Source organism: Carassius carassius, chromosome 21 (genome assembly GCF_963082965.1).
Source record: "Carassius carassius chromosome 21, fCarCar2.1, whole genome shotgun sequence".
Classification (NCBI taxonomy): domain Eukaryota; kingdom Metazoa; phylum Chordata; class Actinopteri; order Cypriniformes; family Cyprinidae; genus Carassius; species Carassius carassius.
The window spans coordinates 25,401,110-25,473,198 of record NC_081775.1 but is presented as its reverse complement, the minus strand read 5'-3'; the positions used below and the strand labels follow the sequence as shown (position 1 = coordinate 25,473,198).

Genomic DNA, 72,089 nt, shown 5'->3' with positions numbered 1-72,089 from the left:
GTGCGACAAAGACCACAGCACAAGCGATCGGCCGAAGCATGGCAAGCCTCGCTGTTTTAGAGCGACACCTCTGGCTCACGCTCACGGAGATGAAAGACGCCGACAAATCCGCCTTTCTCGACTCTCCTATCTCGCCTTCCGGCCTCTTTGGCCAGTCGGTTAAGGGTTTCGCTGAACGCTTCACTGAGGCTCAGAAAACGTCACAGGCAATGAGACACTTACTGCCGAAACGCTCTAGCTCTGCTGCGGGACGCCGTAGAAATGCGCCGCCCCCTCAGACCTCGAAGCCATCGCAGCCAGACTTACAGTCTCGCCCAGCGACCAAAACCCAGCACCGCTCTCGCTCTACGAGCCGCAAACCGCCAGAGAGACGGGGACCTCGGCCCAGGATTGTGCTGAACCCCGAGCCTCCGAAGCCCTCCTGACCTTCGGGCTGAAAAGACCGTGGTTAAGTCCCGCTGCGGCCGGACCACCACACAAGAAACCTCACATGCTTCCTCCAATCCCCTCACTAAAGGCGGTTGGAGATGTCTATACTGCAGTAAACGAGCCTGTTACAATGCACGCACGCCTGCACACGAACGCCGTTTTCACGGCGACCTCAATAAAGCACAAAAAGAGCTTTTTCTATGTAGGCAGTGTGCCCACTACACAGTACGCACCCCTACATGTATACACACTCCCCCAAGTGTCACAAAGGGTCTCCTTTCATGCCCACCTTCCCGCTCGCGCCGGAGGTGCTCTAAATGTAGCGCGCGTGCCCACTTCTCAGTGCGCATCCCTACAAATAAGCGCTGTCACCACAGTGTCACAAGCACAGCATACTCGAGCTACTGGTCCCCTCATAACAGGCGGCCAGTGCCCGAAGCACATTCAACCCATAGCCGCACGAGCCGCTGCATGGCAGGCCATCCCCGGCATATCAAATTGGGTTTTGAATATAATAAAACGAGGTTACTCGCTCCAGTTCGCTCGCAGACCGCCGCGCTTTCGCGCCGTGGTCGAAACGAAAGTGAAAAGCGAAATGACACACGTCCTTCGCGCCGAACTGATAAACCTTCTTGCAAAAGGGGCGATAGAAACTGTCCCCCCTGCGCAGCGCGAGTCAGGCTTTTACAGCCGCTACTTCCTCGTACCAAAAAAGGATGGCGGTCTCAGACCCATCCTAGATCTCAGACATTTGAACAAAGCGCTTATGACGCGATCGTTCAAAATGTTAACTACCAAACAAATACTCGCGCAAATTCGCCCGAGGGATTGGTTTTTCTCAGTGGATCTGAAAGACGCTTACTTTCACATTCAAATAGCACCCCATCACAGGCCATTCTTGAGATTCGCCTTCGAGGGGCAGACTTATCAGTACATGGTTCTTCCATTCGGCCTCTCCGTAGCGCCCCGTACGTTTACACGGTGCATGGATGCCGCTCTCGCACCCCTGAGAATGCGGGGAGTGCGAGTATTGAACTACCTCGACGACTGGCTAGTTTTAGCCCATTCCGAGGAACTACTGACGACACACAGATCCTGGATCCTCAGCCATTTAGAATGCCTGGGTCTCACGATCAACACTGTCAAGAGCGCTCTGTCTCCCAGCCAGAGGATTTCCTTTTTAGGGATAGACATAGACTCTGTGACATGTACAGCGCGTCTGACGTCACAGCGCGCTCTCACTATTCAGCATTTAGCCGTGTCGTTCAAAGCCGGGTCTCTTTACCCGCTCAAACGATTTCAGGAAATGCTAGGTCTGATGGCATCAGCCTCTGCGGTTCTCAAACTGGGCCTGCTGCGCATGCGCCCACTACAGCGCTGGCTGAGAGACCGTGTTCCAGCGCGCGCCTGGATTTCCGGCCGCGCGCGCATCAGGGTGACCCACGGCTGCATCACAGCTCTGGCCCCTTGGAAAATAGCCAACTGGTATCAGTTAGGCGTAAGCACGGGCGCTGTCTCGAAATGGAAAGTAGTCTCGACAGATGCATCCAACCTCGGTTGGGGCGCCCTGTACGAGGGCAGGTCTGCCTCCGGCCTCTGGTCGAGCCCGGAGCGACTGTTACACATAAACTGTCTGGAGATGATAGCGGTCGAACTATCCCTGAAAGCTTTCCTCCCATTTTTAAAGGGCCACCACGTTCTGGTCAGATCAGACAGCATGTCAGTGGTGGCCTACATAAATCGCCAGGGTGGTGTCAGGTCAGAAACCTTGCACACCCTGACCGAGCGTCTTCTGACATGGGCACATTACAATCTGCGCTCGCTAAAGGCAGCGCATGTACCTGGCATCCTGAACCGGGGCCCGGACATGCTTTCCAGGGCGAATGTTCCCCCTGGGGAGTGGTCTCTTCACCCACAGACGGTTCAGTTGATGTGGAGCATCTTCGGCAGGGCAGAGGTCGACCTCTTCGCCTCAGAAGACAACGCTCATTGCCCAATATATTTTTCAAAGAGCAGGGACGCGCTGGCCCTCGATTGGCCCAGACGCCCGCTTTATGCCTTCCCACCGGTCGCGATGCTACCGCAGGTCATCGATCGGGTCAGGAAGAGCAGATGTGCTATGCTGCTAGTAGCCCCACTCTGGACGACCCAACCTTGGTTCTCCGAGCTGATGCAGCTGTCCAGTACAGCCCCATGGCCAATACCGCTGCGGAAAGATCTCCTCACGCAGCTGAAGGGCGCGCTCTGGCATCCCCACCCCGAACTTTGGGCCCTTCATGTATGGCCCCTCAACGGGTACCCGGGAACCTCCCTGAGGGAGTGTTAAAGACCATTACGGAAGCCAGAGCGCCCTCAACCAGGCGCCTATATGCGCAGAAATGGTCAGTGTTCTCCACCTGGTGCGGGACACGGAACCTAGACCCTCACTTATGTGACGTGACGGAGATACTCTCCTTCCTACAGGAGCGTTTAGATGCGGGCAGATCCCCGTCTACGCTCAAAGTGTATGTGGCAGCCATTGCAGCTTCTCATGCTCCGGTGGCCGGCCTATCACTGGGAAAAAACGAACTGGTCATTCGTTTCCTTAAGGGAGCTCGTCGGATGAACCCTCCCCGACCCCCTTCAATCCCTTCCTGGGACCTGTCTACGGTCCTAGAGGCCTTAAAGGGCCCCCCTTTTGAACCGCTTCAGTCTGTCGATATGAAGCTTCTTTTGTTCAAAACCGCTTTTCTACTGGCTCTGGCCTCAGTCAAGCGAGGGGGGGATTTACATGCGCTATCTGTAAGCGCTGACTGTCTCAAGTTTGGGCCTAATGACTCCAGAGTCATTCTCAGACCAAGACACGGCTATGTCCCCAAAGTGCTCTCAACACCGTTCAGAGCGCAGGTCATCTCGCTGTCAGCCCTTTCCTCGCAAAGCGACGAAAGCAACGCGAGCTTCATCTGCCCCGTCAGGGCTCTTAAAACCTATATTGCGCCTCCGCCTTATTCAGGAGGTCGGACCAGCTCTTCATATGCTTTGGTGGGCGCACCCGAGGTCTCGCCACCACGAAGCAAAGCCTATCGCGATGGATAGTAGACACTATCTCGCTGGCTTACAAATCTAAGGGCCTTCACTGCCCGTTCGGCATCAGAGCCCATTCCACCCGAGGTATGGCCTCGTCATGGGCGTGGTCCTGCGGGATACCACTGGATGATATCTGTGCGGCGGCAGGCTGGGCCTCTCCGTCCACATTTATTAGATTCTATAATCTGCAAGTCCCTGCCCTGCAGGCCAGGGTACTTTCTATATAGACGTGCTAAGCCTTATCACGTCCCCCTTTTTTCGTTCCCTATATAAAGCTCACTAAGGTTGGCTGTTGGGACTGGGATTTCTCCTGCTATAAAGCCCTGAGCTCTCGCCTCGGGCTGTGACAGGTCGAAGTTCCCGAGCACGCACGGCGTTTTACATTGTGTTCCCATAGCGTAAGCTAGCTTACGCAGTACGAGAGTACTCTCGAAAGGGAACGTACTCGGTTACTAACGTAACCTCGGTTCCCTGAGATGAGGGAACGAGTACTGCGTAACCTGCCGTGCTATGTGCTCGGACCGGGTGATCGCTTCAGTCGATTTAAAACCTGATCCCTATGGTGAAGCGGTGGCTTATATAGTTCCAGCCACGCCTATTTTGGCGCGCTCTGACGTCCAATGGGCGCGAAGCGCCCCCATTGGTTCGTTACTCTCCGCCGCCTCACCATAGGTTGCTGCAGTTGCCGCAGCACAGCCAATAAGCGCGCGAGCCGCTTCGCTTGGGTCTGCTGTGCTGCAGCACTGCGTTTTACATTATTTAAAAATTAAGGATAATTTTTGGCTTCATATTCTCGAGAAAAGGGGACCTTTTCCCATAGCGTAAGCTAGCTTACGCAGTACTCGTTCCCTCATCTCAGGGAACCGAGGTTACGTTAGTAACCGAGTACGTTTTTTTTTCTCCATTTTTTTCTCCATTTTTTTCTCCATTCTGTCACCGATGGAGTTTCGGTTCCTTGCCGCTGTCGCCTCTGGCTTGCTTAGTTGGGGACACTTCATCTACAGCGATATCGTTGACTTGATTGCAAATAAATGCACAGACACTATTTAACTGAACAGAGATGACATAACTGAATCCAATGATGAACTGCCTTTAACTATCATTTTGCATTATTGACACTGTTTTCCTAATGAATGTTGTTCAGTTGCTTTGACGCAATGTATTTTGTTTAAAGCGCTATATAAATAAAGGTGACTTTGACTTTGTTGTGACCTAGATTTACATGTGTCTTGATGAGTTAATTTTTCCCACCTGTTGTGTCATTAATTACCCCAGCATTCCATGTGTTCTTGAGTCCTGAGTTCTCCACATCTTATTTTTTTTCAGTTGTTGTCCATGTTACCTGTTTGCTTGGATGATACCTGAGTTTTTCCCATATTTTCGAGTGGATTTATATTAAACACTGTTCTTTTGGATTTCCTTCTCTCTGTGAGGTTGGTCTTCCAGAGACCGTAACAGAAACTATCTGGAGAAATGTAGGCTATCAGACTAACAGTATTTATTTTCTCCACAAAACAAGGAAAGTAAAACATTACAGAAAAAAAGATATTCATTGAAAGCAGACATATCCAAAAACTTATAATTGTCCTACAATTATTTGTATTTAGAATAGAGCACTGTACTCCATAATACACATTTGAGTGTAAAAAAACAACAGTATGAATAGCCTATGGACTCCTGTTTCTCATACGCACTGTTTAAGAAAGTAGTTTTGCAAAACTACACCCTGCTTTAGAATTTCCACCATGTTTAGAAAAGAATTCTTAATCCGCTATTATATTTCCCCACACCCTGTTCAGTTTTTGAACATGGAATTTGTCCTTCCGCATTGCAGATGTGGGTTTTGGATCTCATTCCACATCACATAAATCATGTGCGGCAGAAATCTGTGGACTAAAATGATTTCTCTGAAAAAGCAAGGGTGAAATTTGTCAACATTTTCAGCGGGGATATGCAGACCAGCGGTCCGCACTCCAAAGTGGGATATAGGTTTCAGGCCAGCCTTTTCCAAACACATTCCCATGTAAACATCATCAATGGGCAGCAGATCTATAGAGTGCGACATGTTGTAGATCATTTTGGCCGTGAAGCCGGAGAGAAGAAAGCCTCCTCCACCACAGTATGGAGGATAGCTTTCAGACTCCTGTACTTGCACCGGGACAAAATATTTGCTTGAACGTTGTCTGATAGGTCCCACGTTCTGGATGAGGTGCCCAGCGAAGAGATGTTTACTTCCATCATTGTCCTCCTGACCTTGAACATACTCAACCATGTTAAACGGATTGGCAAAGATGTCATCGTCTCCATTTAAAAGAAATCTGACATGCGGGCACCATCTTTCCATCCACTCTAAGAAAAGAATCTGCTTCAGTGTGAGGTTGAAGAAAGAATCATTGAAGTCCCACTGTAAAATGTCTTGGTTCTCACGGTTCTCCAGCTTCAATAGTTTATTCAGCCGGCGCTTCTCAAAGCCAGTTTTACTCGTTCCGGTTATAAAGACTCTGCGGATCCACACACCTTTGTGCAATCTTTCTTTAGCCCATGTTTTCCGCAAAACTTCTCGTCGATCATAATTCTCTGGAGAACTCTTGATGACCAGCAGAAGGAAGACATCTGCAGAGTTTTGGGGTCCACCACACTTATTAGGCACATCAAGAAGCATGGGAAAACTCCTACAGTGTCGGTAAAGCAGGAAGTCTTGGATATAATTTGGCAGAGTAGAAAATCCAGTCACATTATAAGCAGACATATTCTGATGACAATGTGAAGACACAGGCTGGAGAGTTTCAAAGCTGGGCAAATCATTTTGTTGACTGAGCATCTCATATACGTCTTTGCTCTTATGTGTCAAGTCATTTTCAAAGTCGTTTTTCGTCATGATAATGACCAGGCACACAACACCTGTCAGAAGTAACACTATGGTCTGCAAGTTTTTCCTTCTCATCTCTGCACCTGTTTAAGAACAGAGACACAATTCATATTAATGTTACTCAAATACAAGAATGTTTGAACTTGGTCAAGAACTTTTAGGACATGAATGTGCATCACAGTACAACAGGGTAAATATTAACATTAGGTTAATAAATTCCCAGTTTGGATCTTGGTAAGTGGATCCATAACAAATTCCATGCCATGCATGCTATGTCATTTTTGTTTGGCATTCTCATTTGTATGTGGGTGCAGTTACTGGCAGATCTCATTTTACACACTAATACACACTCTTTTGTTTTTCATGTCTTAAAGTTCTTGGCAACAAAATCAGGAAGGAGTGTTGAATATCTGAACTCAACAATAATAGCATTACAAAATTACAAAAGAAAACAGTACACAAAAATTTAAAGTTGGAGGGTCATGAGAGCACAGGGAACCTCAGTGTTTTCAATAAAGTTCAGAGCCAACGCCATACATGATGGAATTAAATGCTTATAGCCTGCTAAAATAAATGTTCACAATACAATTGTAATCTTCTCTTGAATGTTATATTAAATAGTCTGTTTAAATAAAAACAATGTCAAACGAGATGGATAGTTAGTCAGTAGGATCTGTGCAGACTTTTACTTGGGAAAGCGTAGCACCATTAGTAGCCCATTTAGTTACGGTGTTGTTGATATAGAAATATGTTTCCACTGTACATGTCAACATAAGGCTGATAGGCTGTGTGTCAAGATAAAATAAATGCTTTTAACAGAAAGATATGGTATTAAACATTTAAGATGGTTAGATGGAAATCCGAATAGCATATTACAAATAGCTATTTAGGGTATGTCTATTTAACTGTGTGGAAAAGTCAGCAGTTTACACAGAACACAGAATAATTATTATTTTTTATTGCATTTCATTGTTTGAAATAAAATTAAGTTTAATGTAACAAAAGCTGCCTCACTTCTGTGTCGATATAGGGTTAAGCTAATTACGATAGAAAATCAACATAATTTAAACACATTTAAAGTGTAATGACTGAAATTGAGTAAATGTTTCAGCTACTTGTGGGGAAAAAGTAAACCAAGACTTGTTTGGGTTTCTAAACATCTAAAAGAAACAGATTAAAATATTATTCATCTTACCTGACCGTTAATTAGCTTCTTTGGAAAAGGTCCACACAAGTGTTTGAGCTTTTGTTCATGTTGAAATGAGCGTACACAACAGTCTACACCCTCTATTTACAGCTCCGGCTCTCTCCTCTAATGAGGAAATCCAAACGCGTCTCTGTGGTATAGCTTTCTCTAGAGAGGAAACACTGAACATGATGTCAGAGGCATGTATGGCAGTAAAGTTGTTTATTGTTTGACATTTTAGACATTCTGTTTCATACCAATTATTAAAATCTTTGCGCCTCTCAGATATACGTAAATTTATGCCCTTTATGTTGTTTCATTTCTAAAAAAAATTATTAACCATGTAAATTAATTAAACTATTTAACTACATGACACTATACTACAAAACCAATAATACAATTTTCACCATTAAATAATAAAAGTTTCACCGTTTTATGTGTTTTAGAATAATTGTACAACTTTTCATGTATGCAATAATATAAATCCATTAAACGACAACACCGTTTAAGATAAAGGTATAAAACCAACTGCAAACATCTCAAAATATTATTCCCAGTAATGCACAAGGCTTGTTATTTTTATTTTATTTTTTTCTTCAACTTTTTTCATATATGGTACTAAAACAATATTTTTCATGTTTTATATACTGTACCCACTTAAATTAATTCAACTCTGACATCGTTTGAGATAAGATCAAACCAACTGTAAAATATTCAGAATACTATTTCCTATAATGCGCAAGGCTTGTTCTTCAGATTATGCCTTTATTGTTTTTATATACAGTGCTGAAACCATATTTTTTATTTGTTTTATTTTTGCAACTACTTCAGTTAATTAAACTGTGACACCGTTTGAGATAAAGGTATCAAACCATCTGTACAATATTCAGGATATTATTCCCTATAAAGCACAAGGATTGTTTGTTCAGATTATGCATTAGTGCATTAGTAATGCATTAGTAATTTTCAGTTGGATTGATTCCACTATCTGAAGTAGTGTTCAAGTTTAATTGATTTAATTGGGTTCCAGGACTTAAATTTATACAAATAAAAATTCAAGGTTAAGTACTATAGGCTACATAAAAATATCAGATTAATAATCGGAAAAATTATCCTTGTGCACAGTAATATTAAGAGTAATTAACACTTGGTTTAAAATCTTTATTTCAAATGGTGTTCAAATTTAATGGATTTAATTGGGCTTAGTAGGCCTACTGTATTTAAAAATCAGATTAATATTCTGAAAAACAAGCCTTATCAGGCAATAATAGTCAAAGAATTTTACAGTTGGTTTGATACCTTTATCTCAAATGGTGACAGAGTTTTAAAGTAGCTACACTGTAAAAATTTCTGTGACATTTAAGGTATAATACTGTGGTTGGCAGAACTTCTCATAAAAAATATGGCAGCAGCATTTTAGGTTTTACAGACTTAACTTAAATTCACAATAAAATGCTATATTTCATTAACTGATGTAATGTAAAAAACAACAACAACATACTGAAGTACTAATATCTGTTTTTAACCACTGTAATGCACTGATAATCATCAAAAACTGGTGGTGATGAGAAAGTCATGTGATGAACCAAAGCTCATCACAAACAGTTTTTCTAGGAGCTAAGGATGACATTATTTTAATATAGAAGGTGCACAGTGTCATGCACGCAAACCCTAAACCCCATCATGGAGACACACGTTACTGACATAATGCAATAAACATTAATTTAACAACATCAAATCTAAGAATAAACCCTAATGTACACAACTGGTCAGAAGAAGCTAAGAAACATATTATTTCAACATAATAAAAAAACATCAAATATGAAGTGTCATGCAGGGAATTATGGGAATGTCAATTTACAGTTTCACTTCCAAGAGAAACAACAACACATTTTAACAGTATTTTACTGTAAAATTACATTAAATGTAATTCCATTTAATTAAAGAAAATAGTATATGGAAACTTACTGTTAACCAGTATTTTACAGTCTTTTACTACAAAAATTGCACCAAAAAAAATGCAGTGTACATATATCAAAATAATAAAAAATATTGTTTCAGTAATCACAATAAAGGCATATAAAAAGAACCAAGCCTTGTGCATTATAGGAAATATTATTTGGAGATAACAGTAGTTTGATACCTTTATATCAAATGGTGTCAGACTTTAATTAGTTGAAGTGCAGTTAAGCTCAAATGCTATTTTGGGGATTTCCGTCTGCCATTTTCCAACCTAAATTAAAAAGCTTCCCATTCCTACATGCAGAGGTGTAAATACAGAAGTTTGGTATCATTTTAAAGGAAACCCTTTGAAATTACATAAAACACTGTTGAAATTGATAAAAATGATTATATATGTTGTCTGTGTTATAATAAATAGGGAAAAAACAAGGCGCTTTTTTATTTTATTTTTTATAAACTGAAGTTTTAAATTGTATAGCTCAGGCAATGAAGGGCCTAGCTGCTTCAGACCTATTTTATGTGTTTCCAGCACATGTCAGCTAATAGAGGAAAAGGTTTGGATAACTAGAAATTTGTTTCTATCATAATCTATGCAAAAGTTATTCCATTTCAACTGAAGGAAGGAATAATACCCTTTTTTAGACAATTTCCGCCTACACAAATATGAAATTTTCCTATACATACATGCAGCGGGGAAACATGCAATATCTGTATATTATTTTACAGAAAACACTCAGAAGTTACATAAAAAGCTGTTGTTTGTGACAAATAGTATTATTTATGTTGTTTCACATATGATGAACCACCTCAATACAATGTGCTTTTTTTGTGTGTGTGTTTTCTGAACAGTCTTTGAAAGAGGATAAGTCAAACTGCAAACTAGCAAACTGCTTAAAATTATTAAATATATCTGGTCTATCACAATCTAAAATAGAATCCACAATCTCCAGCTTCATATCATTTCATTTATGTCCATTCTGTATTGGTATACAGATTAGGACTTCTGACCTGTCTCCATCATCTGTTATCTCTCATCTTCCAGTTTGTTTTGACGCATTATCAGCGCAAATCCGCTAGCCGGACGCTGCTACACGACCTTCGGAACGTCAACAAACGAATATATGTTCATCCACACAGTTCTGTAATAATCCATGTGTATTTACTGTACTTTCACTGAGATGCATCATGTACTGTACTTTTCTGTCAATAAACAGTTTACCCTATTGTTAGCAGAGCTTCCACGCTTCAAAATAAAGATTAGAAGAAATAAAAGTAACTAACACGTGTATAGCCTCACCAGATGCGCGTCCTGTCCTCTCCACGGTGACGGTGGTCATCCATAACTTGTAGTATGATTATTATACATTTGATAATCACCGCGACGCGTCTCCTCAGACCTTTCCGCGTGTGATCTGTGTTTACAAACAGCCGTGAACGCAATATCCCATCGGCCACTGCTGCCCCGAACCCATATATGGGCTGATACCATATAAGGAAGGCTTTGCAAATGAAACACGAACATTTTGCATGCTATTTTTGGACCCGGTAGCGGGTCCGCAGAGTTGAAGGGGATAACGTCTTACACACACCCATAGTGTACGCATATACAAGTCTTGTACGTTAGATTAGACTAGTGCGGGTGCGCATTTAGATTTTAGAGTGCTGAGAAAAATAACATCATAGAGGAGGCTAGCCTCCCTTCTGGAATATCAACCAACCATCATAGAGACATAAATTAGATGCTATTAGTTTGAACCTGTTTTTATACAGTCTATGGTCTGAACGTCTCCCGGAGCGACTGGGCTGATAATTTACCAAGTATTTATAATGAGTAGCGATATTGAATATATTTTCTTTACGGTTTCTGACTAAAAAACGCCAAAAAGCAATTTTAAAGTGGTTAAGCAAATAATAATAATAACAATCGGCAGGGATCCCCAGGCCAATTCAATTAGTTTGCCTCCTATATTTTAAAATCCACGAGCCGCCACTGGTCGGTTTATTTCATTTTATATAGTTAATCTAATATAACATCATGCTAAGAGTGCAGTTGTTTTCCAGATATTAGCATAACAAATGTGATTTTGATTTTTATAAAAATTGAATAAACAAGAAGTTAATCCTAAGTGCATTTTAGGCACCATATTGACTGTTTTAGCACTATTTCACCAACGAAAAAAGTTGAAAACTAAGCTACAGCAGCAACAGCACTGTAATTGTGTCTTTGAGAAACACACTGAGGAGGTGTTTCCTAACTGAATGAATCCACTTTTTGAACAAATTATTCATTGACGTTATAAATTATTATTTTTAGTTTTTTCCTCTCACTTTCACGTCTATACCGATCTCACTATACAGTTGTGTGAGGGTGTATGTCTAAGAGTGTGTATGCCTTCATTTTGCTAGGCATGGCAAATGTTTTTATATATACGTTTAAATTATAACTGTGAAGCAACAACATTGCTATTAAATGTGCTATATAAATAAATAAAAGTTGAAGTTAAGTTCAAATTCCATTGTATTTTGGTGGCTTGATTGTGTAAACAACTTCAAAAACATTGCAACAACAACAAAAAAAAATTTTGAACAATGTTTTAGTCAATTTAGTCAGCTTTTTCTTTGAACCAGAAAGAAACTTTGAGAAGAAGGATAATGGAACGGTCTCCATTATAAATTGTCTCTGTCTCCATGCAATAGTAAGGCTTTCCTCTCTGTACACATATCCTTAAGTACAATTTTGCCTGTTTTATTTGGTGTCCCCTTCAAAACTTGCTTGTGAGAAATGTTATGTTTTATTGTCCCCCCCAACATTTAGATGAGATTTTCGCCCCTGCCCTCTCTCCTCCCAGCACTTTCCTGCTGTTTCTCTTCTGTCCTATCCCAATAAAAGCACATACTTATAAAAATTACCCGCTTGGAATTCTAAGAGTTTGTCAAACTTTGAGGCTCTTAATTTGCATTACTTATCTCTATAATGCTTAATTGTTTAAAGGATCTTAAATGCTTAAAAGATTTTGAAATTTAGCAGAAAGGTGTTTAATTTATTATGTGATGAGTTTTTGCCACACAAAAGCAGTTCATTAAGTGTACTGAAAAATCTCTTCCGACTTTCAGTTCTGTTCAGTTTCCATCTTACTTTTGAGGAAAGGGCCAATTTATTGCACATCCTGTTTTACATCCTCATTTCTGTATCTTAAAATGAACTTTACAGATTTAACCGAGTTCCACATGTTGCTGGATCAATATAATATAGGCCTACTGAGCTAGGATCACTTTTACTCTATTAAATCACTTTATTGCAGTTTGTTTTGCTATCCTTGAGCAAATGTATTTCATATCAAACACACGTACATACATTTTATTTATTGATCTTAAGAAAAGTGTGCTTTATTGTGAAACTCAGAATAAATACATTTGGTGACATTTGAAAGTTTCTACTAATGATTAATCAGTGAGCTGGCTACTTTGCTTGCACTGGTCATCACGATGTCTTGATAAGCAGCACGACTTTGAGATCCAGTGTCTGTCACGGAGGTAAAGTTAGTTTGAAGCTTGACATTCAGTAGACATTCGGATTCAAACCAATTAAACTCTTTGTCCCTGTAATGTTTTGAGCCCAAAATAATTCACATATATGCCTTTGCACTTGGCTTAATTTCTGGAGAAAAAAAGCAACCATATAAATTAAACAATTTAACTACATGACATTATACGTACTATAAAACCAATACTAAAATGTCAGAAAAACATCCCTGTTATTGCACAAGGCTCCGATTTTGGAATTTACATTTGATTTGTTTTATAATAATTTTACAACTTTTAAGGTATGCAATAATATAAAACCATTAAATGAAAAACACTGTTTGAGATAAAGGTATCAAACCAACTGTAAACATATTCAGAATATTATTCCCTTCAATGCACAAGGCTTGATTTTTCTGATTATGTTTTTACTGTTTTTATGTACAGTACTGAAACCATATTTGTGATGTTGAATAAACAAGCTAGGTAAACGCCTGTATAAAACAAGGGTAAACGTTATAATCGCTAACAGCGCAGACTACATCGGTAACAAAAGTAAATTGGTACGCAATAATATTTTTGGACACGATTTATTAATGACTCGGCATCATCTATATTAAAGAGAAAATAATCACGTCATTCCGATGTTTAAAGCTGAAGTAGGTAACTTTTGTAAAAATGTATTTGTGAAACCTGTCATTATGTCCTGACAGTACAATATGAGACAGACAATCTGTGAAAAAATCAAGCTCCTCTGGCTCCTCCCAGTGGTCCTATTGCCATTTGCAGAAATTCGACCGCTCCCGGTAAGAAACAACCAATCAGAGCTGCGGGGTCCGTAACTTTTTTTGTGTTCAAGATTTACAAAATGTATATAATAAGAGAATACACCATGAATCCATTTTCCAAACCGTGTTTTTAGCCTGTCCTGAATCACTAGGGTACATCTATAATAAGTGTTTATATTCTGACTATTTTACATTGCTTCGGGGTTACCGCGGCGGAGTAACCCGGGACCTTCGCGATTCTTCATAGACATAAACAGAGAGAAGTAGCTCCGGCTACAATGTTCTTCCGCAAGACGCAAGCAGTTCTGTTTATTAACCGCTAGAGCGTCAAAGTTACCGACTGCAGCTTTAATGTGAATAAAGTAAGCTTGACTTATGGAGTTCCACGACTACTAAAACACATTGTTTTCTCGCACCGGACTGTGTGTGTGTGTGTGTGTGTGTGTGTCGGTGGTGGTGAGGTAAAAGGGGAGCAGGCAGTGGACCAAAGTAATGTAAGGCAAGGCAGGGGGAGCTCGAGATGTTTAAAACTTTTTTTGTTGTTGCTCCGTTTGCATTTGTATTGTTTTACTTCTTACACAATTAGTTTAACTATTTATCATTATATTATTTGGACAAGGGACTATTGTTGCGCTCAGATGAAGGCTGGTTGTAAGTCCAGGTGCGTGAAAACCAGTAAAATGTAGAAGAGACTGTTGATGGTTCGCACTCTGAAAAACTAGACAAAGTCTTTAACAAAAAGAATCAATCATTTTATTAGAGCAAGAGCAGACGTTTCAGCCATCCAGCTATTCTCAATGCTCATAATGAATCAACAACAGACATGCAGTCAATTAATATCCGATAGATAATCAGGAAACAAGTAACAGGTGCAAAGGGAGGGGCTACAGCCCAGACCCAGAGAACAAATAGAAGCACAATTCATTGGATAGAAAAGTTAACAATATTTATCTCTAAAAAATAATAAAGGCATTTACAGAAAACATGAATAGTTTATCTCTTCATTCATCCCTTTCGGGAAAAGGCTGTTGAGTTCAAAAATCCAAAAAGATTCTCTCTGTAGCAGTTTTTTATCTAAATCACCACCTCTCCTTTTAGGCAAGACTCTTTCGATGCCCAGAAATTTCAGGTCAGAAATTGCATGCTTAGCTAGTTGAAAATGTTGGGAAACAGAAGAAGTTGCATCACATCTCCTGATTGCACTCAAATGTTCCAAAATTCTCGTTCGTAAAGCCCTGATAGTTTTGCCTACATACAACAATGGGCAAGGGCAGATCAAAATGTACACCACGTGAGTAGATTTACATGTAATCAATTGCTTGATTTTATATATCTTACGTGTGTGCGGATGTGTGAAAGATTGGAGTTTAAGGTAATGTATACAGGAAGTGCAACTTTTGCATGGAAAATTACCCTGGGCATTAGAAAGAGTACCAGAAGGAGGCGTGGCAATATCAGCATGGACCAGCCTATCTCTAAGGTTTGAGCTTCTAGAAAAGACACAAAGAGGCAAATCTTGAAAAAGTCCATTCAGTTGATAATCACTTTTAATTATATGCCAATGAGAATTAACAATGTTTCTAATTTCTCTGCTCAAAGGACTATGGGTCAGTTTTAGAATGCAGCGGTTCTCATTTTGTTTGGAGACCAAATTAGACAAATGTGTACCAGAGGCACGTACTTTGTTTAGTGCTGTATCAAGCCAACTGTTGGGATATCCCCTAGAGTTAAAATCTCTGTATAGAAGTCTTGCTTTTACCTCAAAGTCATTTTTGTCAGAGCAGATACGATGCAATCTGGTAAACTGACTGAAAGGCAGACCACGTTTCAGGGTTGTTGGGTGAGCACTTGTGGCATGAAGTAAGCTGTTTTTCTCTGTGTCTTTCCTATATAAAGAAGAAACAATATGTCCATCAATAACATAAATACAGGTGTCTAAAAAGTTCACACTAGTTGCACTCGCTGTATAGGTGTACTTAATAGAAGACCTTAAGCAATTCATGTATAAGACAAACAGTTCAAATTCAGATAATGAACCATGAAAAATCACAAAACAATCGTCAATGTATCTCTTGAACAATATTATCTTCTCCAAAAAAGGATTGTTATTGAACACATACTGTTCTTCCAAAAAACCAAGATATAGATTGGCATAGTCAGGGGCCATAGTGGCACCCATAGCTGTGCCACTGATCTGAAGGTAATATTGATGTTCAAACAAGAAATAGTTTTTAGTGAGCACTAATTCAGACATATTTACAATGAATTTAGTAGGTAAACCATCATCATTAGTCCGAAGATCAAGAAAATACTTCAAGGCAGTCAAACCATCAGTATGGGGAATGTTTGTATATAAAGAGGTTACATCCATAGTGGCAAGCAGAACATCCTGACCTAGATGACTAATTTGAGACAGACATTTAAGGAAGTCAGATGTGTCCTTGAGATAGCTTGGGAGCAAAGTAACCAAAGGTCTGAGAATGAAGTCTACAAAATTAGAAAGAGGTTCAGTAAGACTATTATTACCTGCAACAATTGGACGACCTGGTGGATTAGATAGATTTTTATGAACCTTAGGCAAAATATAGAAGGCTGGTCTAGTTGGGGTACGATTGAACAAGTATTGAAATTCTCGTTCAGAGATAAGAGAAGAGGAGTGAGCTTGCTGAAGGAATAGTTCTATTTGCTTTTGAAATCTACTGGTAGGATCAGTGGGCAAAGCTCTATAATAAGACCGGTCTTGTAATTGTCTTAGAACCTCCTGATCGTACAGGGTTTTAGGCATAATTACTAGACCACCTCCCTTATCAGCTGGCTTAACCACAATATTTTTATCTTTGCAAAGTTTGTCAAGGGCCTGTCTTTCAGAAAGTGTCAAATTATTCATGCCATTGTGAGAATGGGGATTGCTAAAAAGCTGCTCAACATCACGTTCAACAAGTCTACAGAAAGTTCGTTTTGAAGATGGTGCCTCATTGACCTCAGCGTCTAGTGTTGAGAGTGATTTTTTAGGAGAACAGTCCAGCGACACCGACAGCCTCCAAAGTGCCACACGTCCACGCCTAAGAAGACGCGCCGAGGTCGACGAGGCAGTAAGACCAGACAGCAAATCCACATCAATGGTGAGGAAGCAGAGCCGGAAAAAGATAACTTAATCTTCAACCTTACAGGCAACACCCTACACCCAGATGAAGTAAGCCTTTTAAATAAGGGTTTGAGTTTTGTCCCTAGTAAACCTGCTGATTCCTTTGTCACCAAAATAGAACTGTTTAAATTTTTTCGCAATCTGAGACTGAAAACCTATTACAAGGACACTAAAACTACCTCTTCTCAGATGTACAACAAACAGGAGCGAGGTAAATTTAAACCTACAAGTACTTTTTGCCCTCCCATCTTTAACCCTTCTTTGGATACTTTCTGTAGACTTGTTGAACGTGATGTTGAGCAGCTTTTTAGCAATCCCCATTCTCACAATGGCATGAATAATTTGACACTTTCTGAAAGACAGGCCCTTGACAAACTTTGCAAAGATAAAAATATTGTGGTAAAGCCAGCTGATAAGGGAGGTGGTCTAGTAATTATGCCTAAAACCCTGTACGATCAGGAGGTTCTAAGACAATTACAAGACCGGTCTTATTATAGAGCTTTGCCCACTGATCCTACAAGTAGATTTCAAAAGGAAATAGAACTATTCCTTCAGCAAGCTCACTCCTCTTCTCTTATCTCTGAACGAGAATTTCAATACTTGTTCAATCGTACCCCAACTAGACCAGCCTTCTATATTTTGCCTAAGGTTCATAAAAATCTATCTAATCCACCAGGTCGTCCAATTGTTGCAGGTAATAATAGTCTTACTGAACCTCTTTCTAATTTTGTAGACTTCATTCTCAGACCTTTGGTTACTTTGCTCCCAAGCTATCTCAAGGACACATCTGACTTCCTTAAATGTCTGTCTCAAATTAGTCATCTAGGTCAGGATGTTCTGCTTGCCACTATGGATGTAACCTCTTTATACAACCCGAATTCCGGAAAAGTTGGGACGTTTTTTAAATTTTAATAAATTGAAAACTAAAAGACTTTCAAATCACATGAGCCAATATTTTATTCACAATAGAACATAGATAACATAGCAAATGTTTAAACTGAGAAAGTTTACAATTTTATGCACAAAATGAGCTCATTTAAATTTTGATTTCTGCTACAGGTCTCAAAATAGTTGGGACGGGGCATGTTTACCATGGTGTAGCATCTCCTTTTCTTTTCAAAACAGTTTGAAGACGTCTGGGCATTGAGGCTATGAGTTGCTGGAGTTTTGCTGTTGGAATTTGGTCCCATTCTTGCCTTTATAGATTTCCAGCTGCTGAAGAGTTCGTGGTCGTCTTTGACGTATTTTTCGTTTAATGATGCGCCAAATGTTCTCTATAGGTGAAAGATCTGGACTGCAGGCAGGCCAGGTTAGCACCCGGACTCTTCTACGACGAAGCCATGCTGTTGTTATAGCTGCAGTATGTGGTTTTGCATTGTCCTGCTGAAATAAACAAGGCCTTCCCTGAAATAGACGTTGTTTGGAGGGAAGCATATGTTGCTCTAAAACCTTTATATACCTTTCAGCATTCACAGAGCCTTCCAAAACATGCAAGCTGCCCATACCGTATGCACTTATGCACCCCCATACCATCAGAGATGCTGGCTTTTGAACTGAACGCTGATAACATGCTGGAAGGTCTCCCTCCTCTTTAGCCCGGAGGACACGGCGTCCGTGATTTCCAACAAGAATGTCAAATTTGGACTCGTCTGACCATAAAACACTATTCCACTTTGAAATAGTCCATTTTAAATGAGCCTTGGCCCAGAGGACACGACAGCGCTTCTGGACCATGTTCACATATGGCTTCCTTTTTGCATGATAGAGCTTTAGTTGGCATCTGCTGATGGCACGGCGGATTGTGTTTACCGACAGTGGTTTCTGAAAGTATTCCTGGGCCCATTTAGTAATGTCATTGACACAATCATGCCGATGAGTGATGCAGTGTCGTCTGAGAGCCCGAAGACCACGGGCATCCAATAAAGGTCTCCGGCCTTGTCCCTTACGCACAGAGATTTCTCCAGTTTCTCTGAATCTTTTGATGATGTTATGCACTGTAGATGATGAGATTTGCAAAGCCTTTGCAATTTGACGTTGAGGAACATTGTTTTTAAAGTTTTCCACAATTTTTTTACGCAGTCTTTCACAGATTGAAGAGCCTCTGCCCATCTTTACTTCTGAGAGACTCTGCTTCTCTTAGACAAAGCTTTTATAGCTAATCATGTTACAGACCTGATATCAATTAACTTAATTAATCACTAGATGTTCTCCCAGCTGAATCTTTTCAAAACTGCTTGCTTTTTTAGCCATTTGTTGCCCCCGTGCCAACTTTTTTGAGACCTGTAGCAGGCATTAAATTTTAAATGAGCTAATTAAGTGGATAAAAGTGTAAAATTTCTCAGTTTAAACATTTGCTACGTTATCTATGTTCTATTGTGAATAAAAAATTTTCGCTGATGTGATTTGAAATTCCTTTAGTTTTCATTTTATTCAAATTTAAAAAACGTCCCAACTTTTCCGGAATTCGGGTTGTATACAAACATTCCCCATACTGATGGTTTGACTGCCTTGAAGTATTTTCTTGATCTTCGGACTAATGATGATGGTTTACCTACTAAATTCATTGTAGATATGTCTGAATTAATGCTCACTAAAAACTATTTCTTGTTTGAACATCAATATTACCTTCAGATCAGTGGCACAGCTATGGGTGCCACTATGGCCCCTGACTATGCCAATCTATATCTTGGTTTTTTGGAAGAACAGTATGTGTTCAATAACAATCCTTTTTTGGAGAAGATAATATTGTTCAAGAGATACATTGACGATTGTTTTGTGATTTTTCATGGTTCATTATCTGAATTTGAACTGTTTGTCTTATACATGAATTGCTTAAGGTCTTCTATTAAGTACACCTATACAGCGAGTGCCACTAGTGTGAACTTTTTAGACACCTGTATTTCTGTTATTGATGGACATATTGTTTCTTCTTTATATAGGAAAGACACAGAGAAAAACAGCTTACTTCATGCCACAAGTGCTCACCCAACATCCCTGAAACGTGGTCTGCCTTTCCGTCAGTTTACCAGATTGCATCGTATCTGCTCTGACAAAAATGACTTTGAGGTAAAAGCAAGACTTCTATACAGAGATTTTAACTCTAGGGGATATCCCAACAGTTGGCTTGATACAGCACTAAACAAAGTACGTGCCTCTGGTACACATTTGTCTAATTTGGTCTCCAAACAAAATGAGAACCGCTGCATTCTAAAACTGACCCATAGTCCTTTGAGCAGAGAAATTAGAAACATTGTTAATTCTCATTGGCATATAATTAAAAGTGATTATCAACTGAATGGACTTTTTCAAGATTTGCCTCTTTGTGTCTTTTCTAGAAGCTCAAACCTTAGAGATAGGCTGGTCCATGCTGATATTGCCACGCCTCCTTCTGGTACTCTTTCTAATGCCCAGGGTAATTTTCCATGCAAAAGTTGCACTTCCTGTATACATTACCTTAAACTCCAATCTTTCACACATCCGCACACACGTAAGATATATAAAATCAAGCAATTGATTACATGTAAATCTACTCACGTGGTGTACATTTTGATCTGCCCTTGCCCATTGTTGTATGTAGGCAAAACTATCAGGGCTTTACGAACAAGAATTTTGGAACATTTGAGTGCAATCAGGAGATGTGATGCAACTTCGTCTGTTTCCCAACATTTTCAACTAGCTAAGCATGCAATTTCTGACCTGAAATTTCTGGGCATCGAAAGAGTCTTGCCTAAAAGGAGAGGTGGTGATTTAGATAAAAAACTGCTACAGAGAGAATCTTTTTGGATTTTTGAACTCAACAGCCTTTTCCCGAAAGGGATGAATGAAGAGATAAACTATTCATGTTTTCTGTAAATACCTTTATTATTTTTTAGAGATAAAAATTGTTAACTTTTCTATCCAATGAATTGTGCTTCTATTTGTTCTCTGGGTCTGGGCTGTAGCCCCTCCCTTTGCACCTGTTACTTGTTTCCTGATTATCTATTGGATATTAATTGACTGCATGTCTGTTGTTGATTCATTATGAGCATTGAGAATAGCTGGATGGCTGAAACGTCTGCTCTTGCTCTAATAAAATGATTGATTCTTTTTGTTAAAGACTTTGTCTAGTTTTTCAGAGTGTGAACCATCAACAGTCTCTTCTTCATTATATTATTTACAATACACATATTTCATTTATATTTTAGGGGGGGGGCAACCCTCAGATGGGGGGGTCCAGACCCCCCCGACCCCCCCGCGATTTCCACCTATGAGAGAGGGGAGAGGGATCGGCAAAGGACCTTGAGATGGGAATCAAACTCGGGTCGCCATGATTATATTATTGTCTATACCAACACACAATTAACCTTCTGTTTATTATGCACATGGTGCAGTTGCTGACGTCCGCTCCTTTACAAGCGTTTTAAAATAAGCAAAATTCTAAGAAGCTGTCAAAACCATTGTCTTTATAGCTGTACTTCCCTACTCTCATTTCAGTGCCTTGCTCAAAGGCACCTCAGTCGTGGTATTGCTGGCCCGATACTCAAACCCACAACCTTAGGGTTAGGAGTCAAACTCTCGAACCATTAGGCCACGACTTCCCCAACCACAAAAAAACACACATCTACTAAGACATAAATGCTGACTTTATTAAAAAAAAAAAAAAACTAAAATGAGTTGAGCAAACAATTTGAGGTTTTTCGGAGAAGAGATGGGTGACTCAGAGAGAAACCCACAGAGGATGACCTGAAGTTACACGCACACACACAGGGGTACAAACACATCATCAAATCGAAAAAAAAAAAAAAACTATTGTTAATTCTGTAGTGTCAGACTATAGGAATATATACTATATGCCAACTATAGGAATGTTTCTTTTAAACAGTACTGAACAAGTTTGTATGTGTCACTTGAGGCTGAAAGTGCCTGAAGTGCCTTGAAACAAGCAACGTTATTCTAAGTGTTGATGTAATTTCAACTGAAACGGGAAGAGAGGGCGGGACAAATCGAGCAGCCCTGCCTCCCTTTTTAAAATAGCCAGTAAGGTTCTGTTTATGTCTGCTCGGGCCAAAGATATTGAGCTCGGTAAAGCCGCATTTAACAGCCACAGTCCAATAGATTACCCCCAGATTCAATAGAGAATGGGAATCTATGCCATGTTTTAGGTCACACTCAAAAGTGAAAACACATGCAAATCACCGCAGAACGTTTACTATTATTATTATTATTTTAAACCATTCAGTTTAAACTTTCATTCGAGTTCCGTGAATGCAATGCAGACATTTTAGGTTATTTTATGTTTATATGATTCAACTTAAGATTGAATTCGAATGATTAACGCTTACTGTATCAACATAGCAATAATTAAAAGCAAAAGTATTTAATGCAGACATTGATGAGGGCTATGGCATACTCTTTATCGATGTCTGCAGAAATAACTCTGCTTTTTCAGCTTTCTAACCATCAAAAAAGCATGTTTTTCAAACCTGCCGCGTAAAGGGCAATGGTACGATGTAAAGTTAGCCTCAACCACTCTAACATGATCTTAAGTAAAATAATATAAACATTAAATAATATTAAACGTCTACATTCATAATATTATGCAGTCTGCACAGTAGCTCCCATACGTAAATTCCCAGAATGCACTGCCGCTGTGACAACACATTCCCATTCACTTTGCCAAATGATTTCAGTAACCAACAGCACAAACACTACTAATTATTTCCATGTTTTTGCCACAAAATTATGTTTTATTATGTATGGAAAGCACATTCTCTGTTTATCCTGCTCTCTCTCTCCCACTCAAATATGCCATATCTATTTGCATTAAGGGCAGAAACAGGTCCTGGTGAGGCTCTTTTATATGTGCTGTTTCTTTGCTTAGAGCCACTGAGGTCCAACCATTTAACATATGTATTTTATGTATTTTATATATATATATAAAACAAAAAGATAAATATTAGAGGATTAGAACAGGGGTTTTCAAACTGTGGGTCGCGACCCACTTGTGGGTCACAGAATGGAACAAGGTGGGTCGCACAAAGTCACTTGGCTGCAGCTAAATTTGCGTTTCAATGACACACACACACACAGTTCAGTCTAGGGCTGCACGAAAGTGACGAGTGGGAACGGTGCGAGGCCGGTGGAGTGATTGGAATTGAGCGACACCTGCTCGACTCACCAGTCTCGAGAACCACGGAGGAGATCGGAAGGATACAAAAGAGGAGCGTCCGTCTCCCCGGCAACTCACTCCAGCCCACCGCCTCGAGCATCCTCCTTCGCCCTACTCGATGGCACTGCGGATTCACCTCAGTGCCGAGGGATCTTCGGCAGCGCGTCCCTCCTTCCTCCCAGGCTTCGGCACCAGTCTAACACATTAAAAACTTCTCAATCACGGGAAGGAGGAGGCGGGAACCGGGAACCCACTCGTCACAATGATATAGCCCACCAACATTAATAAGGACTGCAATATCCTTAGTGTGATTTTCGAATTGCAATTAAGTCCGCGTGCTTTGCGTGTTTTGAAGCGCGGGCGCGCACGAGTTGTAATAACAGTGAAGGTCTCAGAGCAATGTCATTAAAAGGTTCAATCGGTCCGCATTATTAAAAGAGAAAAACTTGCTCACTTCAATACACTATATTCCGCATGAGATTGCATACACCAGAAAACAAATGTTACGAAAACGGTTTCAGGTAGGCCATGTTCATTCATTTCTATCGTCCGTTTGAGCTCTGTGCACTTTTTTCGTTCGGGAAACGGTTTGTAAAAAGCATTTCACATGTACAGGGTGAGCAGTGCACAAACGCAGGGTTAATTGTAACACTACAAGATTTAAACATTTCCACATAACAAAATGCACAAAAAAATAATGCAATACTCCTTGACGTATCATCTCTTTTTAGAGAAAAATTTGCCAAAGTTCAGAAATCTTTTGAAGATATTGCTGAACATTAATTTAACCATTGCTAAAATAAATTTCTGCCTGAACTTAATGTCATCCAGTTTTTTTTTTTTTTGTTTATTTAAAACGAGACACATGTTTATTATTATTTTTTACCTATTTCACAATTATTTTAATCTCCAAACAGTTTTAGATAGTTCTGCTTTGCTTCTTATGCTTTTTCTAAAAAAAGTGTTGGATTGTGCTCCGTTCTCACCGACACACACGGAAGGATCGTGAATGCATTTTCTGCAACAAAACACAGCAGCGCAGATTACAGTTCACTGGAGTGAGCCTGTTTAACGTTTTTATGGACACTACATATTCTAAAGTCTGTAAACAAAAATTAAAACTTAAATATTAATAGTGATTTTTTTCAGGTGTAGGCCTACTCTAAAATAAAAAGTTTTTTTTTCTTAAATACTTCATTTCTGTCATCAAACTTTTAAGTAAGATTAGGCTTAAAGTAATATCAACCTTTTTTTTTCCTCAAATATTGTGGTGGGTCATGAAATAGATTACACTTGTCTAGGTGGGTCGTGGAATGGAAAAGTTTGGGAACCACTGGATTAGAATATTAAAACGAAAAATTTGAAATGTGGCCTTGGCAATTAACTAAAAATACTAAACTATTTTAATTACTTAAAACCGCATTAAAACTAAAAAGTTAATCTAAATAGAAATATAAAAAACTAATAAAAAAACTAATAATAATGACAAAAGCAAAAAAAAAATGCTATTTCAAAATAAATACTATAATAGTTAAATAATATTACATTGATCCAAATACACACACAAAAAGTTCAAGATATGCAATCTTGACTGTCTGGACAAGCCAATTACATCAAAATCTTCCTCTCACCTGTAACCTTGCACTCTCCACCCCCGGCGGTGAGCACATACCCATCCTGACATTCACACAACAGAGATCCATTACAGACACAAATTTGATCACACACACCTGAATCAAGACAACAGACATCTGGAGGTGGAAAGTGAATATTTGAATGGAAAAGTTTAATCTATCAAAGATAATATGTTTTGAAGACAACTTTGATTAACTGGAAATCATAGCATAGCCAAAGAGAGAAGCAACTCCTTTGGATTCCTAGAATAAGCTATGCATTTTATAACATTTAAAACTGTAATTAGTAAATTTTCACATATTAAAATGTTTCACACATAACGAAATGATCAGTTTTATTTCACATGGAGATCTCCTCACAGGGGCAGACATTTAGATCATGAGCTGTTGAATACTACTTATTTTAGCTCAGTAACTACCCTGTTCTGGAAAATATTGCTCATGGAAATACAATTTATGATCACTGACTGCCATCTGTTCTACAGTAACACTATAAATGATTGGATCACGTAATGTCAACGTCATTTATACAGTTTTCCAGTGTGACACATTTCTCACCCTGACAGTGTGTGTCCTTAAGCACTTTTTGTAGAGACATACACAGACATCTTCTATACAATTGTATATATAAACTGTTTATAAACAGTAGAATATAAATAGAACATAAATACATTTTATTTAAACAAAATAATATTAATGATAAGCTTTGTTTATAAAGCACTTTGCACACAAGCCTAGTATAGATCTATGTAAACAGTGAATAATTTTACTAATAATTTTTACTACCAATAATATATAACAACTTCCTACATGTCAGAAGAGCCCTGGCCTGAACACATTTCAAAGCCAATATTCAGTTATAATTATTATAGCGCCACCTGCTGGCAACAGAAAATGACTTGTTTCCCAATAACTTACATTAAAAATAATAATATACTTTATTTATAAATATATACCAAAGTTCTCTTCATCGCTGCCATCTTCACAGTCTTGATGTTGTCACACCTCCCTGAATTGGGCACACAGCGTCCATTTGTGCACCTGAACTGTGACGTAGGGGAGCGCGGGGCACAAAGTAACGCGGGGTAAAAAGTAACACAGACATTTTAGATAGTTGCAAAGGGTTAACTATGACGTTCTTCCGGGCTTTTCACAACACTGTCGGCAGACGTCTTCCCGCCATCTTTCGAGAAAGTTCGTCACATATTGGATGAGAACTGAGGAGAAACTCTTTCGTCAGCATGTAAGTAGGCTAGTGCATGTCTGTGCGCATGTGTCGAACTGTTCATCTGCTCCATCAGAGCAGTCAGGCTTGTCATCACAGATGCTATGAGAAGAAACGCAGCATGCTGCTGCCACACAGTGGAAGGAGCCACCAGTGCAACTCAAACAGAAGATCTCATCGCTGCTGTCTCTACAGTCATCCACATCGTCACAGCGAAGATTCAGAGGCACACATCTGCTGTTGTTGTTACACACAAACTGATCTATGCTACACTACATAACAGTAAAAACAGCTGTTTAGTTCTGAGAGGTTTGGAAAACAACACCATTTGAGTAGCAGGAACAAACTACATGAGGCTTAAGCTTTATCAGAGAAACAGGAGACAATTCCCTATTAATTCTATCTGGCTTTACTACATTTGGTTGAACTGTAGAAGTAGGTAAATACAGCCTAATCTGGGACATGTTTTGCACTTTTGACATCACATGGGAACCCTTGCAAGTATATATATATATGTGCCTTACAGTGAAATGTTCAGTTTGTATTAATCCCCACTGCACAAGCACTTCAAATTAATAATAATTTTAATCAACAACAATATTCTTTGAATATTTTGATAATTTAGCTATGATCATACACGAAACAAGTTTTTTTCATAAATGTATTACACAATTCATTAATATTGTGTGTACGTACAATAACATTTTTATGGTTTTCATAGCACAAAATTATTTATTATATGAAACTGTCCAAAATCACTGGGACATCTGGGACGCAAAGGCACCTTTTTCCATCTTTGACCACAAGATGTCATTAGTGTGCAACGTGTTAAAACGCTTCGAGAAATGAACCTTTTTACAGTACAGTTAAGGAGAAAGGCTAGCCTCGGTGCTGAAAAGCTTAAAGGGATAGTTAACCCAAAAATGAAAATTATGTAATTAATAACTCACCCTCATGTCGTTCCAAACCATTAAGACCTCCATTTATCTTCGGAACACAGTTTAAGATATTTTAGATTTAGTCCGAGAGCTCTCAGTCCCTCCATTGAAGCTGTGTGTACGGTATACTGTCCATGTCCAGAAAGGTAAGAAAAACATCATCATAGTAGTCCATGTGACATCAGAGGGTCAGTTAGAATTTTTTGAAGCAACGAAAATACATTTTGGTCCAAAAATAGCAAAAACTACGACTTTATTCAGCATTCAGTCTTCTCTTCCGTGTCTGTTGTAAGACAGTTCAAAACAAAGCAGTTTGTCATATCCGGTTTGTGAACGAATCATTCGATGTAACTGGATCTTTTTGAACCAGTTCACCAAATCAAACTGAATCGTTTTAAATGGTTCGCGTCTCCAATACGCATTAATCCACAAATGACTTAAGCTGTTAACTTTTTTAATGTGGCTGACACTCCCTCTGAGTTAAAACAAACCATGTCCCGGAGTAATTCATTTACTCAAAAAGTACACTGACTGAACTGCTGTGAAGAGAGAGATGAACACTGAGCCGAGCCAGATAATGACTCGTTCACGGGTCAAGTGTTAATGAAGGTGGGGTTATGTGTCATGTTACCTAATGAGATGAAAAGAACAGTTTTGTCCTGTGTTGAACATTTCCTTTTCGATTGCTTAAAATTTTACATATATTCTGCTGTTAAATTCATGTAATTGTTGATATGTCATCATAATAAATATTTTGACAATAAGCTAAACAACCAGTGTTTAAACTATATTTATTTCTATTCACTCAAAAAAATGAAATGTTGGGTTTAATTAAAAATATTATGTCAACAGGTTCCACACAATTTAAGTAATCTCAACAAACAATAATTTAGTTCATTTTACAAAAGAAGTTTAAGTAAACTTAACTTAACAAACCTTAGTAGAGTCAACAAACAACAATTGAGTTAATTGTTCATGAAAATTGTAATTAATGATGACAACATTTTTTAATAATGCCACTTCAGAAACACCACCCCCTTTAATTAGGATTTAATAAGTCCATAACACTAAATCAATAAAAAAAGAGTGCAGCTGCTCAATACAACTCAACATATAAACCATCTCTTAATTACAGTTCATCAAACAGATCATAAACATGTTTGAAATGCAATGTTGCATTTCCAACCAGTTGTTTGTATGTTTTGTTCTAAAATATATCAGAACAAGTTCAGTATTTCAAACATGTTTTTTTTTATTACTCACGTACATATCTAATGGTGCTACACTTCTGCAAGAGGGTGACAGAACAACAATTTTACCCATAATACACTGCAAAATCCTCAGCCATTGAGATTCAAGTCTGTATTGGTTTTATTAATCTGTTACTTTTATGCAACAATGTTATGTTGGCTGAACAAATAATTTTTAAGTAAAGCTGACAATACACACTTTTTTGTTGAATGAACTAGACTAAATTAAGTTCACATTGTTAAATTAATTATTTTAAGTAATCAAAACATGAACGGATTAAGTAAAATTGGCAAAAGTGAAAGTACATTTTTTTGAGTGCATATTCTACTGTTAGTATTAGTGTTAACTGTCTGCACCAAGGGTCTGAAAGTAACGCAGTTTCAATTCTCTGTATGTATGTGCTGTACATGTGACAGAATTGACAATAAAGCAGACTTTGACTTTGGCTTTGACTTGAAACACAAAAGTTTTGGAACGGCATGAGAGTAAACAATAACAGACTTTATTTTATTTTTTGGTGAACTATCATTTTAAGTATGATATTTACATTTCAAGTCAAATTTTATCTCAAATAACTTCATCAGCATTTCATAAGTTAAAAACATAGGTTATCAAATAATTAATATCCTAAAAGTTTACATGAACATATCTCTGTAAAAGTCCATTACATGTTGTCCAGTGTGCTTGTCTTGCGATTCAGATTTGTGATTTGTGGATGCTATAAATGAGGCATCTTTGCAAAACATTCTTTTGAATCAAAAGAACTGAAACAAGATTCACCCCCATGCAAATGATTAAGATATGGCCTGTTGTGACCTAGTTTTGCATGTCTTGATGAGTTCATTGTTCCCAACTCATTGAAAAAAATGTTATCTTGACTTTACTTAATTTTATTATGTCAAGGGGTTGCACAAAATACATTTATCTAAATCCAGATATATTAAGTTGAGTGTAATTATATTTTATAAATTGGTTGTACTTATATTCTATCTACTCTATTATATTCTCAGAGACCTCAATACATGGTACACCATACATTTACTGTAACAATCAGTGAATAGGTGACTTGTTCGGTTTACTTAGTTTTGTCGTGGCCACGAAATAATAACTCGTGGGAACGTGATAATATGTAGTGGCCACGAGATCATTTTGTCGAGGTAACGACATCCTTATGTCGTGGCCTCGAGATGCTATGTTGAGGGAACAACAAGTTTTTCTCGTGGCCACGACTTCTTATGTTGAGGGAACGACATGTTTTTCTCGTGGCCATGAGTTTAATGCGTAAACAAACCTGCGTGACCATAGCAACCCAGGATTATCAGAGGTGGAATCATTAATATTTTATTTTGAATTAAGTAATTATTATATTAACCATATGCTTTGGCTACCGGGCTGTATTACATGCGATCGACAGTATTCAAATGAAGTTTATCATAAATAAATATCACATAAAGTGCATAATAAAAACTTTTTTTATCCATCCTACAGTCTTGTAAGTCCATTAACTGATAGTGTTTCCCACGTAATATGTGTACATTATTATTATTATCATTAGCCTATTATTATTGGTTATATTATTTAATTTCGTTTATATTCATTTTTTGCTTAAATTTCGATCTCTTTACTTAACATTCTGAATACTTTTGTAAATAATAGCGTACTGTAAATGCTCGACATTAACATAAAATGTCATAAATGTATAAAATGTAAATGCATAAATTTTATGTATAAATAATAATTTCTTAATTCAAAATAAACATAAGGATGTCGTTACCTCGACAAACGATCTCGTGGCCACGACATAATATGACGTTCCCACGAGTTAATATGACGTTCCCACAAATTAATATCTTGTGGCCACGACATATTATCACGTTCCCACGAGTAATTATGTTTTGGCCACGAGAAAACTAAGTAAACCTTACAGGTACCGTATGAATTGGTCATTTTGAGTGGAAAATGAACTCCAGGTGTCACAAAAAAGTATGTTACTAAACCTTACCTCAAAAGCAACCATAAAACAATGTAAATACAACTCGAAAACAGTGAAAAATGTAACATTTTTAATTATTCATGCCCCAGTGCATGATGGGAAATACACTGAAACAAATGATTCATTGAATTTACAAAAAAAAAAAAAATTATGGTAAGTGGTTGCAATCAATTTATTTTAGCTATATTTAAATAAACTAATTTAGTTGATTAACTTTCAGCAAAATTTGTTTATTTAAATGTAGCTAAAATAAATTGATTGCAACCACTTACCATAAAACATTTCAGTAAATTCTCTGGCTACGTCCGAAATCACATGCTTCTCTACTATGGAAAAAGCAGAATGCGACAAATTAGTATGTTTGAATCTTTTGCGTTCTTAAAAGAGTAGGCGAGAATTGCAATAATTCTCGCGAAATTCGGATGTACGTATACTTAAAGGTTAGTTCACCCAGATAGCAAAATTATGTAATTAAATAACTTACCCTCATGTTGATTCAAACCCGTGAGACCTCCGTTTATCTTTGGAACACAGTTTAAGATATTTTAGATTTAGTCCGAGAGCTCTCAGTCCCTCCATTGAAGCTGTGTGTACGGTATACTGTCCATGTCCAGAAAGGTAAGAAAAACATCATCAAAGTAGTCCATGTGACATCAGAGGGTCAGTTAGAATTTTTTGAAGAATCGAAAATACATTTTGGTCCAAAAATAGCAAAATGTGGCTGACAACTCCCTCTGAGTTCAAACAAGTTTGCAAAAAAAAAAAAAACGTTTTATTATGTAAAGCGAACAGCGGATCTCCAGTAAGCACATGTACGTCTCCAAAGTGGATTTATATAAACCATATACATCTTAAAGACGATTAAATGTCTATTTAATATGAGACAGAGAAATGTTCTAAGAGCAAATCACATGAACAGACATCTGAGTGAGAGATGTGTGTGTTATTATACTGCTTTAGATTAATGTAAGTAATGTAAATACATCTACATTAAGTAAACATAAGTTATCTGTTTCATTTGACCATTAGTATTGTTGATAAATTGTGGAGCTCTTGTGTTGGATAAAAAGTGAGTGAACACATCAGCATCTATCTCAACATGTAAATGTAGTATATCAGATAAATGAATCGAGACTGAATCTTGTCTGGAAGTTACAGGGACAGATGAGACACACGTGTGTTTATCTAATGAAGAGAGACTGAAGAAGAAATGCTGTACACTACATTCATCAATAAAACATATTTTAGATCTTAAGTTGTAGTTTATTAAAATTATTTCAAACAGAGTTATTACAGCACTTTTCTGATTCTTGATTGCTGTTCATTTGATGCAAATCTTTTGTGGTTGAGCAGGTGACAGAGGCATCTGTGGAAAAAACCTGAAACCAAAATATAAAGTAAGATCATTCTGTTACTTCTAATACAAAATGACTGCTTTTGTTTTGTGTTTGTGCATCTTTGCAGGATCTGAAATGTCTGCAGACAGCTGTGTGCAATGAGGATGGAGAAGATCACAGCAGCATCCTGGAAATGGTCGAGTGTCATGGATGAGGCGCTCCATCTCTCCAGCTCTTACTGCTTCATCTGAGCCAGATGTCGCTGTGGTCTCTTCATCCTCAGTGAGCCCAGAGCAGCGAGAGCATCTAGAGAGACCAAAAGACACTGAGGATGTGATTTTGGTCAAGTTTGTTCTCCTAGTTTCGGTTCATACAACATCAATCAATAAAACCTGAGTTTCAGAAGCTTCTAAAGCATCATCAAATAATGTCCTGAAGAATCTGAAAGTCAGGCTTCGTTTTGTGTTGTGTTTCAGGGTCTTAATCCTGGTCTTCCTCATACTCTCTGTGCACTCAGACAAGGACTTGATGTCCCTCTCTCATCATGATCTGATTCAGTCTGACTGCAGCAGTGAGGGACCTGATGGACGGATGTGGGTTCACCATCTGTACACTTTTAGAAACAGAGAAGTGTTTGAATAAAGCTTTGTTTCATCTGTTGTTGACTTGTATTTATTTATTGTGATGGTTATTTTTATTTGTTTATTCATGTCTCCTGTTGTTTTCAGTAAATAAAATGTAGAATTTTTTTTTCAACAACTCATGCATTCATTCATTACTTGACTGAATATTTAGATGTATACATCTTGGCTGCATTTGTCTAGTGTGAAGTCATATGGCATATGAAAAAAAAACTAATTACAATTTGTTTGTTTTACAATAAATATATAACTATTAGTCACCATTTATCATTATTATTGTTGATAAGTGTTGGGGTGGGCTAGAAATGCTTTCTGAGCTAATCTTAATTTTTAAGTAGTAATACTTACATTTTTCAAGTGTAAAATCAACAGTCTTCTCCAAAGGCGAGATCTTCAAGCCGCTGATCCATGTCTCATTTGTGCAGATATTACAAATACTGCCAACGCTGAGGAAAACCGTACTAGGTAGAGTTGTGACGTTACTGATGCTATGAGGTGTTTAATATTTAGCTAAGGATAAACAGCGGGTCATTTCAATAGAGTTAAAATATAAAAACAACACAAAATGTATTGGTTAAACTACAATAACAATAAAAGAGCATCTGTGTATTCAACAAGACCACAAAAGGAGCAAATTGCATCAACATCAAAATATTTAGATAGAAAATATTAAACATGTCGCAGTCATATCTTTGAAGCTGTTGCGCTTTTAATAACGTCACAGGTCACATAATAACGTAACCATGGCGGACCGCATTCATACCTGATTCATACTCAACGAGATTTGGCTGTAGAGTACGTACTCTTTTAGCGCTCGTTAAGTAAGTACTTGTTGAAATTAAGTACCTACTCATTAAGTATGCGATTTCGGACGCAGCCATTGAGTCATTTTTTTAGTGAATGGGATCATAACTTAGATATTTACTTAAAGAATCCTTGTAAACATAAACTGTTCCAAGTAAAATATACTTATGAGTTCCAACTTTAAATTCTACAAGCTTAAATACGGTACTAACTTAGAATTTTCTTAATTTTTTTAATTCTTGCCTTAACTAAATTAATGTAGAAATTACTTTTGTTTTTATGTAGTATTTACTTCACCAAAAAATCATCTAACTTACCTTACCCACCGCCCAAAAAACTGCTCTAGAACAAATAATTAAGAAGATTAAAGATTACCCATCCAAAACAATTTAGATCTCATCTTTAACCAAATAAGGCATTTGTGCACATGCGCACAGAATCAACTTAATATTTTCAAACTGAATTTAATTAATTCACATGGCTAGGATTTAAAACACATGTAATTAGCATAAAACCAATTACTTATTAAATTAAAATCAAAAACTAAATGTAAATGGATTTAACTAGCAAAATTTAATTACGCTTAATAATCATTTTTTTCAGTGCTGTTTTGTCATTAATTATCCCATTATTCCCTGTGTTCTTAAGTCCTGAGTTCCATCTAATTTTTTTTTTCAGTTGTTGTCCATGTTACATGTTTGCTTGGATGATTCCTGAGTTTTTCCTGTCCGTTTACGATTTGATTTATAATAAAGACTGTTCTTTTGGAATACCTGCTCTCTGTGAGGTTGGTCTACCAGAGACCGTAACGGTAACAAGATGTAGAAATGTAGGCTATCAGAGTAACAGTATTAATTTTCTCCACCAAGCAAGGACCGTAAAACATTACACAAAGAGAGTCAATGAAAGCAGATTTATCCTAAAGCTCATAAGTAGCCTATTATTTGTACTTGCTTAGACTACAGCACTGCAATCCATAATACACACAAAAGTGTAAAAAAAAAAAAAAAAACTCTGCATATGTACTCTTTGTTTCTCATACGCACTGTATAAGAAAGTAGTTTTGGAAACAACACCATATACTTCAGAATTTCCACCATGTTTAGAATAGGATTCTTAATCCCCTGTTATATTTCCCCACACCCAGTTTTTGAACATGGAATTTGTCCTTCCGCATTGCAGATGTGGGTTTTGGATCTCACTCCACATCACAAAAATCATGTGCGGCAGAAATCGGTGGACTAAAATAAGGTCTCTGTAAAAGCAAGGGTGGAACTGGTCAACGTTTTCAGAGGGGATATCCAGACCATCGGTCCTCACTCCAAAGTGGGATATAGGTTTGAGGCCAGCCTTTTCCAAACACATTCCCATGTAAACATCATCAATGGGCAGCAGATCTATAGAGTGCGACATGTTGTAGATCATTTTGGCCGTGAAGCCGGAGAGAAGAAAGCCTCCTCCACCACAGTATGGAGGATACCTATCAGACTCCTGTACTTGCACCGGGACAAAATATTTGCTTGAACGTTGTCTGATAGGACCCTTGTTCTGGATGAGGTGCCCAGCGAAGAGATGTTTACGTCCATCATTGTCCTCCTGACCTTGAACATACTCAACCATGTTAAACGGATTGGCAAAGATGTCATCGTCTCCATTTAAAAGAAATCTGACATGCGGGCACCATCTTTCCATCCACTCTAAGAAAAGAATCTGCTTCAGTGTGAGGTTGAAGAAAGAATCATTGAAGTCCCACTGTAAAATGTCTTGGTTCTCACGGTTCTCCAGCTTCAATAGTTTATTCAGCCGGCGCTTCTCAAAGCCAGTTTTACTCGTTCCGGTTATAAAGACTCTGCGGATCCACACACCTTTGTGCAATCTTTCTTTAGCCCATGTTTTCCGCAAAACTTCTCGTCGATCATAATTCTCTGGAGAACTCTTGATGACCAGCAAAAGGAAGACATCTGCAGAGTTTTGGGGTCCACCACACTTATTAGGCACATCAAGAAGCATGGGAAAACTCCTACAGTGTCGGTAAAGCAGGAAGTCTTGGATATAATTTGGCAGAGTAGAAAATCCAGTCACATTATAAGCAGACATATTCTGATGACAATGTGAAGACACAGGCTGCAGAGTTTCGAAGCTGGGCAAATCATTTTGTTGACTGAGCATCTTATATACGTCTTTGCTCTTAAGTGTCAAGTCATTTTCAAAGTTGTTTTTCATCATGATAATGACCAGGCACACAACACCTGTCAGAAGTAACACTATCGTCTGCAAGTTTTTCCTTCTCATCTCTGCACCTGTTTAAGAACAGAGACACAATATTAATGTTACTCAAATACAAGAGTATTGAACTTGGTCAAGAACATGAATGTACATCACAGTACAACAAATTTGATAATAATTAGAAAATGATTTTAAATGGCACATTTCAAAATAAAAGTGTATGTATGTAGTTTGGACATTCATTCCAGCTGCAATGTTCTGCATACAAGCCATTTAGGAAAAAGAGTTTGGGGACAGGGTAAATATTAACATTAGGTTAATAAATTCCCAGTAAACTGGAAGGATCTGGGTAAGTGGATCCATAACAAATTCTGTGCTATGTCATTTTTGTATGTGGGTGCAGTTGCTGGCATTTAATGAAAAAAAAAACATTTGTTGTTTTCTTAAACTTTTGCACTGTCCAAATCCCAACACTTGCCATCTTTGCACATTTCCTGTATTTGGCCCAAGTAAGCATGAAGATCACTGTGTGTGTCAAACTTTTCATTACCTGATGGCAGTGGTTCCCAATCCTGGTCCTGGAGAACCCCCAACACTGCACAGTTTTGGTGTCTTCTTCTTCTTCTTCTTCTGGTGTTTAATGGCGGATTGGCAGACCAACATAAATGGTGCATTTCCGCCACCTACTGATCTGGAGTGTGGAGTGTACTTGGCTTTGGAAGAAATGAAATTTAAAAAAAAAAAAATTAAATTCTATTTATTATTCCTGTTTTATTTAGATATTTAAATAATAATTCATGAATTCTTGTGTCTTGTCTTGTCTTGTCCCATTTCCTAGCAATACTTTTATTGAAATTGTATCAACTCCCATCCTTCCTAACTCTTGACTTAACTGTTGTCTCTCCCTTTTATATGCAGCACATTCTAAAAGAATATGCTGCACTGTTTCTAACTCCCCGCAATTATCACAGTTTCCTGTATCTTGCTTCCCTATTTTATAAAGACTATAATTTAATGCAGTGTGACCAATTCTTAACCTTGTAATAATGACATCTTTTTTCCTATTTCCATATCTTTTCCTCTCATTTCCAACCCGTTCCTGAATTTGATAAAGATGTCTTCCTTTAGAGTCATTATTCCATATCTTTTGCCATCTTTTACTAATTTCAATTGCTATTAATCTCTTGATTTCTGATTTACTTAGTGATGCATTCATTTCTATTTGTGGCTAATTTAATGCTTTCTTTGCCAACTTGTCTACCTCCTCATTACCATCCACACCCACATGTGCTGGCACCCAGAGGAAGAATACCAATACCCCTAACTGCCTTGCTCTAAATAAACCTTGCAAAACTTCAAATATTAAATCTTGTCGAGATTCCGATTTTCCACTCATAAGACTAGTGAGAGCAGCCATTGAATCAGTACATATCACAGTTCTTGATGGTTGAACGTCTTCAATCCACTGTAGTGCTAATATGATAGCTAGTAATTCAGTAGTAAATACCCCATTGAGACACATGATCCGATAATCTTTTTGCAATTTTTATATTAAATGTAGGATTGAATACTGCTGCTGCAGTTCTACAAGACTCTGGTTACTTTGACCCACCTGTAAATACCTGTAATACTGAATAATATTCTCGATTTACATACTGTTTAACTACTTACTTAGTTGGTATGCTTATTTGATTATTTATTTCCTTATGTATTTGTAAGTCAATTAATGGCATAGGATACATCCAAGGAGGAATTGCTGGTATTGGAACAGAAGGGGCTATTAAATATTCTTTCAATCCCAAGCTATTTGCCTCCTTCCCTACTACCCAACCAAAGCTTGCTATTTCTTTGTATTCATACTCCCAACATTCCTTCAAAAGTATTTTTACTGGATGATTTTCCAGATGTCCACATACACCAGACCAGTATCTCATCCTCAATTGAAGTCTGCGTTGTTCCAACGATAATTCTCCTAATTCAACTTGTAATGATACTACCGGAGAAGATGCTCCACAACAAATTTGCAATGCCTGATTTTGTATTACTTGTATTTTTTTAAGTAAAGTTTTATTCGCAGAACTGTATACCATACTTCCATATATTTGACCTGATCACTGCATAATAAATTCTTTTCAGTGACTGGCAACTTGCTCCCCAATCCGCACCTGACAAGCATCTTAAGACATTTATTCCTTTTTTAGACTTTTCTATCAATTTCTGAATATGAACTCCAAAGTTTAATTTATAATCCATCCACATACCCAGAAATCTCACTACTTTGACTTGTTCTAGCTGATTACCATCGGTTTTGGTGTCTCTTATCTGACACACATTTGAGGTCTTGTCTTCACTAATGAGCTGATGAGTATCAGGTGTGTTTGAACAGGGAGACTGTATAAAAGCCCTCAATGAATCAAGTATGTTTATAGTTAATTGGGAAGCATTATCTATTCTCTCCAGTTGCGCGGCAGCATACTCCCACTTAAGTTCATTGCAAGTATTGCACCAGCCATAGCGTCGATTGCATTAAGAGGAAATTGCCAGAAGCTTCGGTCAGGTGTGGACTGTTAGTGCTTGGTTTCTGCTAAATATCACTTGTTCTAATGATTCCTGAGTGGGGAGTGTAATAAGTCCAACTTTATTTTCCATTATGATAAATGATGTATTTGTAAACATTCCAACTGATATGGGGAGATCATTTGATGCAGATGATGGAGCATTATGGAAAAGAGGGAGAAATGTGGGATATGCAGTCAAGAAAATGCAAGATGGTATTAATCAAGTTGAAAAGTGGGGAACAAAATGGGGATTTAAGTTTTCAGTGGAAAAAACAAAAGTTATGTTCTTTACAAGAAAGAAAGGTAGGGAATGGAATTTGAAATTGTACGGAAATAATTTGGAGAGAGTTGAAAAATTTCGTTTTTGGGGAGTGTATTTTGATGTGAGATTTACATGGAGGGAGCATATTAGATATGTAGTAGATAAGTGTAAAAAAGTTATAAATGTCATGAGGTGTATTGCAGGATTGGGTTGGGGAGTGGAGGTTACATCGATGAAATGCATATATATATATATATATATATATATATATATATATAGCCTTAATAAGATCAAGGTTAGACTACGGAAGCATTGTATATGGTTCAGCAGCCAAGTCTGTGTTAGCAGACTTGGATGTTATACAAGCTCGGGCCTTAAGAGTGTGTATAGGAGCGGTTAAAACCTCCCCAGTATGTGCTCTCCAAGTTGAAGCAGGTGAAATGCCATTGTGGTTGAGGAGGAAGCAGCTGGGGGCTAATTATTGGGTCAATTTAAGAGGACATGGAGATAACCATCTGACAAAAAGGGTGCTTTGGACATGCTGGGAGAAAGAGACATCACAAAAAAACAAGTTTTGGGTGGACAGGGAATCAAATGGCAAAAGATACAGGAGTATATGAAAAAGAGTTTGGCATAAATGTGGTGTGGCCTATTAGACCTGTCTGGCAATTAGAAATACCATGTGTAGATCTGGAAATACTTGAGATTAAATGCAATAATAAGAATGCTGATTTAACTAGTGTATATTATAGTTATAGAGAATGTAAGTATAAGGGAGGTATTCAGATTTTCACAGATGGGTCAAAGGACATGCAAACAAAGGCAACAGGATCTGCAGTTGTTGTTCCTAGGTATCAGGTGGAGATTAGTAAAAGAACATCTGATTGCACATGTGGGAATTCAGGGAAATGAGAAGGCGGATCAGGTGGCAAAAGATGCAGTTAAAAAAAGAAAAGTTGAAGTCAACATTAAATTATCAAAATCAGAGGGGAAAGGCATAGTGTGGAGAAGTATAAATCAACAATGGCAACAGAGCTGGGATAATGAAACAAAAGGGAGACATTTACACGAAATCCAAAGCAAAGTAGGTATATCAAGAAGTAGGGGAACAAAGAGGAAAGAGCAGGTGATGATGAGCAGCCTGAGAATTGGGCATTGCAATCTTAATGGTACACTTTTTATTACAGGAAATCATCCTACAGGAATGTGTGAAAAATGTCAGGAGGTTGAAACAGTAAAACATATTCTTATAACATGCAGGAAATTTATTCAGGAAAGACAAGAAATGGTAACACAATTAAAAAAAAATAAGAAGGGTAGATAATACAGTAAAAAGTTTATTGGAGTATGGAGAGAGTGTGGAGGGTAGGAAAGTGATATTTGGTTTTCTGAGGATGACTGGATTAGATAGGAGGATTTAGTATGAATGAGAACAAAGGGTAATTAAAACCAAAAGGTGGCAGTAATGCAACTCAAAGGATGCCGGCTGCCTTAAAAACCCAAAAAGAAGAAGATTCCTGAGTGGTTTTAGTTGGTGCGTGTCAATGACGATATGTAAGTGCAATGTTATTATTGATGTTACTTTGAGATTGTTTCTAATCCCTTATTAATGTCGTAATTCGTGATGACTCATCTTAATGCTTAGATAATCATGACTGATCGTGAAGTATGTCATTTGTACAAAAATTGTCTAGTGTTTAATCAATCATGGAGATTATTTATACTGTAATGATTGGTAATCTGTGGTTTCAGTTGATTACTTTATAAAAAGAATAGGGCTTGGACGCCGCGTTGCATTCTGGGACGTGGCGGCCATGTTGATGGCCTCGCGAATGTAAACATACAGCAAGTCGAATGAGAAGAAGCAGAGTTGGGAGAAAGAAAAAAAGATGTTAAAATCGCGAAATGGTTGTGGGATTTACAGGGATACGCTAAATAGGGATGCCAGGGACCGGTATGTGGACAAAATCGGCACTATTAATGGTTTGGATCCATACGAATTTCACAACAAAAAAGTGGAGCACCGACCACGACTTGCTGCTGCACTTTTGCATTACAGATATCCTCGGCTACATTGTTTTTTTTTTGTTAGCGCCTACACTTCAGAACAGTTCCGAAGCTACAAGTCATTGGAGTCTCATGTGCAGTTCACAAATGGATTGGTTCAGGAGCTGTAGATCATCAAGCCAGCAAACAGTACTTCGAGTGAGTAGTTGTTGTCATAGTACAGAGGCCCTCCCCTTGATATCAGTCTCCGTCATGTTGGCAGGATCACGGCGGCAAAACATGATTGTTTACACGTGTTGTTAACTCTGTAGTAGAGGAGGTTTTCGCAATTCCGCACTGTTTTACCATGCATGGAAGTCACTGCTGCGTTAAAAACTGCTCCAATATCTCACACGATACATATGGAAAACATAGGAACAATGGAATACAGTTTTTATTTTTAGGTTACACCAAGCGCAAAACGGCGGTATTTGGAGAAGCTCTCAGGCATCCAAGATATCGACCCATACAAGCTCCCTGCAGCAGTGTGGCACAGAGACCTGGACCATACCTCCATGCACATATATGGACATTGTGAATTATCTTGTTTTTGGTCTAAGTTACTACACAATGCAGGAGTTTAAAAGCCACAAGTCTTTGGAAAGTTACGAGGCTTTCTGTTGTGGCTGGGTCCATCTACAAGCCTCCAGGGGATGAAAACCACATTGTACTGGCCAAAGTAAGTTTATTCACAAGCGTCTTAGCATGTTGTAATTACATTGCATTTAGCAGACACTTCTTGACCAAAATGACGAAGTAATTAACTGTGACCGTTACGTAAACACTAGATTGTAACGAGATGTTCAATGTACACAAACGTTTCCAACATGTTTTGATGTAGGCTAAAGCTGTGTATGTTTAGTTTAGTTGTAATTTGATTTTAGCCCAGTGACACCTACTGTACCAGTTTTTTTGTGTTTGGTGTTGGGGGCTGCAAAGTGGACAAACCGGTTCTAGGGTAGTTAAAGGGTTGGTTCACCCAATAATCAAAATTATGTAATAACTCACCCTCATGTCGTTCCAAACCAGTAAGACCTCCGTTTATCTTCGGAACACAGTTTAAGATATATTAGATTTAGTCCGAGAGCTCTCAGTCCCTCCATTGAAACTGCGTGTACGGTCTACTGTCCATGTCCAGAAAGGTAAGAAAAACATCAGAGTAGTCCATGTGACATCAGAGGGTAAGTTAGAATTTTTTGGTCCAAAAATAGCAACAACTACAACTTTATTCAGCATTGTCTTCTCTTCTGTGTCTGTTGTGAGAGAGTTCAAAACAAAGCAGTTTGTGATATCCGGTTCGCGAATGAATCATTCGATGTAACTGGATCTTTTTAAACTGTTCGCGTCTCCAATACGCATTAATCCACAAATGACTTAAGCTGTTAACTTTTTTTTTTTTTAATATATATATATATATATATATATATATATATATATATATATATATGTATGTATATATGTGTGGCTGACACTCCCTCAGAGTTAAAACAAACCAATATCCCGGAGTAATAAATGTACTCTCAAACAGTACACTGACTGAACTGCTGTGAAGAGAGCACTGAAGATGAACAAACACCGCAGCAGTCAGATTGTCCTGCACGTGTTCTTCTGCTCTCGCTTCAAGGTTGTGTGGTTCAGAGAGCCAGCATCATGGTCTTCCTCATCCTGTTGGTCAACGACATCCCCATTGAGAAGAGTGAGATTGTGAAGCACAGCAGCAGAATTGGCACAGCGGTGTTGATGTTAGTAAGATGTGGGGTTCACCATTTGTAAATACATGATCGTTAGAACAGTAAGTTTTTGAATTAAGCGTGGTTTCATGTGTTGTTGACTTGCACATGTATGCATTTATTGTGATGCTAACATTTTATACTTTTATTTTAATCATTTATACCTGTTTCTTGTTGTCAGTAAATAAAATATAAATATTTTATCCATTCATGTATTAATTGCTTGACTGAATACTTATGTATACACATCAACTGCATTATTGTATATTCATGTAGCTATGTCACGTCAGAAAACACATTTTGCTGCTTTTACTAAAATTTAATTTTAAGGGGAAAAAAAATCTATATAATTATTGGTTGGCATTTATCATTATTGCATGTAAGTGTTGGGGTGGGCAAAAAATGCAATTCATTATGGGGTAATCTTAATTTGAGTAGTAATACTTACTTTGTTGATTTTATACTCTAAAAAAAAAAAAATCTTCTCCAAAGGTGAGATCTTCGAGCAGCTTTTTGACGTGTGCAGACATTGCTGAGAGAAACCGTACTGGACTGTTGAGTTAGTGATGCTATGAGGTGGTAGTGCACCTGTACCCCTTTTTTATTATTGCCAAACTTATTACATAAAAGATCAGGGTAAGACGATTGTTTCTAACAATCAAAACGCCATAAAACAGTAAATAAATATTTAACGTATTCATCATAGTATGAGATACTATACAAGAAAAATAAATTCACATAAAATAAGTGAAAAAATATTCTAGAGATAACGATTTTGGGTTTTCTAATTCTATAAAAAAAACACACATTAGTGGAGTTGAAAAAATATAAAATCTTAAGTTAACAGTATTGGCTAGACTACAATCTTCATTATCAACAGAGGTGGGTAGTAACGAGTTACATTTACTTCGTTACATTTACTTGAGTAATTTTTTGGGGTAACGAATACTTTTCGGAGTATATTTAAAGATGGGTACTTTATACTCTTACTTGAGTAAATTTTTGGGGAAAAATCTGTACTTTTACTTCGTTACTGTGGGCGACGCTCCTGCTCTCTTTCTGAACAATGAAAGATTAGTAGCAATATTTATATCACATTAACTTTCAATGTTAAATTCACATTTAATATAAAGTCAGTCGTATTAACAATATGTTATGGCATGACACCTATATCTGTTACTTAAGTAAACAGACAGGGTTTTATAATAAATTACATAAATTGGAGTAAAGGCTGATGAAATATATACATTTATACACGCACACATACATTACATACATTTTATCTATATATCTAAATAAAAATAGGCTCAGTATATATGACCCAAAGTAACTAGTAACTAACTACTTGAGTAGATTTTTTATCCGATACTCTTTTACTCTTACTCAAGTAACTATTCAAGACTAGTACTTTTACTTTTACTTGAGTAAATATTTCTAGAAGTACTTTTACTTTTACTTGAGTACAGTTTTTGGGTACTCTACCCACCTCTGATTATCAAGATACTTACAAATACATTCATTAAACCTGTCACTCATATCTTTTAAGTTTTTACGCTCGTTTGAACTTTGTAGGTCAGATGATCAACATAGCGGATGATGATATCCAAATCGCATTAATGCTTCATACACCAATACGCATTCAGACTGTAAAGTATGTACTCTTTTATTGCTGGTTAAATTAGTTTTTATTGAAATTAAGTGCCTAATTAAAGGGTATGCGGTTTCGAATGCAGCCCGACAAAATCTCGTTTTGACATCTCACGTGGTTCTGTGTGATTTGGACAACTTCAAGTTACGCCTCTTTCGTCAAGTTACGCCCACTTCAAGTTACGCCCCTGTCTTGCAGTCCATAGACATGATGTCTATGTTGCAGTCTGCAGACAGACCCTTCTCCATCTGGGACGCAAAGGCACCTTTTTCCATCTTTGACCACAAGATGTCATTAGTGTGTAACTTGTTAAAAAGCTTCGAGAAATGAACCTTTTTACAGTACAGTTGAGCGGAAAGCCTCGGTGCTGAAAAGCTTCATTTCACCATCACTACTTTTTTTCTTTTAAAGAGGAATACCTGAAGTACATACAGTGTTGAAACGAGAAATGTATCTCGTGATTTTCTATAACACAATTTCATAGAAGAACATACCTGTCTGAGTACTATAAATATTTTTCTAAAGTTTGCATGACTGAATCTCTAGATTTATTCAAGATTTATAAATTATAATTCTTATTTAACTTTCCTTTTGAAATCTTAACAAAATAAAAAAATAAAATAAACCAGGGTCTTCTGGTTGAGTTAACACAGAATAACTCTATTATTTAGCCTTAAATATAATGAATAACAATCCAAAGTAAAATCATTTTTATATAATTACGTAACATGTTAAATTATAAAATTATGCATTTTATATGGCCTATCTTATATATTATGTCTGTGAACACTGAGATCTTCATCCAAATCCAATTAATAAGCAAAGGTATCCAGTTAAACTAATATTATTTTTATGATGGAATACGCAACATTACCAAGGATTATCAAACAGATTAGACATATGCATTTATTATTCTTGCCCACACAGATTTACAAACATCCCCTACCTTCTGTTGAATGTTTTTAAACTGACACACACTTCAACAGCAGCAGTAAAACACCAAGGTGTTCCATGCCTTGTTCGGCGTTCTTTAAGCTTTATTAGCATCAATATTATTTATTATCAATTGTTTATTTACAATAAATGAGCCTGCAACATATTAAACTGAAACCACTCTTTTATCTGAAAAGCCAAAAATATAAACTATTTTACAAAAATCAGCAAACTGAAGCAAAGGTGGGAACAAAACTCATCTCTAATCACCTGTGAGCAGAATAGGATTGGAGAGATGGAAAAGGAGAAAAACAAAGCTTCAAAGGGGAGATGTAACATATAGCCTACTAAAATACAGGCTATTCGAACCATATTTACTCTTAGTATTAGTATAGGAATACTTGTTTTTATTACAGCCCGTGATAATTAATACATTACAAAAAAAATGTAAATAAAAAAGAGGCAAAAAGAACTCCACTCTACGTCTACAGCGTCACGCGCCTTCTTTTTTAAACGCGATATCCTCCAATGAGAGCGAGGAGGGGGCGGGACATTTGGCAAATTACGCTGCAACACTTATTGCACTGATTGGCTATTATCTGCAAGCAAACAGACTGTCATTAAATGCATTGGATGTAATGAATGGAGGCCACCCCGACTTTATTAATTAATTAATTTATTTTTATTGACATTCCTGTCTCTTTTTTTCAGTGACGCCCCAATTCTATCAATATCCTGTCTTAACGTGTGGAGAACGGACTTTATAAGTCTATTAAAAATGAACTTCATTAAATTGTTCAAAGTAATTTAAACAGCAAAAATCTAGAATAAAAGAAAGGCAATAATACAGTTTTATTACAATGAACACAAATTGCAGATACATAAACTTATATCACATACTTTTTTATAGCGAGCATTAGAACACGTTCTTTACTTGTGGTATATCTTACTTTACAAAGTGGTGAAGACAAAATTATTTCCTCACGATAAATGGCACTCTGATCTATGGGCTACTGATGCTTTGTAAGGGAAAAATGCTATCAGACTTATCTCTTGTGTAATATGGAATTACGTATGTGCGTTGACCTATATAATCATGACATTCCGACAGCATTAACACCCTTGAGTAACATTGATCCAGACGTCCAACCAATATGTTAAGCACACAGGCAACACAAATACACCACTGACACTGGAAACTATTTTTTAGCAATTAAAAAAGAAGCGTTAAAGATCGTGTCATTTTGCCTTTCTGCATTAAAATGCGCAGGACAACAGTACTAACACGATGATAGCACGCTGACATCTTTGCATCCATGCATTCTTTTACAGCAGCCTTTGCTCTCCATAGTGCCGAGTGCAAGTTATAAAACTCAAGAGTTTTGTGTTTTGTAATGCGCCTCGGCAGCCAATAGACGCGCTCGCTGATGCACACGTGATGTTATTTTTTACGTAACTCACGGACAAAACCACTGTATGTTCAGGACCGCGAGTCAATACGTTCTACTGTACCGAGAACTATAATAGGAATGCTTTGACATTTTTATTTATTTATTATTTAGGCGGGGCGTATCTGTGAATGTCACTCGCGAGCATGTCGTTGCGAAGACTAGACCAAGAATATGCTTTGGAGGAAAGGGGAAGGTTTTTTATAGCGCCAGAAACAGAAGGCGTCTGGGACGAGGAAGACCATGTTGATCACCGCCAACTAGTTTTATCGAAAGCTGATGCTTTAGCGTCGGAAAATCGTCTCAAAGAGGCTGTCGATATGTTTTCTATGGCTCTCCGGTGTGGCCCAGTCCGGCCGGACCAGCTGAGCAGTTTAGTCGGATGCGTTCTGCGCAACTTCAAGAAGAAATCAGAAGAGTCCTCAGCCAAAAGTGAGCCAAACTGGACACAGGATTGTGAATTTGACTGCCCTGGCTGCCATAGTTTCTTAGCCGAGCCCGTGACGGTGATATGTGGACATACGTATTGTAGGAGATGTATACAGCATGGCACTCTTTCCAAATGCAAACTGTGCAGTGAAGACATTAGGAGGAGGCCTGGGGATCCCCGAGTGAATGTGATCCTTTCTGGACTTGTAGAAAAGTGGTTCCCTGAAGACGTGAAAATAGCTAAATGTATAGGGGAAGCTGAAAGCCTGTTGAAAGGCAAACACTACGACGATGCTATTGCACTAACGAGTCAGTTATTAGAATCTGGTAAGTTCACATCCTTGTCTGTTCACTAACCTGGCAATAATGCCATGAGCGAGGTAACTAGGTCACAACACGTCACATATTGTTTATTAAGAGGGTCCGAGGATGGACAGGGTTCCTATGACCAACAATTGGATTGACAGCTGTAACTTATGTATAAGCCCTGCCCTCAGCTATCATGTAACTGGCGAGTGCATGTATTACAAAACGCGCTCGCGTGGCGCGTGCGCACTCTGCACGCGTTGTGTAAGGCAGGTCGTGACACAGGGTGTTTTGTAATCTGAGGCAAACTGAGTTTGATAATAACAAGTAGAGCAGTATGTAATAGCCACAATGTTCAGGTGTTTGGTGTTTATTCAACAGAGAGATGCCTAAGGGCTGTCTAATATTCTGTTATGTGGCCTAAATACTAAAAATGCATTGTTGCATTTGTTAAGCAACAGCTGGAATTTAAATAGGCTACAATCAGGGGAACATTTTTCAATAAGTCAATTGATATAAATATATATATATATATTTATATATATATATATATATATATATATATATATATATATTTATATATATAGACTGATAGATACATACATGCATAGATTTTTAGATTTTTTATATTTTAAGTGATAATATAAAATTAGACACCAGGCAGAGAAGGCCCCATTTTTACTTATTGCATGTTGTTACCAGTAATATTATTTTTAAATCTAATATTATTGTAATTCATGGGGCTATTATTCAATAATGTTGTAAATTACATGTATATTTCAGACAGTTTTACTTTTCATTAGAACTTATTGGCACATTGAGTGAAATCATTCAGTTTGATTTCATAGTGTTGCTATTATAATATGTTTAATTAATTTTAATATGTAAATATTATTATGCCTGTTTATAAGTTATAGAACAACAAATGTACCTTTATGATGAATCTCTTTCACTGGGATTCTGCTTTGTCTGTTATCGGTTATCCAGTTATTTAACTAATTAAAACTTGTCAAAGCACAATTTTAATAGACTTTACTGTACATTAAAGACACTAATATTGACAAGAATGATATCAAAAGTCACTTATACGTTCTGTGAAAGTTTAGCCAAGGGGACTTCTTGCCCCACTGTGTTTTATTTGTGCTGTTGATTCATGATAATCTATCACCATATCATCTTTGTAACAAGTTACATAACGGCTACATAATGTCAGAACCTTCTGGTCGTTCTACACCAAAATTGGGACACTTCCTCGTTGATAACCCTCTGGCACATTGTATTCTTGATGCGTATCTTGATGAAAGTGGTGGTTCAGATCCATAAAGTCCCTTAATGTATCCCATAGAGTCAGTGTAATAATCAGATTGCGGCAGTCTCCTCTCTTCTGGTGTGTCCTCATTTACCCTTGTGAAAAAGGCAGTGCTGCTGCAGTGTCACATCCTCTCTCCCTTTATTCCTGTGGCATTTCAGTGCGTGAATGTCTCTCCTTGATCTACTGATCTTACACATTTACTCTATGCCATCTGAAGTATTGAAATAATATCATTATGCTTGTCAGACAGACTTAATTAAGTGGGAGTTAGAGCTGTGCTTTTGCGTTTTTTCATGGTCTCTCACTGATTCTCTCTGTCTCTCAGACTCTATTAATGTGTGGGTGCGGGTGTGCCATGCCGAGGCTCACAGAGGACTGAAGCAGTACCGTCAGGCTTTGGAAAACTGGGAGTCCTGCCTGATTGCTACCCCATCCCCAGAGGTACGTCGATGAATTTTCCTAACACGTACTGCCACAGATGACTAATTTACAGTACATCGGCATGCTTTTGCACAGATTTTAGTAGCTGGATTGTTGCTTTAAGTACAGGCGGCAAACTTAAGTTTCCGAATGTCATAGTCATAACTCAATGGATAAATGCTTGTTTGGCATTAAATGTTTGGCATTATATTATTATTATTATTATTATTATTCATGTATACACATTTGTTGAAATCCTCTAGGACTCTTTAATTTTTATTTGCTTAATGTTCTCAAAGAAGTGAGACCAGATAGTTTTATTTTTTATGATTTGTACTTTATTGATTTACTTATTCACAAACAGGAAATAATATATAAAAACAATCATTTAGTTAGTCAATCAAATGGTAACAATATAAATCTAAAAGAAAAAAAGGTGACTTGATTTATAACTTTTTAAAAAAACTTTTATGAATTTATTTTCATTGATATAGTTTATCTATTTATTTGCTATTTCTATTATTCACTTGTTGCTCGCTATGAACATAGCTGTGGTTATAAGCAATCACTCAATCAATTGTACACTTTTGCTTTTAAACAATGATAATAAGTGCGAAGTATAAATTACGAAGTATTTTTAACTACAATATCAATATTTCCCAAATAGAGAATGTTACCATGTTGACTTTTTTAATCAACAGATTTCAAACCAAAAATGATAATTATGTCACAGAAAAGGGCTATCCATATTATTTAGTGCTGCTTTTTTTGTAGATTCTTGACCATGAATGAGTTTGAATGTTTTTCTTTTTCAGTACTGATGATTGCCATTCATTTATTTCAGCACCATCTATTTATTAAATTAGATCAGGTTTACTACATGGTCTTGTGTCGATAACGAAAAACTGTCTGGGGATGTAGTTGAGTTAAACAAATGATTAAGGTATAAAGCATGTTTGCCAAGTTGACAAGTGAGATAAGGAGATACAGACAGGTAGGGATAAGGCAGAGATGTGGGTCACTCAAGTGTGTATTTATCTCAGAGTGTCTAGCTCTGTTATTAGCCTTGAGACCATTAACATGAATAGACTCTCAGTCCCATTCGAGTCAGATTAACCCCAAAACAGCATCTGTGCTACTGGAAGCTAAATTCACTCTGATCTGTCTCTCTCTCTTGCAGGGATACTTCCGGAAAGCAAAAATTCTCCAAGAGATGGGTCATGTAGATGACTCTCTGCAGGTCTTCCTTCAGTGTTTGGCATTGGATGAAAACTTCCATCAGGCCAAACAAGAGGTCGAATTGGTGAGATTAATTTCTGCTTTTGTAGTTTAATTCAGTGGAAAAGATCATAAAAATTGGACATTACATTACCAACCTGAATTTCAGTATCGATACTTATTGATATTTTAGAAAACAGACATCCTTAGATGACTCGTGAAATAAGCTAGGACATCATCTCAAATTTATATTACTTTATTCAATAATATATTAGTTATAAGTTATTGTTATAAAGTAAATTTAATTTAGATTCATGTTTTATTTATATTTTATTTCATTTAAAATTTGTCTAGTGGAAGTTGTAGAATAGCAAACATTATCATTAAGTCTGTATTGTGCTACTTTGCTGCTTTGGCCATCTAATATGATTTTGGATATGAATTTTGGCACACTAGTTATGGTCTAACGATACTCAGTGTTGATTCATAATGTAGTCCAGAGATCAATGCACTGGAGCCAGAACTGTTCTGTTACAAGTTCACTACAGTTTTAGTTATTTGCATTCTTAAAGGTCAACTTATTGTAATGTGCTGTGGCCAAAATGCTGTTTAGAATAACTTATGGACCATAATTGAATTATGTAAGATTATTATTACTGGTGAAGCCTTGTGACTTTCTGCCTAAGTCTAGAAAGATGAAGAAGGTGTGCTGTGAGCGTTGCGTAATGTGTATCTTTCAGAGTGTGTGTGTGTGTGTTTACAGAAGGCTTAAAACACACTCTCTTATGTAATTAGGTGCTTTTCTTTGGCCTACATTAAGACTGAGAACTATTTTAAAGGAGAAATCATGATCTCTCAATGACATTAACAAAGACTGGTGACTTAAATAACAGTTATGATGCATAAACACTAGCTAGAGGTGCCTAATTCTTGCAATCTATTTACCTTAATTTGCACCGAATGCAGCAAGATTAGTTGTGCACAACATTCCATTTTAATGATTTTAAGATTTTTTAAAATGTTTTTGAAAGAAGTTATGCTCATCAAGGCTGCATTTTTTATCAGTAATAGACTACAGACAGTAATGTTGTGAATTATTATTACAATTTAAAATAACTATTTTCTATTTTAATTTAGGTTAAAATGTAATTTATTTCTGTGATGACAAAGCAGAATTTTCTGCATTATTACTCCAGTCTTCAGTGTCACATGATCCTGGTGCTCAAGAAACATTTCAAGAAAATTCTTTGTGGAAACTGATACTTTTTTTCCCCCCAGGAAAAAGAACATTTGAAAACATTTATTTGAAATATAATTTTTTGATGCACCCTTTCTGAATAAGGTTTAAGCTTTTGAATGGTACTGTATATAAGAACGTATATTCTTAGCTATATTGTCTTCTAAACCTCTGTTAAACTGCCTGTCTTTGTTCCATCTTTTTTGTTCTTCATCTTCAGATCTTGCATGACCTGTTGGCTCCGGCCTGCGATAATGTCAAGGTTGGTTTGAGAGAGACAACCCACAACACTTCCTCACACTTGCGCAGTAAAACCCTTGTGTCCGAGGGCCAGGATCGAGACCAGCAGACCCAGTTGCAAGCCCAGCACCAGTCTGACACACAGGCAGCATCTCCCCAGCAGCCCCCTACAACCTCAGAGGTTTGCTGGTCACCTTTAACACCTTTAGAAATAGATCTCTAAAGACATTAGTGCTTCTTAATACTTTAACACTTCATTTTTCTATGTCTGCAGAAACCAAGTCGGTGTGAAAGTCTGGAGCGCTCCGGCCTGAGCAGAGCTCACTCCCTTCGTGTTCATGGGATAGCAGGAGGTGTAGAGGAAGGGCTTAAAAGAGTCAGCTCCGCCCCACAATTGGGTGACCCAGAAAAAGGCATGCTGCTAAAGAGGAAGCTTTCTGTGTCTGAAGCAGGGCCTGGCGTGGCTTACAGCCACAGCAGTAAATATAAGAAGCAAGTAGGTAAGTCGTCTCGCCTGATAAGAACGTGATGCCAACAAAAGGTTGAAAAGCAACTGTATTGACTGCACATCTGAACATTTTTATGACAGCCAAACTATAATTTAGCTGGTGGTTTTCCAATGACCCTAATAAACTATTATACAGGGCATCCTTAGACTGATTACTCCACTTTCTGTTCAGGCAACCTAATGATCACTCAGAATAAAAAATATGTGAATTTTCGAGTTTGCCTTACTTTCACTGGCACTGTGAGCAGAATGCATTTCTATCATCAGCTAAAAAAGTGTCTGCAGTTTGAGTTAAAGCACTAAATAAATTATGAGTGTCCTCATCTCTCTGCTCTTCAACCTTTCTCCTTCAGCGACTGCCAGTGCAGCTCCTCCTGTTGTTACTGAGGAAACCAAGTCCCATCGAACCCTGCCAAAAGACCTGCTGGACCCAAATGACTTTGAATGCTCTCTCTGTATGAGGTGAGAGAAAAGTGTGTGTTTCTAGAGTAAAAACAACTAAAGGCCTAATAAAGAAGTAAAGAATGAAAGTAAAATTAATCACTGCACTGTTTCTCCTATATAAACTTTAGAATAAATAATATAAAATAAAGATATCTCTTGCAGAGTTCTCAACTGTTTTAAATGTGTTTGCTTTTTACATTTTATTTTGTTACTATTTTGTTTAATGGTAATATTTGATTGAATGTGTTTTATAGCAAAATAGTTTCTAAAAATATATTTTATAAAAAAAAATACTTGATGTTTCTTTAAGAATTCTCAAATATTTTAAATAGATTTTTTAAAAATATAAATTCATATTTTTAATGTTTAAATATGATTTAATGGTAATATCCTAATAACATTTCTTGCAGAATTCATTTCAATCGTTTTAAATTCACTTGATTAAAAAAGTTAATATTTCATATAATGTCAAAATGTGGGTTTTTCTGCTTTGGTATCGTTTGGTAGTTGAAATCACAAGATTTCTCTGTTATTGATATCAGCTACTGTTAACATGGTATTGTGAAGACTGGCATTAGCCAAAAATACATTGTGTAGGTCAAAATTATAGATTTTTTTATGCCAAAAATCATTAGGATATTAAGTATAGATCATGTTCCATGAATATATTTTGTAAATTTCCTACTTTAAATATAATAAAACGTAATTTTTGATTAGGAATATGCATTGATAAGAACTTTGGACAACTAAAAGTTGATTTTCTCAATATTTTGAGTTTTTTGCACCCTCAGATTCCAGATTTTCAAATAGTTGTATCTCGGCCAAATATTGTCCTATCCTTACAAACATACATCAATGGAAAGCTTATTTATTCAGCTTGCAGTAGATTTATAAATCTCAATTTTGAAAAATTGACCCTTATGACTGGTTCTGTGGTCCAAGGTCACATATGTGTCAGTGAAAGCGTGCTTGTTTACACCCTGAAATGGTATAGCTCAAGATCATCTCCTGTCTCTTTTCTAGATTATTCTATCAGCCTGTCACGACAACCTGTGGCCACACATTCTGCAAAAACTGTCTGGAGCGCTGTCTAGACCACAATCCCCAGTGCCCTCTCTGCAAAGAAAGCCTAAAAGAGGTTTGTCTCAAAATCACAGACTGTGCATTTGCATGGCAAGCAACAATCCAGTAATTATAGTAGCATTTGGGGCTCAACAAGGCTTTTTTTAAATTAGGTTAATTGTATTATTGAAATTAAATGAAATAAAATCCTAAAATTGTGTTGTATTTTGTTTTAATAAGTCAAATTTATTTAAGATTTACCACCATCATTTTTATAGTCCATAATCATTTTTGCTAAAAATGATTGCATATTATCCAAACATTACTGATTTCTTTATAATGTTAATTTTAACTAATGCTTTCAAGGCTATCACAAGTTTCACACTGACTTCAGGCCATTCAGTGATCCTTATTGTTGTGCACTGAGATGACATTTTTTGTTCATTTGTTTTCAAACTGTCAATGACATTTTAAATGATTTGAGCATTAGTAACCAATCCAATTCTTTCTGCATTTCTCTTCTTCTCTTCTCTTCCTCCTCTGTTTGCTTCTTCATACAGTATCTTGCCTTCAGAAAGTACACAATCACACAAGTGCTGGATAACATCATTAAACAGTATCTATCTAAGGAACATTCAGAAAGACTGAATCTGCATACAGAAGAAACAAAAGAGCTCTCAGAGTAAGTTTGCACAACTGCTTCTTTTTTTTTTTTTTTTTAAGTGTCACATAATGTGCAGCTGCTTTTGCACTGAACTTAATATTTATTTGCTGTGCATAATCTTTTGGTTTCCATCTATCCAGTTCCTAATAAAAGAGAAAACAAAACAAAAAAACTGATTTCATTTCATGCCTTTCATTTGTAAAGTATTTAATGAACTTAATTGTATCACATTGTGATTCATATTGTTACCATGATATAAAATTATCACACTGTAAAATTTCACCTGCTGTTTCTTTGTATCTAATCTGCCAAATGCACTCAATCTGTTCTGTTTGATATTTGTCTTTCCCCAGTTTAACAAAGAATGTGCCCATCTTTGTTTGTACCATGGCCTACCCCACTGTGCCTTGCCCCCTTCATGTGTTTGAGCCACGATACCGTCTCATGATCCGACGCTGCATGGAAACCGGGACACGTCAGTTTGGCATGTGCATCAGCGACCCCCAGAAAGGGTAAGTGTGTGCTTATGAGATCTCATTGGAACGTGAGCATTAAATCTGTCAGATTGTGTAGCTGACTTTTATGTTTTGATATATGAAGGTTTGTGGACTACGGCTGCATGCTCCAGATCCGCAGTGTGCATTTCCTCCCAGATGGGCGGTCTGTTGTTGATACAATCGGAGGAAAGAGGTTTCGCGTCCTCTCACGTGGAATGAGAGACGGATACTGTATCGCCACCATCGAGTATCTGGAGGATATGAAAGTACGCAGTTCTCATGTTTTTTTTTTTTAATTACTGTAATGTAGAGGAATGCAGGATTGCAGTCTTATGTCTGTGCTATTAAAAAAAAAAAAAAAAGGTAAATTACATTTTATTTAAATTTATTTACCATAGTTTATTTACCATAGGTTTCTAAGTATTTATTTAAATCTTTTCATTAAAAGATAAAGCCAACTAATATTTTTTGTTTTTAATTTGTAGTTATATTTAAACATTTTCTAAACATTTTTGCTCAGAAAATGTATGGAAACTTTTTTTTCTTTTATTATTACAAAAAAATAAGGCCAACTAATAGTGTTTTTGTTTTTTATATTTATAGTCTTATAGTTATAGACTTAACAAACATTTTTCTAAGAAAGTATGCACCTGTATGGATTTTCTAAATTAATATAATGAAGAGGAATGTAAGAAAAGAATGTCTAATGTCTATGTTTATTATTAAAAACAAAATCCTTTAAATAAGGAAAATTATATTTTATTTAAATGTATTTAAATTTAGCATCTTAGTTTTCTAGGTATATATATTTTTTTACATTTTTAATTACTATTTATTATTTATTCATGGAATGAAAGACAAATTCTGCAAACATTGTGTATCTGGATGATATGAAAGATTTTTAGATTACTGTAATATAGAGGAATGCAGGAAAATATCTGTCTGTGTATAATCATGATAGCATTTTGGGCTCAAATAAGGATAGGATTTTTAAATAAGGTAATTTTATTATTTTTATTATTTTATTTATTTAACTTTTAGCACCATAGTCACTTGATTTTTTTAATTACGGTACTGTAATATAGCAGAATGCAGCAACAGAAATATCATGTTTGGAAACCACGTCTTTCTACAGTATGCTGACCAGAATTTAAATTAAGCTTAAATATACAGTATTTAAAAGCTGCAATGTTGATCTGTTTTGTGCATTGTAGGTAAATGATGAGGAGGATTTGGAGAAGCTACAAGTGTTACATGATCAGGTGTATGACCAGGCTCGTAAATGGTTCCAGAACCTGGAAAATCGCTTCCGGAACCAGATCCTGCAGCATTTTGGGCCCATGCCAGAGAGAGAAGCCGACATCCAGGTATTTCCCGCTCTCTTAATCCCTACTACTGAGAGAAGGTCTGTCTCTCTCCTTTCTCAGCCCTACAGCAGGCTGGATGGCAGGAAGTAGGTCAAAGTGCACTCAGGGTTGCGTTTTGCATAAGTGCTGTTACATCATAAATGTGTCAGAACAAACGGAAGTTGATCTGGCAGCTCTCGCAAACGCGCACACACTGTCTGGTAAACATATTAGCATGTTGTCCCGAATAGGGATGGCATGCTTTGAATAATAACGGAGGGAGGGTTATGGTTGTGTAAGCTTCATGAACGTAGCTGAGCCTTATATGGTCGATTTGAACGGCCTGTCCTGTGATTTCTGAGTACAAATAGGATTTGTACAGAATGTTCAAGCTAGTTTCGTCAGCATTTAATTTAACTTATTGGTTCTCTTTTACAAAAAGAAAGCCTGATGATAAATGGGTCATGTCATGAGGAATCAAAATTTCCTTTATTTTTTGGGGGATTAAAGAAAAGTTTGATGTTCTGTGTAACTCAGAACATCTTCTTGATTTGAAAAAGAGCTGTAAAGTCATATCAGTAGTGTTCAGATCAGCCTGGTCAAAAGCAGGACTGAATTATACCAGTATCACTTCTAGCCAATACCAAATAAGTTGATAATTATTTGTATAAAAGTATTTGTTTTTTGTTTTGTTTTGTTATGGCTGATATAAATATATATCATATATTATATATATTATATTTTTTTAAATTTTGAGATTAGCTAAATATTACATTTAAGTGTTTTTAAAATGTTAAAAGATTTTTTTAACTGGAAGAAGTTAACTTGAGTAATAGATGCAGTGTTATTATTTTTAGCCTGACTAAAAGTAAAACAAACTATAAAAAAATTTGTTTATCAATAAAAATAAGGCTGAAATAAAATAAAAAAATAAAGTGAAGTAGAAAAAAAAAAAAAAATTATATATATATATATATATATATATATATATATATATATATATACGTATGTGTGTGTATGTCTCTCTCTCTCTCTATATATATATATATATATATATATATATATATATATATATATATATATATATATATATATATATATATATATATATATACACAAATTGCAAAAGCACATAAAATTAATAATAAAAAAACGAAAATAAAAACATCACATATAAAATAATTATAAAAGCTATAAATAATACTAAAATAAAACAAGACGGCAAAGGTGATCAAGAGGAAACAGGCAGCATAATTATCAGCTTATATATATTTCTAATATCAACAGATCTTTAAAATCAGCAGAGAACCGATACAGTACAGATATGTTATTCATCACTAGGATTTGACTGTACTTATATGTGCAAGTGTGTTAGTACATGAGCTTACTAGACTGTAATACTATTTCTTTGTTTTCAAGGCCACACCTAATGGTCCAGCATGCTGTTGGTGGCTGCTAGCTGTTCTACCTGTGGATCCACGTTACCAGCTGTCTGTTCTTTCCATGACAACACTAAAAGAGCGACTAGTCAAGATCCAGCACATCCTCACCTACCTGCAGAAACTGTCCAGCGACTAGAGCTTCCAACACAGAACTCTGTTTCCAGCAGCTAATGTCTGTGTCCTTCTGCTGGCCAACATGCAAACACTCTTGGTGCTGACTGATGAAGAACTAATGAGAATTCAAGGAGACTGCACTCAAAGCCCGACACAGATTTCTGTCTGTGGGCTTAGATGTAATTCATGCCGAGAGAGTTATAAGAACAAAGTGTTTTTGTTGTTTCATAGCGATCTCTTCATCACCATCTGATTTTTCTTTGTCCGGATACTTATTGCTGAATAGCCTGTCCATTCTCATATAGGAGAAACAATCTACTTAACCTCACATTTCCGTCTAATGCCCGTAGCCTCCATACAGTGCTTTGAGGGCAGAAATATTGCTTGAAAGCATTTCAGCATTTTCAACATATTCTCGCCATGCTTTGTGTGTTGAAGTGACAGGAAGCATCTGCAAAAACTACATCTTCAAAGTAGATTTTTGGGCACCAAGGTAGAAGGCAAGACCGTTTTGAATATCTTCTCTTTTTTTTCTTAATATTCTGGAAAAACAATAGCAGAAATATCGCTTTCGCACAAGAAGTCATTGTCGCACAACAGCTGAGTTGCCTAAGACAGAGAAAACTCTGCACCTATATTAATTTTTGTTACTTTTGCAGTAACCGAGATTAATGAAGCTTGCACTGTCCTGTTTTGTCATAGATTTATTTCTGCCAGGGAAATAATTAGGACTTCCAAATATCTCAATTTTTTCATTTCAGACGTATCATTCGTTTGATGTGGGTTTTCTCTGGTCAGTCAAAACAGCAAAATCAGTGTGAGACCATATTGCAAGTGTCTCTGTTAGTTATAAGCTGCTCTGAAGTCATTTTTAAGAATGATGCTGAGATATTGATGTATTTTATTTGTGTAAGCAAAGGGAAACTTGCAATATTTTGACAGATGAAGTCAAGTAAGGAAACAGACTATCGTTGGCTGCAACAGCACCATACTGAAAGAAGACCCAGCAATCATTCTGCATCTTGACAGTTATGAATGCTCTCTCGCTAGCTCATACCTGTGTGGTGCTTGTTGTGTGCAGACTAACTTTTGCCTTATAATACCTTGTTGCGTTCTGCTCCTACAGTATAATGCATTGGCTTGGGTTTTTGCATTCCTGTTGACTGAGAATTAATTCTGTGGTTTAATTTACTTAATTTGCCTCTTGGCCAAAAAAGTGTGAAAAATATGTCAGATAAATGGCTTTGTTGTATGTAAATCATTTTGTTTTGAAAAATGTTGTTTTTTTACAGCTCTGCTCAATTATTTAAGTTGTCAATTTTCAAATAAAATGCACATCTTTTGAATTGTATCTGTGTTTATAGTATTATTATTATTATTATTATTATTATTATCATCATCATCTCTCTGTCCATTCAAAACAATTTTCCAAATTCTCCAAAACAATTATTTTGTGGGGTTGTGGGATGCTGGAGCCTAATTTATTATTATTATCATAATCTATCGATTTCCTAAATCATTTGTAGGCACAATTTATTATTATTATCATCATTATTATTAGATGAAAAAAAATTATTATCATTCTTATTATTCATATAATATTAATACATTATTATTATAATTAATTTACTTTTTATTAACAATAAGTTATTACATAAACCACTTGTCTTATGACTGGTCACAGGGATGCTGGAGCCTAATTTATTATTACATTATATTATTATTATCATTACTTCTACTAGATAATAATGAACAAATAACATGTATTATTTTATTACATAATTAACAAATAATATTTATTATTATCCTCATCTTCGTTACCTATATCCTCCACTAGGTCGCAGCAGCGTAACAACATGTTTCATAACTAATTTACTTATTAGATAATCCACCATCCTGCATCGAACAACCAGAACATTCTCACACAGTTTCAGACCTTTATTGAATACAAATATATACATTTCTACATAAATATCCGCAGTTTATGCACAGTGTATTTATCAACTTTGACATGACAGGTTTGACTGAACTCTCAGGTATGAAAAAACAGCAAACATCCAGCTATCGGAGAGACAGCATCATGACAAACTCTGAAAGAAAACAGATGCAACACTGTCAGTGTTAATAAACTCATTGACGTTATATTATCAACTAGAGATTACTACGTCTACAGCTGTTTCGTGCAGAGAAAGCGTAAAGATTTTCCCTGAAATATCACTTGAGGAGTTCGTGTGAAAATGGAGCTTGAAGCTTGTTTTAAAAGTTCACATATCTATCAGATTCTTGAAACACATTCGGCTTGGTTTTTCGAGATCAAAGTTTTCGACTACTTTATCAAAGCTGCTTCACATACGTGCAATATAACTTTTATATCTCATAATAAAAAATCAAGCAAATAAGAAGCAAGGGGTGTCTGTTACTCCACTGTTGAGGTGAATGTACTCTGGGGGAGTTATAGTGATATATAATGTGTGTTTGTACAGTATAAAAAGAAATTAAATGGTTGATTGTTGTTTTGTGGCACTAACTATGGTAAATATCTAAATAACTAACCTAGCAACTGTGATTAACATAGTGCTTTTTGTGTATTTGAAAAGAAAAGGGGTTTATGGACAGCTCAAGGTAAAAAAAAAACAAAAAAAAAGTATAGCAGTTACCCCTAGACCAAAGTTAACCTGGTTTTAAAGGTGAAGTCCAAATATAAAAATGACATTCTGAGGACGCAAATTTTTTTTTTATATATATATGAAAAGTCCACTTTTAGTACAAGATTGCTGGTCTCGGTGTGTTCAAATGGGGACACCCTCAGCTTTAAACCTCTTTTTAACCCTCCAGGCTACACAAATCACCCATATATCCTCAGAAAAGCAGGTCCCAAGAGCCATATTTACAAAGTGAAAAGAGGGCTGCTGCTATTTCATATGCTGGCCACTAGACAGCGCTCTAGAGTTTGTTATTGTCTTAAGTGACGTTGTACACAAGGTAAATGCATATAGTTTCGCAATTGTTACTATAAAAGTTCCAGCTTTTTGTTTGTTTACTGCTCAGTGAGTTGAGTTTGAACCTGTGCTATGATCTATTCAGCTCAACAGAGTAGTACATTCAAAAGGGATGCTGCCTTGCTTACCATCAAAGTCCACGGTCCCATCTCCATTGAGGTCGATGTCTGTCAGAATTTCTTCCAGTTCTCCCTTCTTCAGTTTCTCCCCGAGCAGCGTCTTTGTGGACTCCTTCAGCTCCTCAAAGGTGATCCGTCCATCACCGTCAGAGTCAAACTAAGATAGCAGAGAGGAATGCAGAGTTTTATGAAGAAGTAATATTATTTATGGGTTGGAAAAAGATGCAAGGTAATGATGTTTTGATGTTTGTGGCGTTTTGTTATCTATTTAATGTAGACTTTAAAGTGTGCTCCCTTTGAAGGGAACTTTAGAGTGCATACTCACCTGTTTGAAAGCACAGTGCAGCTCCCTTAGACCCACCATATGAGCGGTTTCAGCCAGCATCCTGGGCCCCATTAATTCACAGAAATCATCAAAGTCCACATGACCTCCCCCTATAACCACAAACACACCTTGAAATGTCTTCACTGTCACTTTTGATCTGTTAAATGCATCCTTGCTGAGTAAAAGTATTAAAACTTCTAAAAAGATCTTACTGACCCCAAACCTTTAAACTGTAGTTTAGGTTAAAAGGTAGAGTATAAATAGAAACAAACAAACACACACACACACACACACTCACATTTCATTTTTATCTGCTGAATGATCTCAATCAGTTCCATCTCTGTTGGCATGTATCCCATGGTTCTCATGCAGTCTGCGACATCTTTGTAGTGCAGATACCCGTCCTGGTCATAGTCAAACTCTTTAAATGCTTCATGCAGCTCTGAAAGGAAAAGTAGTCAGTCACATTGAATCACAATGCCAACTGTTCTTCAAATTGCAGTATAGTATTTGGCTTAGGTATTACCCTGAATGGAGTGTGTTTGTTTGTTTGTTTGTTTGTGTGTGTATTTGTGTGTGTATATATATATGGGGATTTTGTCCCACAGTGGTAGTCTTAGCCTTTTTAGATACAAATTGTATTTATTAGTCTAGAATTTTAAATGTATTAATGTTATTGTGTTCTGTTGTTAATTAGAATGTACCACTCCTTTTTAATTTACATGTTTATTTAATGTTAATGAAATTACAAAATCACACAGATCAGGGTTTAGACTGACTTTAGACACATTTCTGTATCAGGGTGGCTAAAATTACAAATCTTGTATACCGTAAAATATTTTCAGGAAACAAAAATTTTATATTTTGATTGCATTAGGACATTTTCATTATGCCACATACTGTACCAGTTATATAATCTATAGGGCCATGCAGCTTAAGTGGGTATAGGACTATCAGCACAGGCTGCCTCACTGCTCTGGTATTATTAATTCTGCTTATGCCATTCACCATTCCTGACAATGCCAATCCATTTTTAATCAAATTTATTTGTGTCAGATGTTATTGAATCTCTGAAAAATGTCTGTCTAGACACTGTGCACTGGCTTGGATATTAAATATGCATGTTCTGTACATACCATCTAGTTCCTCTGGCAGTAAATCTCTGTCCTTTTGAAAGTAAATGGGAGGGAGAGCGAGAGAGGTAGAAGGACAAGAGAGATGAGAGAGCAAAATGACAGTGAGGAAAAAAATGATCGTGACACAAAAACAGCTAAATATGGAAATTATTACAGCATGAGAGCTGAACGTCCTTAGAGACATTGCCCATTTTTAATCACTAATAACTGAGGTTTATGTTAGCACGCTTATCAAAGCTGCTCAGTGGCACAATGACGCATAGAGTGGGGTGGGGGGGAGATTGTATAATTGGATTACACCATAACATGCCCTACCATGCCTCACGTCAACGCTCATACAAACAAAGAATGGCTTGCCTTGAATGAAAAAGAGTGAAAAAGAGATTCAGGGGAAAAAATTTACTCGTTTTGCAAACACAAAATGTTTATATGGTTAAGGGGCAATGTGTATTAAAGGACAAAGAGAAAGAATGTTTAAGAGAGAAATGGTTTACATTATTGCTGTATTTCGTAAATAATATCCTCAAATGCAGCTTTATTAAGATTAATGTACATATGCATGCTTTAATGTTAAAATCATACAAATACACATTTATAATCGCTATACAAATAATATTTACTTGAATGTTTGACTTGATAACCAACAAATATGCAGTATCTGCTAGCACAAATGCATGCATGTGTATTAACGCTTTTTTTTCATGCAACATTTTGTAAGCAAACCCAACCTGTAGCTTCACTGTATAGTGAAAAACAGATTTTGCACAGTCTTTGACATTAAAATAATTTATTGAAAATTTTGACGCAATTGCTTCGTGAAATGAAATTTCAAGAAATTAGAAATTTCAGTTTTAAGCAAGTTTTCTGAATGCACTTATGTCTTACAAATCCAATGTTTTTGTTCCCGTAGTGAAAAAAACCCTAGGTCCAAATGAACCTAGCATGAAAGTTACCTAAAATAAATCTGTCTGGTTCACATCTATAAATGTTGATTTTTGTCCCACATGTTGCTGCACTGTATCTAAATTGTATTTATTATTTGTTATAGTTTTAATATTTTTTATTCTATTATAGTTTAGTATTTCAAAGTTCATAGTAGTTCGTTTATTATCTTTCCTGTCTTCCATTTAGCACATTAAGCAGATAGTGCTACCCCAAACCCATACTATTGGTTAAGCCAGTTTTTCTGTATTAGATTGATATGGATTTTTTATCTTAATATTTTGATAGCACCATAAATAAACTTTAAATTGCAAACATTCTACATATAAAATATTTTAGCATCAAAACAAATGACACACATCAACTTTAATTTCACCTAACGACACTGTTCCTGTGCTTGGCCAACTAGATAACCATGTAACTGTGATGTTAATCCATTGTGGCATGGGTATGTATATTAAAACTTTCACTAATTGATTTGTAAAGCTGGTGCCCAAAGGCACTGCTGTCTTTCAAATGTTTCATTCGCTGCATTCACTGGACTTTTGACCTCCAAATTCCCCAAAAACATATATTTATTATTAAAAATAATGCATTACTCATAGACTTCTCCGGCAGCGGTAGCGGTTATGCAACTTGGTGAGTTGTTTCATGCTATTTATCCTCGGATATATGCTGATTGGGTCCCTTGTCTATCTGTTTTTACTTTTTTCATCCCTCCAATGCTGCTGAGCAGAAGCCATGGAGCTTTAGGCTGTGCATACATTGGTTATTCTCCATTTTGTGTTGGTGCACCTTTGTCTTGTTTGTCTTTTAGACTCTATCCATTATCTCTCTCTTACTGTTCTACAGCCTTTACGTCTTCTGGCTTTCACTGACTCTCTTTGATCTCCAGACATTCTCTTGAAAATATAATCAAGCGCCTCTGAGTTTAAATGACTATGATTTAGTAAATTGTGACAGATTTATTGCATCAGTTAAAAAAAAAAAAAAAAAAGGAGAGGCGAGATGCTAGCTTAGGTCTTAGCTGCAGTGTACCAAAATAATTTGACTTGGCACTTGTTACTGAGCTGATTGAGGAGGAAGGTAGTGTCTTGACAGGCGGCAATATTTTCTCAGCAGACGTGTCATAGATTATGAACCTGACTTCATGCTAAATAAAGATGCACTGTTGTGCCATGCTGGATATAATGGTTTAAGTAATTAAAAATAAGTCAAACAAACCAGCTAACATTAGATGGCTATAAAAAAGTCCATGTGTCTACAAACAGCTTGAACCATTCAAAGCTGGTTTTCGTTGATCTCTCAGGCTGATTTTTTTCAGTAATATAGTGATTAATATGGTGCAGTGATTTTTATCAAATGATAATACCATGATGCCGAATCAGTGTGGTTGCAAACTAAAATGATTAAAAATAGTTTTCGATAACTGAAATAAAGCTGAAATAAAACAAAATATTAGAAATTATATTTCAATATATTATAATTTAATATATGATAAATTTTAGATAATAACTGAAACAAATGAAAATTTGAGATGTTGGTGTCACATTTATGAACTTTTGGTTTCCTTATTTGGTCATCTTCCTTTTCTTGTTTTAGTTAATTGATTGATCCTCACCTGTCCCCAGTTCCCTCATCACCTGTGTGCATAAATACCCATTCTGTTCAGTTCCTCCTCGTCCGTGATTGTCGATGTTGATCGTTGTAGATGTGTTTATTGAATGTATGCTAAATGTAATCTTGTATATTGTCTGTGTTCTCCATCATCAGTAAACTCCTTATTTGTCCCAAATCCTCTTCTCTCCCGTTGTTTTACGTTTAGCACTACCTCACCTGTAACAGAATCACGGACCCAAACAGTATAGTTTAATTTAGCGGTGTTTTTTCTTTCATTTATTTTTTTGCTTTTTTTTCCTCCTCTCCCGGAATGGCCATCCCAGCAGTCCGTCTCCTGTGCCTGGAGCAACTGGACCGTTCGCTGGAGGACCACACCAGGGACTTTTTAGATCTGGCGTGCCTTACTAACTTCCCCGACGAGCGGAGCGGAGTAAGGCACGCCTACCAGCGAACGGTCCCTGAGAGGATTTCGCCGCTTTTGTGGAGTGGGTGCTGGAGAAAAATGGATCGTCATGGACCATCTGCACCGCCGAGGACGATATCTCCAGCCCCACTCCTGACCCAGAGACCAGCCAGCCACCATCTCGACACACGGAGCCAGAGCCCACCGCAGCCGCAGAGCCCGAGCCATCCTCTGACAGGAAGCAGGATCTCGAGAGCGCGACTGACCAGGTGTGTGAGCCGGCAACACCGTGCATCGTGGGAGTCCTCGTGGAGATCGAGGGCGTGGAGGAAAGCCCTGCCCACACTCCTGCGACTGAGGGTGAGCTGTATTCGATCTCGGGAAATATGGAGCAACTTCTGGATCTAATTGACTGGTCTATGGAGGTAATTCCTGTATCCCCTGTTTTTCCGCTGGTTCCATCCAGCCCTGTTCCCACTGTATACCCTCTCAGTCTCCCACTCCTACCTCTTCCAGTCAGTTCCTATGCTCCATTTCCGCTGGTTCCGCCCAGCCCTGAGTTTTCTGTTTCTCCGCTGGTTCCGCCCAGCCCTGGGTTTTCTGTTTCTCCGCTGGTTCCGCCCAGCTCTGGATCTTCTGCATCTCCGCTGGTTCCGCCCAGCTCTGGATCTTCTGCGTCTCCGCTGGTTCCGCCCGGCTCTGGATCTTCTGCGTCTCCGCTGGTTCCGCCCGGCTCTGGATCTTCTGCGTCTCCGCTGGTTCCGCCCGGCTCTGAATCTTCTGTGTCTCCTGTACTCCCTCCCAGCCTCCCTCTCCCACCTCCTCCTGGACCTGCCGGTCCCTCTGCTCCACTTCCGCTGGTTCTGTCCAGCCCTGATCCTCCTGTGTTTCCTCCCATCCTTCCTCTCTCTCCTCCTCCTAGACCAGCCAGTTCCTCGTCATCCCTGCTGGTGCCAGTCAGTCCCGCAGCTCACCCTCAGTCCGCGCCATCTGGGTGCGATGGTTCGCCGCTGGACTGCCAGTCTCCAGCTCCGCCTTGGCATGTTAAGGCCCTGTCTCCGCCTCCAGCCTCCGAGCCCTGGACTCCTCCTCGGTCCTTCGACCCAGCGGCTCCGCCTTGGCTCCTAGCTCCCTCGTCTCCACCGTGGCCTGTCATCCCACCTGCTCCACCGGGCTCCCTCGTCCCTCCGGCTCCACCTTGGTCAGTCATCGACCATCCGCCGCCTCGGGACTCCACTCCTCTGGTTCCACCTCGTCACTCCATCCCTCCGGCTCTGTCAGGCTCCTCCTTCCCTCTGGTTCCACCGTCATCCTCCGTCACTCCGGCTCCACAGCGGTCTTCCAGGACCCCGCCTCCGCCTTGGTCACAAGAGCCTTCTGCTCCACCTAGGCCCTCCGGATCCTCGACGTCACCCTGGCTCTGCGGCTGTGCTGCTCCATCTTGGGCTCCTCACCCACCGGTGCAGTCTCCTCCTGTCGGCCCCCTGGTGTCGTCGGCCGCTTCTCCACCGTGGCTCCTCCCGCCGTCGACTCCACCGTGGATCTCCGTCCTGGCTGGTCTCTGGTGGACCATCTGGCTCCGGGCTCCTCCCTCCATCCACTCCGCCCTGGTCCCTACCTCCATGCTCCCTCATCACCTGCTCCTGGCCTACTCCTCGCCCGCCTCCAGAACCCCCACCCTCCCTCCACTGGTATTCCTCTTGCGGTGCGAGGACGCACCGTTTCGGGGAGGGGGCGAACTGTCACATTTATGAACTTTTGGTTTCCTTATTTGGTCATCTTCCTTTTCTTGTTTTAGTTAATTGATTGATCCTCACCTGTCCCCAGTTCCCTCATCACCTGTGTGCATTAATACCCGTTCTGTTCAGTTCCTCCTCGTCCGTGATTGTCGATGTGTTTATTGAATGTATGCTAAATGTAATCTTGTATATTGTCTGTGTTCTCCATCATCAGTAAACTCCTTATTTGTCCCAAATCCTCTTCTCTCCCATTGTTTTACGTTTAGCACTACCTCACCTGTAACAGTTGGCTTGGCAAGTTTTTAAAATTAGGAACATTTTAAAAATTAGTAAACAAATGAAAGCTAAATAGAAAAATAAAAATGACAAAAACAAAGTTACTAAAGTTTTAGCTAAAATGAAAATTAATCATTAATTAAATATATTATAATACTATATTGTAAGGGTCATAGCCATATTTAAATGTTGCTCAAAGGTACGTTATTACCATAGTATGTTTGTTTTATTCATTTTGTAATCCCCTGTCTAACAAAATTGTAATCATTTAAAGGTAGATCACTCGACAAGACCAGCAAGAATCCATCTAGAGATCTGCTAAGTTTACCTGTCCAAAGAGAGCATTGAGGTACTGTGTATAAGCCGCAGCAATAGCAGAATTCTGGCTGAATGATCTACTGCCGCTGGGTCCTTGGCTGCCAGATGAGCCCCTGTGACTGGAGGTCTTCGAGTCTTTGGAGGAGTTATGCAGAGCAGAGCGTGGAGGATGAGAGTCTGATGTGGATGGAGAATGAGAGGAGCTGCCAAAGGTAGAGAAGAACTGTAATGAACACACCGCACATCACTGCAACCAATGCAAGTATTGATTTAAAGGCATCCCTACCTTTCTTTTGAAGATGTTTTACTCCTTTGAGACATGCTAATAGATAACGATAAGAAAAAAGGGAACATTTTAGATGTTACTCATGTTGTTCTTTCTCATCTTGTATGCCTGTTTGTCCACATTGGCATTGTAGATGCACAATTCTTCATGTAACATTCATGCAACCATGCCCAGTCAGTTGAGGCTGACATGTATAAAACATAAGAGTAGCTTTCCAGACAAATAAATGCAACCTGTTTTACCCTAGTTTTAGTGGTTGGGTTGGTTACTTACTGGCATTATAATAGTCAGAAATGTCAGGGGCTGGAATTACAATGACCATTCCAAATGGCAACAGTCTGATGCTATTGTTTTCCCTTTGTAGATAGACTTCTTTTAAAGAGAAGGACACACGACATAATCAAACGCACATTAGCGTCAGATCCAAGAGGACGGACTGTTCCTTCGAGCACTGAATTAGATTACAATAGAGGTGCACAGACAGCCTATAAATTACAATCAACCATTTAATATGCCCAAGCAAAGCAGCGAACCTCTGTCTGTCCTCTGCCCATCTAACAAGTCATTAGAACCCAAATTGTCAATGGCTCCTTACAAGCAACAAGCATGAATTCAAAATGAGCAAATCGTTCACGCAAAAACATTTATTTCTTAATGCCTTGGTGTTTGGATTCTCTATAAATCTGTTGTGCTATATTCACTGGTTTGAAAAAAAAAGCTCAAACAGAAAATAAAATACCAAATGAAATCTCTTTTAATGTCTTAATAGTTTCTCTTAGACTACAACAATATTAAATGAAAAGGAAAGTGCAAACTTTGCTTGATGATATTAAATCAGTCCAAAGCCAAATTATGCTCAACCGTGTTATCCTCAAAAGTGCAACAATCACAGACCAGAAATAAAAATCAATTCTTCCAACACATTTTCTCCATAGGGAATCTGAATTCTTTAATTCCCGCCTATTCACATGAAGCACGGTGAATGACAAGTCAGTCTTCCTACACTCTCAAACAACATATATTTGTGTATATGCAAATTTTTATATATGTATATTCTAGATTAAACATCAAAATATGTTGTTTCTATGCAAATAATCAACTTCAGGGGAACACAAAGGGGTTGGGTTAGATGATTCAAGGGGGCCACTGAGGAGGGTCCCTGAACAGGATTTCTACCGATGGGGACCACCACAGAATGCGATTTGTACCAAGGGGAACGTGGAACGCAATTTCAATCACAGTTCTAATCCCCCAAACCCCCTTCTCACTTTTTTTTTTAAATTAATTTAATAGCCATTCACATTGCATTGTGGAATTGTAGTTCTTTCCTTTCTTTAGCCTTTGGACTCAAGTCAAGTCATTACAAGTGTAGTGAAAATGGCCTCTATGAACTTCAGTATTTATATACCGGTAAGTGCAGCAATTGCATTGTTGCTTGTCTTGTTGCTTCAGTAATAGTTTTTTACAACATGGACTATTTTTTTAGCATTAGCTTTAAATTAATATAGACTACAGATAAAATGTACAATAATTTAATTTAAATCAATATCTCATGTCCACATATTTATTTAAGAGATAACCAAGTTGTTTTTTATTTTTGGAAACGAACCCTCTGTATTGATTCTAATCATATTTGTGATGTATATAAAAGGGTGGCTTTGATAAATCATTATGTTGGCTCAACAAAATAAATAAAAAAGCTTGCTTTAAAAAAATGTCTAATTACTTGTGAGCCTTTACACAGTCACAGCAAATTGATTATTCATATTTCAGATGAGATGAAACGTGCTAAAAGACAGTACGTGGGCTCTGTCTGCTCTGGTTAATTTGGTGAATTTATTTCAGCACACTAGTGACTGAAACCTGCTTCGCTAATCTACTAGAGTTATTAAACTAAGTGACCAATTGCTGTCAATCAGCACGTTGACACAAGCAATTTCAGATCCTAATTCCTCTAATTGGAATAATTTAACAGAGGAGTTGTGGGGATAATTATGAAACAAACTGATAGAATCGTCTAAGAGAGCCAAAGCTGTGCTGGGGCAAAGAAGACGAGGTGCTCTATTTTCTCCCTAATTACGATAAGTTACTGAACCTTTTTGATGCAAGTTGTGATACACACACAGTAATTATTTCTAAAATTATATATGGGATGATTGGTTTGCTGGAATGCTGGAAACAGTTACATTCCTCCACCTTTCCCCCCTAAAGTTCATTAAGTAAAGTTTTATATGGCAGCCACCTTTCAGAGCTGGCCTTACAAAAACGACTGCGTCTGACAGATGCAGATTAGACTGAATGTGGACCTTCAGAGATAGACATCTTTAGCAGCCTGAAAGACTCAATCACATTGTGATATCTGTCCAAGCCAAGGGCTTCAGATACAGGCTTTCAAATGGGTTTGTCTTACTGTTTGACAAGGGAATGGACAATAGTCAAAATGGATAATTCTTTTTTATGGAGTATTGCAGAATTTATTATATATTATTTATCAGTATGCACCATTATTTTTAAATTAATGTTCTCTTGTAATCTTTAATCAAAATAACTTCCCCTCCCAATGTGAAATGACTTCTCGCCTCTTCTCTGATGACGTGTGTTCCAGGAATGAGGGCGGAACAACTTGTCACTCACATGAGATTGCAGCAATTAGAAAACAACAACGATCTAATCAGTTCCCGATGGTCAAAATTAAATCCTGCTCAACCCGCTTTCTTTTCTTTCCCACTCTTTTTCTCATTCGAGAAGCCATGTCACTGGATCATACATCACAATAAGGAAGACAAGACTACTGCTACTTCCATTTCACGGTGACATATTACTTGTTTTATTTTTTATGGTCTAGGATGGAAACATGCTTGCATAGATATGTCAGAAGTTGAAACACATATGTTAAATGATATAGGGCTAACTGAAATTATTTGTGTGGTCAGGTTTTGTTTACATTATGGGAACCAAATGTCCCGCAAGGATAGTACAACCTTAAGGAAATGGCTTAATAAACATACTAAATATCATCATGAATATACAGTATAAAAATGCAAGTTTTTAGGGTTAAAGCATATGAAATTAGCTCAGTGTAAAAACATTCAAAGTAAATTTAAAGTCCCTAAAAAAACTACTGTTTAAAAGTCTGGGGTCATGTTTTAGAAAGAAGTATCTTATGCTCACCAAGGCTTATTTATTTATTTATTTGTAAAAACAGTAATATTGTGAAATATTACTACAATTTAAAATCTATTTTAGCATATTTAAAGATGTGATTTATTCCTGTGATCTGAATTTTCAGCATCATTACTCCACTTTTCATTACCAATGATCTTAATATGCTGATTTAGTGCTTTAGAGACATTTTTTTAGTATTATCCTGCGTGATCTTTTTTGGTAATTCTTTTTTCCGAATTCTTCGATTAATACAAAGGTAAAAAAGAAAACCGCATTTATCTGAAATAAAAATTGTTGTAAAAGTCTTTGCTGTCCGTTTTAATCAATTTAACATGTCCTTAATGAAAAGGACAATTTTTACATTTCTTTTGAATAGCATATGTTTATGTGCTACAGTATAAAGCAGTTATTTAAAGCCCCTTGTTCACTACAGTATTTCTGCCTTGTTTTGGGATCTTCTCGTGAGATCCATCAGGAGGCCTTTGGCACTAGATCAATCACAGATTGCAAGAACTTTCCTGGGTTACATCTGAAAACAAGCCACAGAACAATACCCATGGAACGCTCAGACTGGCTCGATCAATCCCCATTACCGATTTTGTGTCATGGTACCGAAATGAGGCCGCCTCCCCCCCTGCCATTACATCCACGCAGCGATAGGATTTATCTTGCTCGGCCTGACAATCCACTATCAGCTGCTGTTTACATCTAGACAAACTTTACACCAGACTGACTGCCTTCAAAGGCTCATCACTCGTCTGTGGCTGTCATTCGTGTCCTCAACATAACTGTAATTATTTCCCACGTATGTTTCAGTAATTACAGTCTGACTGCATCCCTTCCTGTCAGTTTCTGAACTAATACACCAAAGCTTTTGAAAAAGATTGCCGCTATGGCTGTCACAATGTGCCTGATATGTTACTATTAAACAGGCTTTGTTGTTAGTGAGGTTTGAAGTAAATTAGGCTCGTTTGCAACCACGAAAGAGCTTCAAGCGAGTTGAAGGAGTTTATGCAAGATGCCTTTTAATCATACTACATTGTTTTTTTAGCTTACCTTCAGAATGAGGAGAGAAAAACGTCCAATCCAGAACCACTCGAGTCGATCTTTTTAAAATCAATTCCTTCTCCTCTTGAGAGAATGTGTGGATTGACTGTAGAAAGTGTCCCTTCACCCTCCTTTGATAATCTGAGTAGATGATAATCTGTCTAAATATGTTTGGATTAGCATGTGAGATAAGCGTGTTGATGATGTGTTTGGTTTAAGATGTGCGTGTGTTCCTATGAATGTGACTGTCTGGAACAGACAATGTGTCTGTTCCAGACAGTCACATTCATAGGAACACATTCTGCATTTTTCTATGACTGCACAATGTAAAACATTTCTATCTACTTCAATTTAAAAACTTAAATTCAGTTGCTGCGTTAAATTCTTAAGTAATCAAACTGGCTGTATCATTTCAACTTTCATTATATTAGGCTGAATCTGAAATTGGTTAAATTAATTTGAGAAGTTAAAGTTGTAAATAAAAACGTATTTTACTTAACTTAGATCTGTTGTTTTTTTTCATGCAAGGAACAGATATTAGTATGGTTATAAAACTACTGGGGCTAGTTTTCACACAAGGTTTGTACGTCAAAAGTCTAAAGGCAAAGAAGTGTTTCCTTTAGCCAGTGTTATTTTAGTATTATTTATATACTATTAGAATATTTATTAGCTTTTATTTTTATTTG

At 37.5% G+C, this 72,089-nt stretch overlaps 4 protein-coding genes and 1 long non-coding RNA gene across 6 annotated transcripts; 2 read left to right on the top strand and 3 right to left on the bottom strand.

Moving 5' to 3' along the window:
- Nucleotides 1-5,136: 5,136 nt before the first annotated feature.
- On the bottom strand, nt 5,137-7,685 carry LOC132097982 (N-acetyllactosaminide beta-1,3-N-acetylglucosaminyltransferase 3-like). The gene is made up of 2 exons (XM_059504041.1): nt 7,560-7,685; nt 5,137-6,447 (listed from the first exon to the last, which is right to left on the bottom strand). Exon 2 carries the CDS (start codon nt 6,437-6,439, stop codon nt 5,291-5,293), a length of 1,149 nt encoding a protein of 382 aa, XP_059360024.1. The 5' UTR covers nt 6,440-6,447; nt 7,560-7,685; the 3' UTR covers nt 5,137-5,290.
- Nucleotides 7,686-33,994: 26,309 nt separating this feature from the next.
- On the bottom strand, nt 33,995-35,772 carry LOC132097981 (N-acetyllactosaminide beta-1,3-N-acetylglucosaminyltransferase 3-like). The gene is made up of 2 exons (XM_059504040.1): nt 35,715-35,772; nt 33,995-35,238 (listed from the first exon to the last, which is right to left on the bottom strand). Exon 2 carries the CDS (start codon nt 35,228-35,230, stop codon nt 34,055-34,057), a length of 1,176 nt encoding a protein of 391 aa, XP_059360023.1. The 5' UTR covers nt 35,231-35,238; nt 35,715-35,772; the 3' UTR covers nt 33,995-34,054.
- Nucleotides 35,773-45,786: 10,014 nt separating this feature from the next.
- On the top strand, nt 45,787-58,379 carry LOC132097980 (LON peptidase N-terminal domain and RING finger protein 1-like). The gene is made up of 12 exons (XM_059504039.1): nt 45,787-46,545; nt 48,162-48,277; nt 49,437-49,559; nt 50,932-51,132; nt 51,226-51,451; nt 51,813-51,921; nt 52,927-53,041; nt 53,526-53,647; nt 53,983-54,141; nt 54,230-54,392; nt 55,341-55,493; nt 56,892-58,379. The coding sequence occupies exons 1-12, from the start codon at nt 45,921-45,923 to the stop codon at nt 57,048-57,050; spliced, it is 2,271 nt and encodes a 756-aa protein (XP_059360022.1). The 5' UTR covers nt 45,787-45,920; the 3' UTR covers nt 57,051-58,379.
- Nucleotides 58,380-58,951: 572 nt separating this feature from the next.
- On the bottom strand, nt 58,952-71,528 carry cabp4 (calcium binding protein 4). Of its 2 annotated transcripts, none has more exons than XM_059504037.1 (8): nt 71,413-71,528; nt 67,192-67,227; nt 66,916-67,108; nt 61,608-61,638; nt 60,770-60,913; nt 60,472-60,581; nt 60,156-60,303; nt 58,952-59,118 (listed from the first exon to the last, which is right to left on the bottom strand). In XM_059504037.1, exons 2-8 carry the CDS (start codon nt 67,224-67,226, stop codon nt 59,090-59,092), a joined length of 690 nt encoding a protein of 229 aa, XP_059360020.1. In that variant the 5' UTR covers nt 67,227; nt 71,413-71,528; the 3' UTR covers nt 58,952-59,089. The 2 variants fall into 2 exon arrangements, with proteins under 2 accessions (XP_059360020.1, XP_059360021.1); XM_059504038.1 differs by lacking the exon at nt 71,413-71,528 and adding an exon at nt 68,918-69,014.
- LOC132097979 (uncharacterized) lies at nt 59,907-67,432 on the top strand. Its single transcript, XR_009422809.1, has 3 exons — nt 59,907-60,010; nt 60,113-60,375; nt 66,866-67,432. It is a non-coding gene; the product is annotated as an uncharacterized LOC132097979 (long non-coding RNA).
- Nucleotides 71,529-72,089: the final 561 nt, after the last annotated feature.

Coding starts and splice junctions, on each gene's coding strand:
- LOC132097982 (XM_059504041.1), bottom strand. CDS start 6,439: ATGAGAAGGAAAAACTTGCAGACCATAGTGTTACTTCTGACAGGTGTT.
- LOC132097981 (XM_059504040.1), bottom strand. CDS start 35,230: ATGAGAAGGAAAAACTTGCAGACGATAGTGTTACTTCTGACAGGTGTT.
- LOC132097980 (XM_059504039.1), top strand. CDS start 45,921: ATGTCACTCGCGAGCATGTCGTTGCGAAGACTAGACCAAGAATATGCT. Junction 51,452..51,812: donor TAAATATAAGAAGCAAGTAG/GTAAGTCGTCTC, acceptor TTTCTCCTTCAG/CGACTGCCAGTGCAGCTCCT. Junction 53,042..53,525: donor GCAAAGAAAGCCTAAAAGAG/GTTTGTCTCAAA, acceptor TTCTTCATACAG/TATCTTGCCTTCAGAAAGTA.
- cabp4 (XM_059504037.1), bottom strand. CDS start 67,226: ATGTCTCAAAGGAGTAAAACATCTTCAAAAGAAAG. Junction 61,639..66,915: donor TCAATGCTCTCTTTGGACAG/GTAAACTTAGCA, acceptor TACTTTCAAAAG/GACAGAGATTTACTGCCAGA. Junction 60,582..60,769: donor TCAGCAGATAAAAATGAAAT/GTGAGTGTGTGT, acceptor TTGTGGTTATAG/GGGGAGGTCATGTGGACTTT.